The 72,089-nt window shown below is 45.1% G+C and overlaps 1 long non-coding RNA gene across 1 annotated transcript; it reads right to left on the bottom strand.

The window, feature by feature from the left end:
- Positions 1 to 23,011: 23,011 nt before the first annotated feature.
- On the bottom strand, positions 23,012 to 67,792 carry LOC114218108 (uncharacterized). Its single transcript, XR_015769492.1, has 6 exons — positions 67,749 to 67,792; positions 49,325 to 49,473; positions 48,436 to 48,587; positions 25,770 to 25,890; positions 24,330 to 24,829; positions 23,012 to 24,238 (listed from the first exon to the last, which is right to left on the bottom strand). It is a non-coding gene; the product is annotated as an uncharacterized LOC114218108 (long non-coding RNA).
- Between the last annotated feature and the right edge of the window lie 4,297 nt (positions 67,793 to 72,089).

Genomic DNA, 72,089 nt, shown 5'->3' with positions numbered 1-72,089 from the left:
AAGGGACATCCGAAAGCCGGGTATTTCTGGTGGTGTTGTGCTATAATAAATAACCACACTTTTATCTCCAGCACGCCCTTGTAAGATGGAACACTTTGCATATGTTCGACAAAACATAAAAACGGCTACACAGTCTGAGAAACAGAGCTGGCCGTGACTCTATCTGCGGAGATAGGTCTTTTAGGGTCTAACCCTGAAGCCACACTTCCTCCCAGGAGACCCACACCTAGAAGCAGCCACAGCTACAATGTTCTTACCCAGGGAGCTCCTTACAGAGAGGGCCAATCCATGACACACCATGAACACAGCAGACAAAAGGTCAACCAAAACAAATGCCTTATACAAACAGTCGCCAACATGAAGTCTTTTTCCTTAGGAGGGTGCTTCAGTTGAAATGACAGGTGGGAAACCTGATCCCCACCTGAATGTCCCAAGAGAGAGTCCAGTAGTAGCAACTCTTCCAAGAGGGTCAAAATTGCCTGTTATTTTTAAAAGCTGAAACTTAAAATAATTCCAGACCCCCTCAGCCACATGTTGCAAAAACTGCCAGATTAAGTTATACACATGGAATTGATTCCAACAATCCGCCAAAGAAGGGGGCTGGGGGGAGTCTCTCAAATTTGGCAATGTCAGTTTCCATATGGAAAGAAATACCAGAACTGGGCAGAGATGGAGGGAGTGGGGAGGAGGTCGTGGGGAAGGCTGGTGATGATTCCAATGAGCTGAACCGTTCTGCGCTATCAAGCACACAGCACCGAAGGTTCTCAGAGCCGGAGTCACTTCACGTGCTTGAAGGAAGACTCCGGGAAAAACTTATTTCATCCTTTAAAGGTAGTTTCACACGTTCGGGGTTTTTGTGGTTGTTCTTGCTCCGGCTCTTGTTACGTATGTAAGGGCTTTTTTTTAACCTCTCCCAAATCTGAGAGTAATTAGTCTTTTGTATTAGAGCTCTGGTATTTGGCAAAGGCATCATTATTAATAGTATGAGTCTGAGCTACCTGCAGGATTTCAGCTCTCACACATGTGGGAAAATTCTGACCCAACATCTGTTTTCCAGTAAGATCCTGTTCTGACAAAATTTGATAAGTACATTTGTGTTGCCCCCAGGTGTTGGAAGGTCAAGCAACAGATCCAAGGTCACGCAGAAAAGGAGGGTCCCTTTTAATTACCTGGATTCTTCCTGGACGGTTTCAAAAGTAAATGGTGTTCCAGGAAACCAGAGAAGAATGAAGTCATTGCAAGAATACCCAAGTTTCATGGGTTTGGTTGGCTGGAAGATATTTCTAAATAAAGCATCATCCCTACAGTCTGCTTCTGAGTTTAGATACAGCTTTTCAGATTCTCTCTGAAATTCTGTAAAATTGTGCAGCTCACCGAAATCATCCCTAGCCTTCCCCAGTTCACTGCAATTGCCAAATCTATTTACAAAAAGCTGACGCTATCGAAATCCTCGATATTCAACACGTGGTCTAAGGACAAGCAGGAGGAGAAGCTCCTGGGAGCTTGTCAGAAACGCAAAATCTTTCTCCCCTACCTCTGAAAACCATAAACTTCATTTTAACAAGTTTCCCAGGTGATCTGCATGCACTGATCAAACCAGTGGACAACAAAGTATAGCTGTGCAAACCAAATCTGGTACCGCCCATTTTTGTAAATAAAGCTTTATTGAGACACAGCCAGGGCCATCAATTTGTCTATGCTTACTCTCACACTACAACGGCAGAATTGAGAAGCTGCAGATACGTACTCCCTGGTGCTTTACAGAAAATGCTTACTGACCCTTGATCCAAACCTTTACTGTTGGGGGGAAAAGGCAAAGATGCTAGACCCCTAGACCTGCGAAAGCACAGCAGGAAGGCACCATAACAATGAAGGAGGCAGTCTTTTTTTTTTTTTTTTTTTTTTGATAAGAGATCTGCTTGGCCCATGAGGCAACGAAAATCATGAGGGAAATTTCTAGACCTCTTTCAAGTTAACTTCCCCAACGTCCAGCACCATTTTTTGCCCCCATGAATGGCCAAAGAAATGCAGTGTCTGTCCTTATGAAATTGACAGAGAAGATGTAGTTGGTGTGAACCTAACACGGCACCACCTGTATAATTCACGAACGCATGAGAAGGACACAATTTTTAGATACAGAGTTCGGTTTATTTAAGGTATATGTGATAGGATTAAAGAGAAACCCCTTGAGAAACAGCAGGTGGGAAGCTTTTAACGGAAGCCGCCACTGCTGCTACAGGAAGGTCTGAGGGACAGACCCCGTCTCTCCACGTCTTCCTTCTCTTCCCCTCCCTCTGCCTTTGCCCAACACTTGATTTTAAAGTCTACCCCCTGCAATGCCTGGATTGCAAGACCTCTGATGAGATGCCACCTACGGTTCTGGCAGAAATGAGAAGCCTTTCAAAAGGCGCCCCAGCTCCAGGGCCTGCCCCACGTCACTCTCAGAGAAGAAGCCTGGCCAACACTGAACATACAGGGTCCTGCTGAGAAGAGCAGCAGCTGAGGGACACCTGGGTGGCTCAGTCCATTAAGCGTCTGTCTGCCTTCAGCTCAGGTCATGATCCTAGGGTCCTAGGATCAAGCCCCAGGTTAGGCTCTCTGCTAAGTCGGGGACTCTGCTTCTCCCTCTCCCTCTGCCTCTGCCTCTGCCTCTCCCCCAGCTCCCGCTCACTCTCTCTCTCTAATACATAAAATCTTTAAAAAAAAGAAGAGCAGCAGCTGAGGGAATAAAGGAGGCAAGTCCTAGGAAAGAGATCCCGGTGACACTGGGGCTGAGACACTTGCATACCCACAAGGCATGGTGCCTTCCAGGCACCTCACCACCCAACATCACAGCCCACACTTAGCCTGTGGAGCCTGCCGCTACCCTACAGGACTTGGTGTCTTTGCTTATATACTAACGATCTGCCAGGAGGTTAGCCCTTAGCAAACTAGGCATGATCCACCCTAACGCACAGTTTTGGTTATTCTCAAGTAATCACTTGACTTAGAAAAATCATGAGTACTAAAAAAAATTTTTAATTTAAAAATCTAAAACTTTTAGAGTAGAAGACTCACAGAACTCACACCACAACTTGGATGAGCAGCAAAAGCACCTGGTGGTCATCCGTAAGTAATCACACCTCCCTCCCATACACGATCTCTCCTCTGACCTCCACTGAATGGGCAGGAAAAAAAAAGTTAACTTTGTGTGCAATCCAGAGCAAAGCAGAGTCCTTTCTAATAATCTACGCCAGTGGTTCCCAAGGCGTGGTTCCCAGCACCCCCCTGGGAGCATGTGGCAAATGCAGAGTCTCAGGCCCCACCCCAGACCCGCTGAATCAGAAACCCCAAGGGTGGGGCCCTGCAGTCTGTGTTTCACAAGGCCTCCAGATGATTCTGATGCATACTCAAGTTTGAGAATCACTGACGAGAAAATCCCTTCAAGTGGGGAAAGGCACATTCTACTAGATAGCATGTTCCTTCCTTTGATTTTCTCTCCCATCAGAGAGAGTGTGTGTGTGTGTGTGTGTGTGTGTGTGTGTGTGTGTGTGTGTGTGTGTGTGTGTGTAGAAAAAGTTTGGGAGGCTCTGGGGATCTTACATCAGCAAATGAAGGGCCAGATCCATGGGTGTCTGTCCTCTGCTCTTCAATGTCCCAAGTGGTATCTCTCATCCACCTGGTGTTCATTTCTCAGCAGACATTTGAGGCTCAAATGTTACTCAGAGCATCAGTTGGCAAACTTTGTCAGCAAAGGGTCAGAGAGTAAGCATTCTCAGCTTTGACAGCCATATAGCCTTGGTCACAACAATTCAATTCTGCTGTTGCAGTGTAAAAGGAGCCACATACAGTATGTGAATGGATGAGCGTGGCTGTGTTCCAACAAAACTCTATCTATAAAAACAGGTAATGGACCCGTGTGGCTCACATGCTGCAGTTTGCCGAACCCTGAGTTACAGTAACATGAGCTGCCGTAACAAATAAGCCCACATGTCTCCATAGCTTCTTGGAAGTTTAATCTTGTTCCCGTAGCAATCCAAGGCAGTCCAGTCTTCCTAGTTGTCAGAAGAGTTTCCTCCAAGGATGATCTGGACACCCAGGATCCATCCCCCTTCTGGTTGTACTCTCCCTGACCTCTTCCCAAAGGGACACTTACATCCCATCCACAGGGATTAGTCACTGCACCCCACCTCAAGGCAAACTAGTCTGAAGATGGACACCCACTTCCCAGAAACATCGCCATACTCTGGAAGGGGAAGCATGGATTTTGGTGAAGATTTCGTCACTGATTTTGCTGAATATTTAGTCATTCCTTTCACAAAGCGTGAAACAGGGTGGTGGCTGGAGGAAGATAAGACATTAAGGAAGAGCTTTTATGAGATGAATTTGATGTGCATGTTTCTATAGGTGAAAGCGAACCAATTTACAAGGACCGATGACTAAATATAGAACCGGAGAGGAAAAAGCACCACTTGGGGACTTCAGCTCTTACTGATAGGCAGGCAAGAGGCTTGAGGAAAAAGAAGCAAAGGACATGTGCTCAGAGAATAAGACGTAGGAGTCTGCAATTTCCATTCCATTAACATCAAGCCAGAGTAGCGGTGGTACTAAGATGAAGTGCAAAAGGCCAAAAACATGGGAGGTCAAGATTTCAGACGCTGAGACTAGAGAGATACCGCCTTTCTGAGCAAGCCTGTGATAAAATCCCATTTAGCTAAAGTAGGCTGTACAGTCTTACCCATGGCTACAGCATGTCACGACTCACCAAGAATGGCATCAAGGGGACTGGACACATCCCCAACACATCCAATACCACTGGCCAATTCATAAACTTTCCTAGATTTTCATTTCTTTACATTGGAATAGCTGCACAGTTAAACTCTCAGTCTTTTAGAAGATACCAAAATATATCAAGGTTATATGATCCAACAGCTGTGATCCCTGGTATTTTCTCAAATGAGATGAAGACTTATGCCCAAACAAAACCATGCACACAATGCTTACAGCAGCTTTATTCATAACTGCCAAAACTTGAGAGCAACCAAGGTGTCCTTCAGTAGGTGAATGTGGAAATAAACTGTGGTACCTCCACACAATGGAATGTTACTCAATGCCCAAAACAAATGAGCTGTCAAGTCATGAAAAGGCACAGAGGATCCTTAAATGCATATGACTAAGGGAAAGAAGCCAATCTGAAAAGGCAACATACTGTATAATTCCAATGCTATGACATTCTGAAAAAGGAAAAACTATGGAGACGGTAAAAAGATCAGTGGTTGTTGCAAAGGGTTGGAGGCGAAAAGGGAGGGATGAATAGGCAAAGCACAGAGGATTTTTAGGGCAACACAGGAGAGTATTAGTGAAAATAATCTGTATGACACAGTAATATGCATATGTGTCATTACACATTTGTGCAAACCCACAGAATGTACACCATCGAGAGGGAACCCTAATGTAAACGCTACGGACTTCGGGTGACCATGAGTGTCCGTGTAGACTCACTGACTGTTAACAGATGTTCTACCCTGGAGATACTGGTATAGGGGAGGTTAAGCATGAGTGCAGGCAGGGCATGTATGAGAAATGTCTGTACCTTCTGCTCAACACTGCTATGAACCTAAAACTGCTCTAAAAAATAAAATCTATTAAATATGTGTGTATCAGTCTTTTCCATCATTTATCAACACGTACATAATTTTTTTTCTCTCTCAGGTGGACTGGTCGCTGGAAGACACTGTGGCCTGAGGGAAGGAAGGTGAAGTCCCAAACTGAGAGGAGGGTAGGCTGCAGAGCACTAAGATGGACCCCTTGGCCTCCATCGCTGCCTGAAGTAAAGCCCGCGCCAGATATTGGCGTCAACGTACTAATCAGCTTCATAGGAAGCTGGATTCAGAGTCTGCAGAGAAGTGAGATAATGTCTTCATGGCCTGTAAACAGACACTCCTTTTCAGACCTTCACATTTGGAATCCTGGTACAGTTCTATATACCAAAGGCCCTTGCCAAATGAGACTCTGGATGCATGACAAGTTGTATTTTGAAAAAAATCATATTTGAATTGCACAAGTTCGAATACTCCAGTAATAAGCCAAAATGCCTGTCTCTTGGAGAGGTGGAGAGACAGAAGGGTCAGGAAGGGAGATCATAAAGTAAGCAAATCACCGCTATGAAAATTTATATGGCTCACCCCACCTCTTAAATGAGAGTTCAAAATAGAAATGCTTAACTCCTTAACACTGGTTATTATAACAAGACGTGTCTAATTCGTGAGTTTGCTGGATACCATTATCCAGCCATGCTGGGTACTTTTCCATGATAGATTTGAAACATCCACAGTTTCATTTGTTGCCTCCTCCTACACACCAGATACGTGAGGGAAAATCTCATTTAGATGATGTTTTGTCTAGAGCAGCTTCATAATAAGGCAGATGCAAAGGACGCAGTTTCAAACACTCACATCCAAAAGCACAGAGTTCGTTACCTGTAACCGGGGAAACAAGACAGAGACATATCCCATTTGTGTTCACGCAGGCCGCAAGCACGAAGTTCTGCCTGCTTAGCCAGCACACCCCGAGCAAAGCTCCTCCCCACCGGCACTGCCCCGGATACCACCAGGAGCAGGGTGGGTGGCCAGGCAGGGGCGGTGGAAGGAGCCTGACCGCCTTGCAGAGTGCCATCCTCAGACAGGCCAACCTGGGGCAGCTGGAGACGACAAAAGCTGTGGACCTAAAACTGCGGTGTCCACACAGTGCAGGAAGTCCCAGCCGGAGCAGAGAACCTAAAACACGGGATCCTTCGCAGGAGACAGTACCTGACATCCCCAGGGGGCCAAAAAAAACCAACCAACCAACCAACACAAACAAAAACTTTAGTTCTATACGTCATTTTCTCTGCACTTTTTGTTTCTCAGATTTTCATTAAAAGTGCCCTCTTTTTCAGAAAAATAGTGACAAAAATTCGGTATACTTTAGAACAGTGTTTAAAAGAGAAAAGAGGGCCCAAATGGATTTCGGCTTTTGTAAAATCTCACTTTTCTCAAAAGTAACTCACTGCAACTTGGACGGGGCAGATTTTTTTGTAGTCTTTGACTGTAAAGCACATTCCCATTTTGCTGACAGTGGACTTACATGAATATTTTCAAGTTTATAAAGGTTATACGTACATAAGAAAGTAGAGGGGCACCCAGCTGGCTCAGTCGGTGGAGTATGCAACTCTTGATCTCAGGGTTGTGAGTTCAAGCCCCATGTTCGGTGTGCAGATTACTTAAAAATTTAAAAAGAAAAGAAAAGAAAAAGGGAAGGGAAGGGGAAGGGGAAGGGAAGGGAGGGAGAGAGGGGAGTGCATTCTTAAATACTATCAAAAATTGATTCCTGGAGTACCTGGCTGGCTCCATTGGTAGAGCACGTAATGCCTGATCTCAGAGCTGTGAGTTCAAGACCCACATTGGGCGTAGAACTTACTTAAAAAAAAAAAAAAAAAGTTGGTTGCTTTTTAAATAGAATTAAGGAATCTTCCTGCCTGGTCAATTTTTTCAAGGTGCTTCCTAATTTTGCTCCTCCTTCCATGGCTATAAAATTTGAAGGCAACAAAAACTAATTCTAGAAGAAAATTGCAGGTGAAATTTAAAGCAAGTAACATGAAAAAACTTCACATTCATTAGCTAATACAGAGATGGACAAAAAATAAGTAACATGGGGGGGACCACAAATCAGGAAGAATGCTTAGTTCTCTTACAAAAGAACCACATTCTTGATAATATTGATCAACAATGCCACCATATTATTCTTCATTTTAAAAACTATGCACACAACTCCACGGCCATTGTATTAGTTTCCCAGGACTGCTCTAACAAAGGAGCACAAACTAGATGGCCAAAAAAAAAAACCCCAGAAATGTACTCTTTCCCATTTCCGGAGGTCAGAAGTCCAAGATCAAGGTGTTGGCAAGGTTAGTTCCTGCCACCTAGGCTCAGCCTCATGCATAAGGCTCTCCCAGAAACGCCTGCTTTGGTTCCGCTGTCCCACCCCACCCCTTTTCACCCCAAATCCCCCTTTGCATTTCCACCGCACTGAGCCTTTGTCCAAGCTACTCCTCGACTTGAAATTCTTGACTCTTCTTCACCTATTAAAATCCTTCAAGGGTCAGTTCAAAGACCTGTCCTCTGAGGAGACCTTGCCCACCCACCGCCCCAGGATTCTCTCCTTTCCAGCTCTCTGCTCTCTTGACCTCCCGTGCAGCACTGGGATGACCTGGGTTATGGTTACCATCGGTCTTCCTGACCACTACAGAGGTTCCCTCAGGCCACAGCTCTGTAACCCCATAAAACTGAGAATACCTACTGGCTCACTGAATGAAGCAACAGTTGCATGTTGCTATGAAGAGTCTAATGTGGTTACTAAGCCCACTCAAATCGTGATACTTTCTAAGAAAAATATTGATGATTTTTTTTCCCTCAGTTCTTGGTCTATGTCCTGAGGGAGGACTCAGCAGGACAAATCAACAGATTAATAAAAATAGCCAATGATACCCAAATGGAAAGGGACCACACCCCTTACAATGGCTATGGATCTAAAACTACGCATTTTAGGATAGCTGTGTTATCAACAGGTGTTTCCATGACAGTACAAGTTCACGTGACAACAACCAGAGTTGCCTGTCTTGCAAAATCTGCAATGTTTCAAACTGCACCTTCTTTCTGATGCCATCCAGCCTGGAGGATCACCTGCCTTGCCCAAAACAATTTTCTGGTGCTTAAAAGCTACTCCCCTAATTCACTGCTTCTAATTCTCAGATGTCTTGTTCACGTATTTCTGTTGCAAATGCCTCAACTTGATTGCAAGCTCCTTGAAGACAGAGACTACATCACGGGTCTTCATATCTCTGTAGAATTTCTCAGGCATCTGTATCTCTCCTTACTCTGAAACGTTTCCAACTTCAGCTAACAGTAAAAAGTACAAGCCTGAAGTTTTCAACACCGTTAAAATCTCTCTCCGCACCCCACAGGCTTAAAGGACTGCTGAGCAAGTGAGACTGTAAATCTGAGACAGCAGAGCCATTTCTCCACCGCCTAGCAGAGCTAGCCAGTCGAGGTCAACAGCACTGAAGACAAAAAAAACACCACAATAAACACCACTCAATGGGCAGGCTGAAATTCGCCACTGAAGTAAAGAAAAGCTCTCCAATGACAAAGTTACTTTAAAATCCTGTTTTTATTTCTGACATATAATTACTACGCTATAAGCTGGGCTGAGTGAATTTATACTTTTTTTTGAAATACAGTCAAGAAAAATTACAACTGTAATATTAAGTGTAAATATTCGGAAGGATTAGGGGTGCCAAGCACTCTAGTACAATATACTGAAAAATTTGGTTGTAATAGTCCTGCACTCAAATGTGAAGACTACATTTATTATTCACTTGTGTATACATATGTATGTACCTGTATGTATGTATTACAAAGTACCTGTGTGTTTATACATACATGTACACACACAAACATATGCTTTGGTTGTTTTGCTTACTTAAGATCAGTTTTATTGTTTGGCTTATTAGAGTTTGGGCAGTGGCTTCACTTCCCACTTTTATAAAATCCCACCTTTATAAAAGCCGTAAGTCTTTGAGAAATTCCAGCTAGGCTTTCCATAGTTGAACCTCTTACTCCCACAGTCTTATAAAGTGTTTTGGGTGGGTTTTTTGGGTTTCTTTGCTTTTAATATTTGGAGTTGTCTCTGTCCTCACGTTCCTTCTATGGGATCCAGTTCCCCACCACCACCACCACCACCACCACCACCTTACAGAGTGAGGAGCCAAGCCAGTCAGGGTTTATCCATCCTTCCAGAAAAGGTGTCCATGTATTTAGAGTTTGAGCCTTAAGATAAATGAAAAATGCTAGTGATGATTGGTGACAGTTTCAGATTTATATCAAGACGCCCACAGTGTCTTTAGTTGGTATGACACGGTAAAGTTAAAAGGAACAAGGAATACCACAAAGCAATGCAAAAAACAGCTATGAATACATTAAAGGTGCAAGAAATGAAGAAGTCCTCTGAAGGAGAAGGACCATGTCTGATGAAGGAGGAGGTTATGTCTAGGTAGGCAACCTTGAAATTAAGAGAACCAACCATGTACCCTTCCCACGTATAATGTAACCTTTGCTAGCCTCAATAGGAACTCAAATTATCTCTGATTTTTATTGTAACCATCATTCCTGACTTCAGTGCTTTCCATTAGAGAAGTATGGTGAACCCAAGTTATAAAATCAAGAATGCTTCCCTCAATATGCATCCGGCTTTACATGGCTTCCCCAGGTCTCTCTAGACTGGAGACATGCAATACTTATTACGGTACACGAATATCTTGATGTGGCTTTTTCCCCAGATGCACAGTTAACCTTCCCTTTTAGGCAAATCTCACCTGAAGGCTTCTGTGCCATGAGGAGAGAGCCCTTCCCACGCTCTGGATGGTTCAGCAGCCCAGCTCCTCTCCAAGGGCCTCCCACCTAGGAAAATGCAGGAGCAAGGCAGAAGAGCCAGCTTCCGGTACAGGAGCTCTTGTGTCCAAGCTCAGCCTCCTGTTCCACGAGTGTCAAGTTCCCTGGTTCTCTGACTCACTTGGGCTCCACGTTTCATCTCTCCCAAATCACTTCCTGTGCCATTTGCTGACAAGCCATTTTGGACCAGTCTCAGCCCATCCTGGGCAGGAGTCTGGCATCTGTGCCCGCCCCTCTCCCCCAGCATGGCCTGTCACCACCGCAGCTGAGAGGCATTTACTCTCCTTCCAGCCCAGCCCAACAAGCCCTGCCACGTGGGGCCAATTCCAGGACAGATGGGAAGAGATGCTCTGCAGCTGCCCAAGGAGAAATCATCACGGCTTTGAGCCTGGAGTGATCGGCAACCGGCATGCTCATCCTTTCAGACTTCAGCTTCTGTACGCTCCGATGAGCTCTTCTTACAGCAGAAAAGCCCTGTGGCTTGGGGAAAAACAGTACAGACAGCAACACATGCACACTTCTCTTTCCAACTAACTTCCAGAAAAGTATGGAAGCCCTCTGGGTCCCAGAAAGGATGAATGTGTATTTATGTTCCATTTCAGTAGGCTGACCTTCCCTTTGATTCTGACTTCTAATGGCTTTAGGATAATAGGGAGAATTTTCAAACTCTACCCTTAGCAGGAAGGTAGACAGCTCCACTCTGGGGCACAGAGGTGTGTGTCTGAAGTTCCGGTGCATCTTCAAAGAGATCCTAGGAAGAAATCACTCTTGATCCCCTGGGACCCAGCACTACACATGGCTGTGTTCGCAGCCCCCTTTGTTCCTAGAAACCCCAGGATTCCTGAATAAACAGCTGAAGAGTTTCTCTCACAGTAGATCATTTATCACTTATAACAATTCAGAATACCTAAAGTCAGCTTTAGAAAATAACTTTGTGTCATTTTTGAGGTTGAAAGAGTGGCAAACCTTTGATGAAATCTCAGATCACTTAACTTCAAAATCATCTTGTCTCTTTCAGAAAGAATCACTCCCTTAACTATACAAACAAACATGCAGGGTTCATACAGATGTTCATAGCAGCACTCTTCAGAACAGTCAAAATGTGGGAAAAACCCAAATGTCTGATGAAGGATGAGTGGATACACAAATTGTAGTGTATATATACAACAGAATATTATCTAGCCACAGAAAGGAACGAAATATTGATACAGTGTGGATGAACCCTGATGCTCAGGGAGAGATGCTCAAGTGAGAGAAGCCAGACACATAAGGATAAATACTCTGTGGTTCCATTTACATGAAAGGCCCAGAAGATGCAAATCCAAAGAGACAGAAAGTAGACTGGTAGTTGCCAGGGCTGAGGGGAGGGGAAAACCCAGAGTCATAGCGTTTAATTTTGGAGTGATGAAAATGTTTTGGAACTACAGGAAGGTTGCACAACCTTTTGAATATACTAAATACCACCGAACTGTTCACTTTAAAATGATTAGTTTTATTTTATGTAAATTTTACCCCCAATTTTTTTTTAAATTCATGATTTAAAAGGTATGAAATAGATTTTGCTACATTATCTTTGTTCTAAGAGAATTTATGTTTTCTTTTTTGGGAGAAACTGTTCCACACAACCTTATGCTGTGTCACCTTTTTAAATGCCTCTCAGAGGATTCTAAGAATAAGTGGTTCTAAGGAGGGAAAAGATTCCTACTCTATGGATCTAACACCCAAGAGGCAAAAACAGTTGCAGTTTACCCAAAATCAAATGAAGGAAACAGAGATTAAGATGCACACGTGGGGGCTGCCTGGGTGGCTCAGTCAGTTAAGTGTCTGCCATCGGCTCAGGTCACGATCCTGGGGTTCTGGGATGGAGCCCCAGCATCGGGCTCCCTGCTCGGCGGGGAGTCTGCCTCTCCCTCCCTCTCTGCCGCTCCCCCTGCTTGTGCTCTCTCTCCCTGTCAAATAAATAAGTAAAATCTTTAAAAAAAAAAAAAGATGCATAGGTGGGCTATTATAGGTGGATTAAAGCAGAGGGATTTGAGTTTTACCAGGTAAAGAAAATTATATGAAAGTATAGTCCCAGCTACTGAAAAAACAGTCTGTGGAGACCAGCAGCATGAGCATCACCTGAGAACTTCTTAGAAAGGCAGGATCTCAGCCCCACCCAGAACTATAGGATCAAAGTCTGCCTTTCAGCACAATCCCCGCGCATCCCCATTATCCAGAAGCAGTCCACGGCCCCTCTCCATGACGTTGTATTATTTTTTATTGTTTTCATCTTAATTCCAGTGTAGTAAACATACGGTGTTATATTCGTTTCAGGTGCCCAACAGAGCGATTCAACACTTCCGTCCAACACCCGGTGCTCCGCACGACACATGCCCTCCTTCATCCCCGTCACCTTTTCCACCCGTCCCACGCCCACCTCCCCTCTGGTCACCATCAGTGTGTTCTCTGTAATTATCAGCGTCTGTCTCTTGGTTGTCTCTTTCTCTCTTCTTTTTCCTCCTCTGTTCGTTTGTTTCTTAAATTCCACATATAAGTGAAATAATACGGTATTTTTCCTTTTCTTTCTCTGACTGACTTACTTAGCTTAGCGTTATACCCTTCAGATCCACCCGTGTTGTTACAACTGGCAAGATTTCATTGTCTTTTGACAGCCAAATTATGGAAGCAGCCCAAGTGTCCATTGACCGATGAATGAATAAAGAAGATGTGGTACAGATAGACAATGGAATATTATTCAGAACTTGTGTTATTTTTGCATTCAACAAAAAGGCCTCTGTGTCCTCCAAAAGGCGTCTTCACAAACCTGGCAGCACCCGGCTCCTCCCCTCCCTCCAAGCCACCTAAGACTGTTCTATGCTGCACCTCACCCCCCCTCACCCAGACCCTACAAGGGGCAAGATTCTGTCAAGCAGAGCTACACAACCTAGAGACCTGCACAGAATTTTCTAATCTAATCTTTACCAACCAACCAAGATTTTCTTCTCCCTAAAAGCACTTCTTTTTCCTCTGTCTTCCCCCACGGATAAACAGAACCAGTTAGTTCTACTTCCATCTCTTACAATTCTCACAGGCAGAGTTAAAAGGATTTCCTGATGGATTGGGGTGGGCTGGAGGGAAAGACAGACAGAAGGCTTCAGGGCCCTCGCTACTAGAAGGATGGCATTTCCATGCTGACATGGAAAAAGCAGTAGGAAAGGCAAGTCTGGTACAGAAAACCCAGTACACGAAGCAATGCTAGAGTTAGGTATGCGTGCTGCCCTGTAAGAGTTTCCACTCATGGAAACTGCCCCTGTGCCCTTTCTCACAGCAGGCTCTGTGTATTCTGACAAATGGATCACAGTCACTATTATGCATGCATGCGCAAACCCATAAATGTGGGAGTGTGCAACTGGATTATTGCATTAGAAGACCCTTGGGGCTGCTTTTCGTGGCAGGGACTCTGACTGCCTGTGCTGAGCGTCAGGTGCGTACAGTAAGACAAATGCTTAGCCCTCCGCAATCACATGATCTGACACTCAAGAAGATTACCCATAATCTAGTGTTTCCTTATATCAGGAAGTAAATCAACTGACATCTGGAAAAACAAAGTGCTGCATCTTGAGAAAAAAACAAAACTCAGTTCCTGCTTCAGTAGAATAGATGCAATAATCATGTGTATGTGTATATGCACACATATATTATGAAATTATACGTATATATACCTATATTATGAAATTATATTACATATAATAATTGTGTAACGAGTGATCATACATTTATATATAAATCATATGCAATATTTAAATATATTCATTGCATTTAGAAAAATTTTGTAATTACAAAAATTATATGTATATAATTATAAATACATTATATTATGTAATATAAATATATAATATATAAACATAAATAATTGTATTTATTATAATTATTGTATATAACAGTCATAGAATTTTCTTAATTTTAATATAAAAGTATGTTAATGGTCATCCACATTTATACATATTCTATAATACACATTACATATTATAGAATACAATTATATACCTCATACAGTATAAATTATGTCTATATTTTATGTAACATTCATTACATTTCACAATTATATATAATATATATTATAGAATATATATACTATCTGTGTGGTCATTAGTATCTTTTACCAGTATATACAATAGCCTTAAAAATTACCAAACCAGGGGCGCCTGGGTGGCTCCGTCATTAAGCATCTGCCTCCGTCCGGCTCAGGTCATGATCCCAGGGTCCTGGGATCGAGCCCCGCATCGGGCTCCCCGCTCCACGGGAAGCCTGCTTCTCCCTCTCCCACTCCCCCTGCTTGTGTTCCCTCTCTCGCTGTCTCTCTCTCTCTCTCTCTCTCTCTCTCTCTGTGTCAAATAAATAAATAAATAAAATCTTTAAAAAAAAAATTACCAAACCATAACATGTACATAGGTCCCAAATTAATTCGTGACCCATCACAGGCAGTCCGCCCTCTTAAGCCCCAGGCTAACATGGCACTATCCTCAGTGGACGTTATGACCTCATTCTTGAACTGGCTCACATTCCTCAACTGCCCCCATCATTCCCTTTAGCTCACAGAAACATGTCACGCACCGTCCACTTTTACATCTTTTAAATGTATTTTTTGTGCTATTTTTTGTCACCCATTAACTTGAAAGTTTAAAAAGATGCAAGGAAAACTGGACGGAGAATTCATCTGCGCACCATGAATGGCTCAGAAAGACAGAACCCGATGTCGAAGAGAGACGATCAACTAGCAGATTAGGACTGGGGCACACACCACTAGATGTGCTGGCTCCGGAAGGTCCTCGAAAGCGACCACGAGGTCTGGAGTGAGGGCATGATTCTGGATGACCAGACACATACAAGACCCAAGCGTGAGGGAACGGTCACTAAAATAGGAATGGCTTCTCTACGGGGACCGCGTTGTCAAGGACATCCTATCTTCGCAAGCTGAACATGTGTTCGTCAGGGTAGGGTAACTGCTGTCCCACACAGTCCTCCTGGTTCCTCACAATAAACATTTCTCTGTTGCTCACACAACGTTCCCACGTACAAGTTTCTGGTCTGACAGCACTGCTGTGCACCCGTCCCCCTTCTGTCTTGTGACCCTTCCAAATTCTGGGCCTACAAAGAACTCGCTGTGCAGATACACCAAGGGAAAAAGAGAGAGGGCATGGAGCACTGCCCATGAGGCTGTTTGGGGTTAGGACAGGAGGTGACATATGTCACTTCAGCCCCATTGCACTGAGAAGTCAGGCACATGGCCACCCCTCATGCCTGGGAAACTAGGAAATGTGGCTGGCCTAGCTGAGTGCTTAGGAGGAAACGGGGACAGTGAGCCTCTGCCACAGACTACAAGCTAGGGACCACAAACACACGTAGACCATGTAGAAAACAGTCGTGGAGTCAAGACCTTTTAAGAAATGGTTTGACCCGGTTAAGGAATATCTTTAGAACTAGCACCATCCTCTTAACCTTGGGCTTAAATGATAAACCACAACAATAAATAATTAGGTTGGGGGGATCAACTAAAACCAGCAAAACACACGCTAGGAAACATACGATGAATCTGAGTAAACTACTCTACAGACGTAGAGTCAGCTGCCAATCCCACCAATGACAAAAAGGGAAGACTTGAGCTCCAAGTGCCTAGGCAAGTATGCCTGATTTGATCTCGATTCAGACCCGCTTGGTCTTTTAATAGTCTGCTTCTCCCAGCATCGTCCTTATGGCCAGGGGTTGGCAAACTACAGCCCACAGTAACATGCTGTTAACTACCTGTTTTGGCATGGTCCAAAAGCTTAAAAATGGCTTTTACGTTTTCAAATGGCTGAACAAAATCAAAAGAACCGCAAAACATCAAGGCCCATTAAAATTAAAGGAAACTGACAGTTCACTGTCCATACGTGAAGTTTTACAGGAACACAGCCACATTCCTCTGTTTAGATGTTGTCTGTAGCTGCTTTCATGAGACAACAGCAGAGCTGAAACCTCACAACAGACTGTATGGCTCACAAAGCTGAAAATATTTACTATCTGGCCCTTTCCAGTAAAAGTTTACCAACCCCTGGTCGAAGCCAAGCTGGCTACTCTCTGCTGTCAAAAACTGTTGTCAAATACACAATGTTTTCACTTCGCAGGATGCAGCATGTTCCGCATTCAAGCTTTTCAGTGTTTCTGCTGAAACCAAGCAACAGGTTGGCAACTCTTCATCGACTTCCCTTGCTCTTGCTGTTCTTATTCATCACTCCAGACTACACAGGAAGCTCAGGATATGGAGCAGCTACAGTGCTCAGAAAGGACAGGAAGCCCCCTCTGCTTTTCTATGCGTGAACCGGGAAGAGTTTGTTAAACCTCAAAAGTTTTAAGCAGAGGCGCGCCTGGGAGGCTCAGTCATTAAGCGTCTGCCTTTGGCTCGGGTCACGATCCCAGGGTCCTGGGATCGAGCCCCGCGTCAGCCTCCCTGCTCCCTGCTCCGCGGGAAGCCTGCTTCTCCCTCTCCCACTCCCCCTGCCTGTGTTCCCTCTCTCGCTGTATCTCTGTCAAATAAATAAATAAAATATTTTTTAAAAAATGACTATTTTCTACATCTCATTTATAAACACCACTGCTCCCAGCTATAGCAGCTGGGATTCAAAACGACTTCCTCTGCCGGGAATTTATCATCTCACTATTTTATACACACCCTGCATCAGCTTCCTAAGGCTGCCATAACAAAGTGAAAGCCAGCATTACTCAAGTCTGTCTGAACTCAAAGCCCAAAATAATTCCCACTAGCCCAACTTTCCAGCACTTGTTCCACCCTAGGATAAAAAGGTCATGAACGCATTTATTCCCTCCTTCCCCACCACTATACAGAGATCTACTGGTTCTATCCCACATTTTCTGATCTAGGGGTCCTTTCCCCCCCACCCAAACAAAGTGTCTACTTTCCCCTTCAATGTTCATCACATCCAGATTCTAATTCCTAAATTCAACTTTGTTTCTCATTTACTCTTATTTATCGCTGACGTAACTAGATTGAACAACACTGCAACTAATAGAAACTATTAATACATATTTGCATCTGCTAAAGTTTCACAATTTATCATATTTTTTTCTTACTGGGTTGAACCCACAGCCTGCCCAGCAGACCCCTCCAAGGTGCCCCGATTCCTGGGCTTGCTTCTGCAGCAGCACCATTATTGCCCCTTGCAGGCCCGCTACAACTTCCCCAGACTGCTTGGCAACTCAACTTCCCATATCAAATTAGTTATATAACCCTGCTTTAGGCAACTTTTGTTGTTCTTGGTAAGTGACCATAATTGGATGAAGCCACATCTTTTTCATGAATATTAGGTCATTTTCGCTCCTCCAGCCATAATTTACAAGGGGCCTACCAAAAACTAATCTCTCAGTGTCGCAAGTTTCCACAACGCCTACATCAATGGTCGATTACTTGATATGAACAGTAAATAAAATCCTCAAAGCCTCAAGGTATTTCCCACCCCAAAATTTATTATTATTAAGTAAATACACTATCGCACCTCACCCCCTGCAAAGTCAGGAGCCAACTCCTATTAAGTAAAGTTACAAATTCTATTACAAAGTGATTACTCCTTTCAGGAAGGGAGAGGGGAAAAAAAGGCAACAGGAGCTGCTAAAATTCAGAAACTGGAAGTAATGCAAATAGCCACCAAATGGTCGTCAGGGAAAACAAAGACCAAACGTTTTGTAATTTAGTCAAGACCTCATCCAAGTTAACTCATAACAATGAATTAATGGCACAGATGGTTGTCATGGTGACCTCATTTTGGATTGACAGAATCTAGACGTCAGATGACGCCAATGAGACATGACATTGGAATACTGCTGAAATAATGAACAGTGGGCATATATCTCTGACCTTCTTAAATGTAAACTACCCTTTAAATCCATCTGAAAATATTCAAGATAGCACTGAGGCATCTTGATTTATGCTAGCAATTTGATTGTCTTTCCCTTCTCTAAGCAAAGCTAAGCACATCTGAATATACCGAACGGTTTAACCACCTCAACAGATTTCTGATCAAAGCAAGTGTGAAATAATTTTCCCAACTTTGTACAGCAAAATTCTTTATGCAAGTAAGTCAACAATACTGAGGGGAGATAATGCAATTCAAAGGGCGTGAAGACAGGGCTTATAGAAGAGGCATTTGCTAATATTATCATGTGAAATTGTTTCTTTTGTTTTCTTAAGTCTCAGCTGGGAGGCAGCATCAACTGAAAGAATGTTCTCCCAGTGTAGCACGATATTTAAGATGCTTTGGAGAATGAAATTATTTTCTAATCATGAAATCCACTAGGCTGTGGAACAGCCTAAGAGAACTCACAGGATGCCAGGAGGTCTGGGTCATTTGGAAGTTATCACACTGGGGAGTATGGGATGCCCCGCATTAACTCACCTGAGGCCACTGCTGGAACTAAAGCAAGAGAGCAGAGTCCTGGGATGAGAGAAAGGACACAGGAGCCCCTACTTCCTGGCCTCCTGGTTTAGCAGCTAATGCAGACAGAACTGCTGAGGAGCTTGCCAAATCGGGGAGGTGACACATGCTGGGGAAGGGTACAGGGAAAGTCTGGAGATGACAATAGAATTAAAAGTCTTCACTTGCAAAAATCTTCTAAGCCTGGACTCTCAAAAGAAAGGTGCTGCTCATGAATAATTATAATCCTGGCTTTACCCTGCGGTAAGCTGCAAGATGTCCACCCTGATGGTGGAGAGGTGAAGCACGGATAATCCAACGAATGGGCAATCTAGACACTCTGCTGCATGTCCTCCACTCAAGGGTGAGTACCTACGTTTTTCTTGCTTTTTTCTTGCTCAACTCTATGGTTCCAGGTGGGGATCATAGCATGGGAGGGAAGAATGAGGCCTCGGGGTCTGCAAAGGGTGCAGAGTTCGCCTTGGAGACACAGATCCCAACTTTAGCCCAAAAGGAATCGGCAAGGCCTGGAGGGCTCTTCAGACACAGAGGGGCAGCACCACCTGATTCAATGTACCTTTCTAACAACCTCCCCTCCCCTTCCCATCTCTCCAGAACCAGCACTTAATTAAATCAGCCACGGGGAAGGTCTGTGATTCTGATTATGAGCTCACCCTTAGATGCCACCTTTTGATTCACAGTCTCTGGTGCTTTGTTTCTACACATTTTCTTTAAAACCTGTCTGATTACCACACATTTGAGACCGAGATGGGAGGGAAGCGGCCTAGGTAAGAATCTCAGCTTCCTGGTTACTGTGTGGCCCGGAGGAAGTCTCCTCTCCGAGGTTCAGTGAATGGAGAGAACCTTAGTAAGGACATGGAGGCAGGGCAAAGGATGAAATGGAGAGAAGCACAGTAAGGACATCATGGGGGCTAAGAACGAAGTGTGAAGGTACAAGCAGAGCACTGACACTGCCTGGTGTACAAAGCATCCAACAAATGTGGAGGCTTTTATTCTCATCCCTTCCAGCCTATGATATGACTCATATACCCAGCCAACCCCAACAAATTGACCTCAGTGGACTGTAATTCCTTAAGGCACTCAAATCAGCCTCTGCTGTGCTTCCATGGCTCTATGCCAGCCAGATACATAGTTTAGAGCCTCCTTGGTTCAGATGATCCTAAGGACAAGTAGAGAAAACGTCATGCTTTTACGTTTAAGAAAAAGACTTAGTAAGACATTGGAAAAAAGTATGGCAATAAATGTAAGAAAAGCTTAAGCGGTAAACGTTATATCTACAGGAAAAACATGGTTATGTATTGAGGAAAATACTACACCACATTTTCACCTGTGTGAGGGATGCCTAGAGGAAACAGGGATTTATAACCATTTGATTATTTTTTAAAGGACGTACGGAGAGAAAGGAAGGAGGGAGGAGAGAGAGAAAGAGAGAGCGAGGCGAGAAAGGAGAGGGGGGAGAAAAGGAAAGGAAAGGAAGCGAAGGAGAAAGAAAAAGTATCTTAAAGGATCAGTCGGTCTTTACAGACCACACAGACCATGGCGGAGTGGAGCACTTATGTTTTGTCCAATGCACCATTATGCTGTTGTTCCCACCGTCTGAACAGCAATCTGAGACCTGAGGGCCTGGAGACACACGGGCCCAGAAGCCCCTCCATGCTAGGAGCTGCTGCCCTTCCCAGGAGCCCTGGACATCTTCTGTTAGCTGAGCCCCACTCCCTGGTCTCCAGGCAACAGACACCTCCCAGTGAGGTTTAAATCACCTCTCTCTTCCATAATCAGTAGGCTCCTCCTGACCCATTCACTGTGAAACTGCAATCTAGCCCTTGGAGACTCAAAATTCTTTCTGATTACACGCAAACGTCACAGCGAAAAGCAACGGTGGGAAAAGAAACAAAAGCTAAAGTACAAGAGAGGTTACCACAGGTTATGTATTGTGACTAAACGTAAACACAAAACCACAGATGCATGCACGCACACCTAACACACCACCACGTATGTGCGTATACACGTGTGCCGCAAAGCTATGTATATGCAATCACACAAGTATGCACGCACACACGCGCGCGCGCACACACACACTGTTAATTAAACAAGGAAGCCATTAGACCCGGGTGGCTCTGATGGCCTAGCAGCCTGAGTAAGCAAAACAAAATCTCAGCGTGCAAATACCTCAAAGTTACAAAATCAAAACCTAAGAACAACCAATCACAAACAGCCAGCTAGGCTGGAAGCAGTAGCCAGGCAATAGTTTCCTTGCTTTGCTCCTGACTTATCTTTTTAAAAGTCTCTCCCCGAGCGCCTGTCAGTGGCGCTCTCCCAACTGTTTCCAGCTTGGCTACACCTGATTTTGCTCAAATGAACCCTTAAAATTTCTAACATCCCTCAGTTCATCTTTTAAGCACACATGTGCACACATAGATACACCTGTGTATATACCACCACACATAGTAATGTGGTAAACTCTTCCTCAACAGCTAAGAAACTGAACGAGCTGCAGGTGTCAAAGGTGTCTTGCAAGGCAGAGGTCACACTTTTTTAAAATAATGCGCTGAGGCAACAACACTCTAAAGACTGAGACTTTGAACTCAGTTCTCCAGTATCCTCCAATCACGGATGGCTGCCCTGCAATGAGCCACTGGGGGTGGGGGGGGGGGGACACCCGTCGTGTGTTCTCTCATCCCAGTGACGGCCCGGCCTTCTCAAGTTCTTATGAAGCACAAGGAAGCTTTCCACAACCGGAGAGTGAGTCAGAGAAAAGTGGTGGCCACTGCATCTTCCGTATTTTCCACTGGCATGCTGACCGTAAGTTAGCAATATAAACCCAAACCTCGTGTATCCCAAGGTTTGCTACTGGACCAAAGGGACCAGTCCTGTGCTCCCTGAGCCAAAACTAGAACAATGAAGCAAAATTAGATCAGTTCAGAGGGCAGTGAACAGGGACCTCCTCTCCTCTCTGCTCTTTACCCCAGGAACCCGTTCCTCCTGCAGGTAGGCAGGTGCCCAGGGGGTGCCCAGGTGTGTGGGGAAGAGTGGGAAGGAGGAGGAGAGTGCGTTCTATTACCTTATTCCCCATCTGCAGACCGGAGTCAGCACCACTGGAGGTAAGCAAAGAATTCATCATTAAAAGGCTGCAGGACGCCTGAGGGGATCAAATCCCTCCTAAGCCCAACTGCCCCGCTCCTCTCCCTTCAAGTCTTTACTCCTACGTAAATGTATCCCCAAAACAAAGGCCGCCGGGCTTTCCGTGAGAGCACACCAGTGAACCTGCCCGCAGTCTTCCGGCTGCCTGGGGTGCTTCGGCAAACCTCTTTGACATCCCTATTAAAACTTGTATCTGCGGGGTCCAAACAGAAGGACACCGGGAGGGAAGCCAGGTCCCCTGGGAGACAGCTACGCAGGGGGCCTTCGGAAGTGCTTCTCTTCCTGATTTCTATCAGACCATTTTAAGTAATCGGACAAATCAGCTTGTAAACGAAACCTAATTTTCAGAGTCAAAAGGTTTTAAGCCAATGAGACAACGAGAAAGCTATGTCTGTGTAGCTCTGCTGTCCAACATCCGTCATTCTGTGAAGTTTCCAGTGATTTTAACCCATTTTTGTTCCACATCTTCAAAAGTTAACAAGACGAACCTTAGTTCATGAGGGGTTAACATTAATAGAAACATCAACAGAAAGGGAAAGAAAGCCAACATACGGAAGCATTGCATTTTCAAAATCGTGTGTGTGTGTGTGTGTGTGTGTGTGTGTGTGTGTGTGTGTGTGTAAAATCCTTTGGGGCAATACACTGTTTCTGTACTTTCTCATTCCAGGGATGACAGGAAAGATTATATTTCACTTTCCTCTTGTCTGCCCAAGAAATAATTCCCTGTATTTTAACAATAATCGATAATCACAATGAAAAGACAGCTTGTACTAACTGTACAAGGTAAAAATTTAGAGTGACATTGGTGTAGTAAATGACCCTGTTTTTGTTTTATTTTTTTCTTTAAATTGTTTATTGTTATGTTAATCACCACACATTACATCATTAGTTTTTTTGTTTTTTTTTTAAAGATTTTATTTATTTACTTGAGAGAGAATGAGAGACAGAGAGCACGAGAGGGAAGAGGGTCAGAGGGAGAAGCAGACTCCCCGCTGAGCAGGGAGCCCGATGCGGGCCTCGATCCCGGGACTCCAGGATCATGACCTGAGCCGAAGGCAGTCGCCCAACCAACTGAGCCACCCAGGCGCCCACATCATTAGTTTGTGATGTAGTGTTCCATGATTCATTGTTTGTGCAGAACACCGAGTGCTCCACGCAGAACGTGCCCTCTTTAATACCCTTCACCAGGCTAACCCATCCCCCCACCCCGTTTTTGTTTTAATCATAGTAAGTGAATGTGCCAGCTAAGACACTGTGATTGGATTAAGTCCAATATCAGCTGAGATTCATCAGGCTCCAGTTTCTACTTGCAACGTACCATGTGCTATTGACCTGTCCCTTACAGCCACCCTCAGGTTTAATAACGCAATTATATAATGCAATGCAATCAATGTATCACAATCAGGACAAAAACAGAACAGAATGCAGGAGGCACCAATGATGAACCCTCACAATTACCTTCTATCTCCCACCTCACAAAGGGGCACACACTTGCAGATCAGTAAATGCCCAGGGCCCCATGGAGCCAGGCCAGATGCTTACCCACTCAACCTGCCTCACCCATATAGATATTACCCACAAATCTTTCATGGTAGCAGATGAAAACAGACAATTTCTCACCTAACACCTGTATCTCTGCCCTTTGGTTCCTGGGCAGGGCTCTAATAGCGTATCTTCGCAAGTCTAAAGGAAACAAATCTCACTTTCCAAAAGTACACAGCAGAACGAAGGAGACAGAATACTCAATTCCAGCAGTGTCCATGGCTGCCCAGAAAACAGCAGCCCACTGCACCCTTCCAGAGTCTCAGGCAAGGTCGGTGAGGAAGACGTTTGGCTCCTTGATACTTCCTAGAGCTAACTTTCCCATTTTTTTAATCCGATTACGTTTTTTTATATCAACTGCATGTTAAAATACTACTTTGCCTTTTTTTTTTTTTGAGTTCTCACACTACTTTGATGTTTCCAAATTTATCAATACTGAAAAGTACTTAAGTACTCAACAAGTCCTGAGACGTGCTTCTTCAGGTCCCAGATGGGAAATACCGTGTGAGCACTTCCGCAGCGCAAACATCATCGTAGCCCGGCAAAAGGGCAGGGGGCTTTGCAGCAATTTCTGGTGGCCATGGCTGGGCCCTGAACTGTTACGTATCGGTTTCTGCGGCTCTATAACAAATGACGTGAAAACTTAGTGTAAAACAACGAGGATCATTACTTACCGCACTTCCTACGGACCAGGGGTTTGGGAAGAGCCTACCTGGGTAGTTCTGGGTAGTTCTGGGTAGTGAGGTTGCCATCAAGACGCCCACCAGAGCTGTGGTCGTCTGAAGCCTTGACGGGTGGCTGGAAGATCCAGTTCCCAGATGGGGTGTGGACGGAGCTAGCAATTTGCTGATGGCTGTCGTCAGGAGGCCTCAGTTCCTCACCACGGAGACGTCTTGATGAGACCGCTTAACCGGGTTCAGGACACAGGACAACGGTCTTCTCCAGGGCGAGTGATCCAAGAGAGAGCGAGGCACAGGGGCAATGCCTTCTACGACCTACCCTCCAATGTAACAAGACCCCCATCGCTTCCCTAATACTCTTATCCGTCCTAATGCTGCACCGGTCAGTCCTCAGCAACGCGGGGAAAACCGCACAGGATCTGACCATCAAGAGGGAAGACTTATTGGGCAGCCACTTGGGAGGCTGACCCCCCCCACGGTCTCCCAGAAAACAATGGTGAGAATTGCCAGAAATCCATGGTCGTGCTGGAACCTGGATGGAACAAGTAGGGTCAAGACAAGAGTCTCGGGCTGAGAAGCTGGCTCACGGCGTACCAGGGAGACCACCAGCGCACCTCGGAACATCCAAAGGGGCACAGGGCAAGCAGAGCGCGCCCGTGGGCTCTAACGAAGCCAGGACTCAGATCAAAGGCCATGCAACCCTCCAAGCAACGGCTGAGACGGCTAGAGATGGCCAGCCAGAGAGGCGCTTGCGGTCAAAGGGCAGGACTGTCGTCCCAAATGGGGCACTGAGCCTGGGGCCAGATTCCAGGCAGCAGCGGGGAACGCACGGAAGGGAAACCAGCCGACTGCCCTCGGGCGACGCTGCTCCGCAGCCCTCACGCCGAGCGCGGCGGCTCGCTGGCGGCAGGGGCGCCCGGAGAGCCCAGTCCCGTGCGCGGCTTCAAAGCTAGGTATTTGCAGCCTCCTCTCTCCGAGGCCGGTGTACCGGGGGGGGGGGGGGGGGGGGGCGCACCACGTGCGGCTGCCACCCTCCCTCCGCCCCGCAAGGGGGCAGCACCAGGTTGGAGCGTTGCGCCTACCCGGCGTCCCCTCCTTCGGGGCCAGTCTCCCCCGCAGTGCTTCCCCCAAGTCCAGGGGCGTTGGAGGACTCGGCTCCCCCCGGCGGCGGGGCCGCCGTGACGGCGGGGAGCGGCGCGGAAGCCCCAGGCGCAGCGCCGCAATCTGAGGAGCAGACGGCCCTGGAGCAGCGAGGGAGCCTGCGGGCGCTGAGGCTGCTGGGAGATGAGGCGGGCCCGCCCCGCCGCGGAGGCTGCCGGGAGCTGGGGCGGGGCGGGGCGGGGCGGGGCGGGTCCGCCTCGCCGCGAAGGCTGCCGGGATCTGAAGGGGGGCCCCGCCCAAGCACCACCACCCGCTGGTTCCCGGCCGCACCTGCAGCGGGAGGCTTGCTCCCTGGGCTGATGGAGACTTACTGTTTCTCGGGTCACGCCCTGGGCCTGGCTGGCGTTCCCTGAAGGGCTGCTGGTTCTGGAATTCCTGGGGACGTGCACTGGTTTGGGCCACGTGGTCGCTGTCACTCAAGGCATACGGTGTCTGTGTTCGAGGCAGAGGTAGAGGGAAAAGGTTAGCGTGCACCTACGCTCTCTCCCCGTCATCAAGAAAGCAGACACTCTCCGCGGAAGCGCCGAGCACATGCCCGTGCACGGCTAATTACCCAAAGACGGAGAAGACCGACCTCAGCTGCCACAAGACAGGTGGACAGCGGAGAAAGGGCAAGGGCGACGTCAGCATTCCCCATATACCAGGGTCCTCCACAAACCCCTCGTTCGTCTGTTTTTGAGGACATTTGGCTTTCTCACGATTACACACCAATACAACTTCCCCAAAGCATATTTTCCAGATCAATAATTCTTCAAGGTCCATCATGGCGGGGGGGGGGAGGGGGATGAAGATTTTACGGAGAAAAAAGGAGGTTAATATTTCCCCCATTGGACACGCTCGAAGCAAAATGTTAAAAAGTCTCTAAGAAAATTTTGGACTCCATGTGGCACATGCTGAACATTCCAGATTCCATCTCCTCCTTCATTCTTAGGAAGAGAAGGGTTAGTTTACCGCCATAATGTGCTCTCTTAAAATATCCATCTTTCCAGAAGCTGCAGGTAGCCTTGGGATATCATTCCAGCTAATGAAACCTAGGTAGGAGACTCCTAGAGACTTGGGGGAAAGTTTTAGCTTTCCTGATGAGGCCATCTTTCCTCCCTCCATCCTTCCTAACCCCTTTCCTTTCACGCTTCCATCCCTCCTTCACTCCACTCCTCCTTTCCTCTTTGAGCCTAAACCATACGCATTTGGGGAAGCCATCTTGCAAGTCGGAGGCAATGAGCATGAGAATTAAAAAGTACCAGCTGAAGACACGGGAGGAAGAAGAGTCTGGGACGCTGGGGCGAGTGTGCAGTCACTGCATCAGCCTTGGACTGTGTCTGGATCTTTGGTAATGTGAGAAGAAATTAATTCCTGCTTGGTTAAAACTGTGAGTCCACAACTTTGTCACATGCGGCCAGATCCCACCATAACTGATGTGATTAGCCCAGTTTTGCCCAAACTCATTTGGACACACAAACTCTTTTTCCCTGTAGAATCATCAACCACACCCCACCGAACTGTTGTTCTGTTGAGCATATTTTAGGAAAGCCTGACCTGTTAGCATTTGAACAGATTTAAGTGGGAGGAGGGCAGCTCCCCTACCATGATGTTATAAGAGCCCCTGTGCTGCTCCTTGGGTGGGTGGAGGGGGTGCCAGGGAGAAGGGAACGAATTTTAATGGAATGTTACCATAATTGAAAACAACTCAAAGAATGAGAGAATCAGAAATCCTGGAAGCATTACGTCAAAAGTGTATTAGTCACTTTTATCTTCAGAACACAAATATGTTCAATATTATGCCCCACTGTGAAATTTATAATCTAGTTTTCATTACTAATTTGCATTACTTGGACAAGAGTTATAATTTAAAACATCTTCCACGAAGGAAATATACTTCCCAGCTGGTTGCTACTCCTGCCTTCTTCCACCTACAGTAATTCAAAATAAGCACCAGCTCTTTATGATGATTATTTTATAAATCCCAATAGCATGTAAGTCGGGGAGGTAGTGTGCATTTGCTGAGAAGGAAATTAGGGCTTCAGCGCTGTCCTGGAGCTGTGCTGTCTAAGAGTGTAGCCACTGACCACACGCAGCTACTGAGTACTTGAAACATGGCTAGCCTGAATTGAGAGGTGCAATGAGTGTAAAATCCACACAGGATTTGGAAGGTTTGGAATGGGAAAAAAAAAGAATGTAAAATACCCATTAGTAACTTATTTATTTATCATGTGCCGAAATGATATTATTTTTGATGTATTGGATCATTTGCATATATTATTAATCTCGTCTGTTTTTTATCACATTCCTTTTTTTAATGACACTGCTAGAAAATTTTAAATTACCACTGTGGCTGGTATTGAGGCAGGCATTCTATTTCTCTTGGATGTGTTCTAGACACTCTTTTCCCATTACTGTTTTGTGACGCTTTGAGGGAGGCGTTGGGCTTCAGTCTCCCCACCGATGGGGGGGGCGGTGATTGCACCCAGTTTTAGATCTATGAACTGTAATAAAAGTTGTGCATTTCCTCTTTCCCTTTTTTGTCTCTTAAGAAAAACAGTCACTTGAATATTTTCCAGGGGAGAACACTGGGCTTGGAGTCAGAAAGCCCGGTTTGAGTCCTGTTTCGGCCACATCCTGGCCAGGTGACTTTGGGTAGGTTGCTAATTTTTTAGTATCAGTTTCACATGGGAAGAACCCATATTTGAAGTGTTGGAAAGAAAATCCTACCTGAATGTGAAGCTGGCTCTCAGTAGACACATGGTTGTCTTGAAAGTGAGAGTGTTTATTTACAGACATGGAAAACAGTATATGAGAAGAAGTATTTTAAATAATGGAGGAGCATTTCCCCAGCAGCTTGCAGCCCACAGCCTAAAGTATAGAAGTACATAAAATGCCACCCACGATGTCCACATTCGTTATTTTCAATCATTCTGCTGAAGGCTGAAGCGATTAGCCCTTAGGTTCCCAGCAGGAAAGGAATCTCAGCAAGGCAACAAATATCTGCCAGGTGCTATTCAGGAACTGAGAATACAGCTGGAAAACAAACAAACAAACAAACAAAAAATCAGACATGACTCCTTCCTCTCATGGTGCTTATTTTTCTGCAACTCCAGAAGTTCCAGTATCATACAGAACTGTGCCATAGCAATGAGGAACAAAAGCAGTGAACAATAGGTACACAGCTATCGAAGTTTCTATAAACACAACAGAAAGTTTCCTCTCTGTGAAAGTTAGAACTTTGGATAAATTACATGCAAAATGTCTAAGAATTCTGCAGTGAGTTCGAGTCCTGTGACATAAGAAAGTGGCAAGTCAGGGATGGGTAAATACAGGATGACTAAGGAGACAAAAGAGGTCAGATGAGAACAGACACCCAGAGCGATGCTAGAAGCCAAATGAGAGGAAAGTCTAGGGGACCCGAAGCAGAGAGCACAGGTAGGGCCTGGGGCGATGTCCTGAACTCAGGCTTACGCGTGGGTTTTCAGACCTTGGGCAGCACTGTGCCCAGCGTCCAAATTTGCAGGTTCAGCTCAGGAACCAACAAGTCACATCCAAAGCCACTCTCTAGCTCTAACTGGATAGTCTTCCTAGAATTCTTTATACATTTATACTTTATCTGTTATTAAGCCACTGACCGCGTATGTACTGTCACCGTCAAGTCACTCGAGGAATCACCCTCTCGTGTCTATAAAGAATCAAGTTACCATCGCTGACTCTTAACGTTTTACAGAATCCTGGTTCCTGGGACAGCTGTCATCAGGCGCACCCAGCGTCCTGACCACTTGGAAGGAGAACGGTGCCCAGGTCAGCCCTTTTCCGATCTCATTTCTTCATTCGTTTAATACATACGTATCGCATGTCTATGTTACGGGTTGGATTGCATCTCCCCGGAATTCGTATGTTGAAATCCTAACCCCCGGTACCTCAGAATGTGACTCTGTTTGGAAATAGGTCCGTTTCAGATATAATTAGTTAAGGGAGGATGAGGCCATCTGAGGGTGGGGGAGGCTAATCCAAGGTGACTTTATAAAAGGGCGGAGTCTGGAGACAGACTCGCACACAGGGAGAACGCCACGGGGGGACTGGAGTTCGGCCACAAGCCAAGGAACTACCAGATGCTAGGAGAGAGGCCTAGAACGGAGTCTTCCCTAGAGCCTTCAGAGGGAGCCTGGCCCTTGAGCTCAGACTTCCAGCCCCAAGACTGGGAGATCCTCAGTTTCCGTGGTCTAACCGCCCCAGGGTGGGTGCCCTGGGCAGCAGCCCTCGCCAACTAACACAGCCTGCTGAGTGCCAGGTCTGCTCTGACTGCTGAACCCGCCCCACCGGGTCCTTGCCTCACAGAGCTTAGGTCCTGGACAACCGAGCTGGGAGTGAAGAAGATGACTTCAGATGGTGACCAAGGGCAGCCCTTACACACACTGCATTATAGATTCTTCTTTATTTTACCACTCACAAAACTGTGAGCATATAAAGGCTTAAATCAAATGTGAAGAGCCGTGGCACCAGTTTGCATTCCATTCCACGAATGAATGGCCAGTGGGCATTCCAAATACCCCGTTCCAGAACCTCATCCTTACCATTTAATCCTACTTGCATTTTTCTTCCTCGATGCACATGGTCACCATCCAGTATGATGCCTTTTAATCAGCAATATTTCTCCTATATTCCTTCTATGTAATGTAACGTTATGTCTTTGCAGTACAAGTCCGTAAAACCTCACCTGACATATAACCTACTGAGGCAGGTTGGAAAAAAAATAATTCTTTTCACTGTATATCGTTGGGCGTTTTTTAAAACTTTAACAAGAGTAGAGAATTATATGAATGAAAAGAAAAGTAGAAAGTTGGGATGATTTATGGACCGCTATGCTGACAATCCCAAAAGGAATGTGTATGTTATACAGACTAATAAATGGATGAAAGATATTATCAAGAAAGTACAGAACAGGTTTCCTGGGTGAAGATGCTTGAGGAGTCTTTTATGGCTCAATCTGGACGCAGAACTTTAAAATGCGTAATACGGTCAACGTCAAACTGAAAAAAAATATTTTTTTTTGATAAGACAGTTTGACCATTCATATATTCCTATTGCCTCAAATACTTCTTTACCAGAAAAATAAGTTTTCTGTGTATGTTGATAGATACCAGAGAGATGACAGATAGATGGATAGATGCAAACACACATAATTGTATCCTAGGAAATAAGGCGGAGAAACCTTTTGGATTACCTGGTCAGTTAGGGTTTGTTTTTTGTTTTTTCAGTTAGTTTCTCAAACTGTCTCCCCCAAGTCCTAATGTGCCTCTTTTCTCTGGTGGGGCATCTGTCACTTTGTCAGGACAAGTCCTCACTGTTCTTCATGGTACAGAGCTGTCCCAGCACTGCAGGTGTTTGGCATTCCTGGACCCTGCCCACTGTACCTTCCAACCCTCAGTCATTAGGATGACACAAACCCCTCCTGCACACTTCTGAGCCCTCATCTTGATCAGTGGTTGCAACCAAGCTAGCCAGCAGGTTTTTCCAGTCTGCGCAATGCTGCCCTGCTCAGTGTCGCAGAAAAATCTGGATTGGGTGGCACTGCATAAAAATGCATTGTTTTCGGGGCACCTGGGTGGCCCAGTTGGTTGCGTGTCTGACTCTTGGTTTCAGCCCAGGTCATGATCTCAGGGTTGTGCAGTCTGAGCCCCATGTCTGGCTCTGCACTCAGCCCAGAGTCTGCTTGCGACTCTCTCTCTCTCCCTCTGCCCTTCCCCTAGCTCGTGCTCTAAGTAAGTAAATAAATAAATCTTTTAAATAAATGCATTGTTCTCCCATCGGCATTGCACCCAAATGCCTGGCCCTCCTGAATAAGGGGAATATTTGCCAGCAACTGGGCACACATTTCCACATGGCTACACAGCTCCCCTCCACTACACCTGGCTTGCTTCCCTCTTTAAGGTATCTCTGTGGCCTCTAGCGCATCTAGTTTGACACCTAACTCCCAGATTCTGCCTTTAGAGCTGCAGTTGACCACTGATGCCTGGGTCCCCAGCGACGGGACTTTTTAAAGCTCTCCAGGTGATTAGAAAGGGCAGCCAGGGCTGAAGAACCCTGCTCAAAGTGTGTGCTGTGGATCTGCTTAGTCCAAGGGTCCACGGACAGACAGCATCAGCATCCCCCAAGAGGCCTGTTGGAAATGCAGAGCCTCAGGTCCTGGCCTTGAGGAGACTGTAATGAGATCCGCTGGTGATCTGTAAACATATTATAACACCACTGATGTAAGCTGGTCACTCCAGTGACTTTAAGCAGCACGTCCACGTGGATGACTCCCAGGCAAGCCTTCCCTGATACTGAATACTATGTTTATACTATGATTACATAAAACTGCTGTGACTTTCCATACAGGCTTCCTGCCGGCTCTGACTTGGGGAGCTGTGCTTATAATTTGGAGTCTGCAGGTTTTCTCCATTTCTCAGATTCACTGAAAACGTGTCTTGTAGGTCGCTATTGTTTTCCTTGTAGCTGCCTAAAGCTGCCTACCTTTCTAGAAGATAATTCAGAACTAAACTACCACCATGTTCCTACAGAAACAAAAATCACTTTTTGGACTTCAAAAAAAATAATTTATGATTTATTACCTCTGTTTCCTGTTGTTGTTGTTGTTGTTGTTTTGCCTCTTTCTGGAGCTCCTCTTGTTTATTTATGGGACATCCTAGAGTGGTCTCATTTTCCTATCCTTTCTTGTTCTCCATTTCCTAGTCTTCATTTCTCTACTTTCTGGAGATTTCCTTAATTTCATTGTCGGTAGTAAGCTCTTCCTGTGCTTACCCACATCCCCTTGGCACATACGTTCTCATGTCTCCAAGGCTGTTTTCCAACTGCCAACACCTAACAACTGTCGACCTGGGGACTTTCTATGGCGACAGTATTCCACCGGGATCTTATGAGCAGCAAGCTATAAATACCGAGGAATCATTCTGCCTTCAGGACCGCCCCCAACTAATAACGGATTGACTCTTTCCACTCAGCATATTTCCTTGGAGATACATCCATGTTGCTGTATGAATAGCCTGTTCCTTTTTATTGCCTAGCACTATTCCATCATATGGATGGATCACAGTTGGCTTAACCATGCACCCGTTGAAGGACACCGGACATTGTTTCCACTTTGGAGCTATTACAAGTAAAGCTGCCATGAATATTCATGTATGGATCTATGTGTGAACATAGATTTCATCTGTCTGGGACAAAAGCCCACATGGGCGATTACTGGGTCATGCGGCATTTGCATGTTTCGTGGTGCCTGGTTTTTGAGCTAGAGGGTTTGGACTTCACCCAAGAGCAATGGAAACTGTTCACAAACTTTGGGACAGATAGGATGCAATCAGACTATTACTAGATGAAAAGTAACAACCTCATGCAATATGGAAACTAAACTGGCCATGAAGAGTCCACGCAACACTGTAATCATGAGCAGAAGGATAAAGGGCATGAACAGAAGAGAGTCAGTGGGAGTAGACAGGAGACATGGATCCAGGGGGGCAAAGTTCTTTGGAACTTTACAGGGTTAATTCCATAGCTGGGAAAGGATACCCGTGTAAAATATGACCCTTTGGACTTCTTCAGTCCCCAGGAGGATATTTGAGGAGAAATATAAACAAAGCAAAACAGAAAAGAAGCTTGTGCTTAAATTTATTTTTAATTAATGTGTCCATTTAAAATTAAAAACTCTTCCTATAAACAAAACGATGGCTTAAATCATAGCTGAGAGAAAAATCTCCACCTCATTTTTTTTTCCCTGTCTGCAGCCTCTGTGTACTGCTTTTAATAAAATAAAACACGATGTGCTTCTGTGGGTAAATTATGATTTTCCCCTAATATATTCTAATTCAAACTATTTTCAGAGAGCCCAATCTGAAAATTGCTCCCATATCTATAAAAAGCACAAGTATTTTGAGAAATAAAAGATGAGAAACAAGAAGAAAAAGATACTTTAAAAAAAAATTCTGCAGCCTGTCTGGTTACAGCTTGAGCCAAGAATCTGATGTCCTGAGAAAATAATTCGTTCCGACAGTTTTAGAAAAGGAAGAACCCAGATAAAAATAAGCCTCTAGCAAATGGAGCCTGGACAAGAATCCATCCCTCAAAAAAAATCCAATTAAAAATATATATTATCTCACCCGCATATCTTATTTGGGGGTATTTTAAAGATAAATTATTATTAAATCCTTTCAAAGAATTGTCCAACTTTACCATAACCCCCATCTCTTTGCAGTTTCTTATTACAGTGGTAAAGTTGGGGGTGGGTAGTGGCTTATTTTGTTTTGTTCTATTTTGTTTCTTCACGACAAATCCTGAGAGGCGGAAAGCAGCCCCACCATTCCATTTTTCGAATTTGGGTGTTCAGGAAAGCCAGTTTCAATAAAGGAAAAAACAAAACAAAACAAGAAAAACCAACAAGGAAACAGGAAACCTGCAAAGATACACTGGCCCTCAGTTTTGCAAAGCCAGGGGGATAATACCATGGATGAAATTTGGTTACATAAAACAACTATGAGTAGCCCCAGTCGAAGACACTGCGGACCCCTGAATCTGGGTATTGCTTTCCCCGTCTGAATCTTTATTCTCCAACTGCCTCTTTCTCCAGTCTGTTCCTCTGTTCTACCACACGAGGAATGCAGGGTTCTGTTCCAAGGATGACTTTAACGAGATGTTAGGCCAAACTTCCTGTGGTAGAGCCACCTCAAAACTCTGAAACCACTTCTCATGAGGTTGTATCAGGTACATCTCCTAATACTCCAGAGCAGGCAGTGTGGGGTTTTCAGCCATATTTAAAGACCTCAACATACTCCTTTCAAGGCTCCCAATGGTGGAGAGACTTTATGGAATCAGATACACACCAGAGTCCTCTAACTCACTTGTAAATCCTAAATTTCCCAGACTCTATTTCACGTGAACACGTTCATTATTGAACCATAGCACATACAAACGTATTCTGTGTCTAACGACCTGTTTCCTTGAATTACCATTATAGGTGTTAAGGTCCTTATGTATGCATAACCTCCAGCCAAGCGAACGAGAAACAGGATAATTCCAAGCTTAAGAATGACTGGATACATGAAAGCTTTTAAATCTTTATCTATTAAAGAAGGGAGTGTCTTTAAAACCGATGTTTTGGTCAAAAGCAGAGCACATTCGTGGTTTTCAGATCTGCTGTATTTGAATTCATCTTTTTGAACCCTCAATCATTTTTCTCTTTATGTTTAAGTAGATCATGTCCGATACTGGTATTTTACTAAACACGTTCTCAAATGTTAGTTAAAGCAGGTAAGTATATGCACCATGGTAGCCAACCTCCAAATGATGCTCACCAACTGGAATTCATACCCTTGCTTGGTCCACTCCCACACTGAACCAGGACTGGCCCTGCACCAAGAGAATACAGCAGAAATGGATAGTGTGCGATTTCTAAGCCCAAGTCATAAAAGCCATCAAAGCTTCCACTTTGGTCTTTTGCATCCCCCACTCTGTGAAATGCCTTCCGCCATGCTGTGAGGCTACTCAAGCACCACGTGAAGAAGCCAGGTAGAAAGGGATTAACTTGTCAGGCAAGTGAGGGTGCTGCCTTGAAAGTAGATCCCAGCCCTAGTTAAGCCTTCAGAGGGCTGCAGCCCCGGTCAACAACTCACTTCAACCTCCTGAGAGAACCAGAGCCACAACCACTCAGCTAAGCCACTTCCAAATTCCCCATCCATAGAAACCCAAGAGGTAAGAAATTATTACCATTGTTTTAAGCCCGCTACATTTTGGGGGTAATTTGTTACAAAGCCATAGTAATTTGAACACACACATATATATACATAAAGAGCACAAACTATCCAGAAGAGGACTCAACGCCAACTGGAAAAAATTTTTTCAAGGTGTCAACCCTTCCAGCAGATCAGATAAAATACTTCTTTATACTGATAGTCTTTAAAGTATCGAAAAACCAAACATGGATATTTTGTACATCAATTACAGTTTTTCTTCTTAGGGCCACTGCACCTCTTCCTACAAAGTTCCTTTTTCTGATGATGCTCTGATGAAGGAAGTAGAGATGGTCTCTATCACTCTCCAGAATTTTCCCTGAATGTCTACACTGGTTGCCAGCAACCCATGTGAGTTATGAAATTACATGAAATATAATCTAGCTGACAAAAAATATTAATCAAACTGAGACTATGTTGAGTATGACTTATTTTTTTTCTACAAAAGAAAGCTTCATAACTTAATTGAGATCAAGGGACAATGTTGAGATAAAATTTTAAATGGTCTATCAAATATTTGCATTGGAGAAGGGTTAAATTCATGTTTTTTCTTTACTCTGCACATGTCACAGGCTGAATATTAAAAGGCACATTATGAATAAGACGATACTGGATGTGCCAAGCCCTCTGATTTTTAAGAAACAAATTATTTCTCTCTTTATAGAGTCCTACCAACCAGACTTGGGGTACCTTGCTACATGTTTCCAATCTTGCTATATCTATGCCAAGATGAAATTCTTATCACATTAGCCAATGTCTTTGAGCCAAATGTATCAAATTATATTCATGGAATCAAATGTATGAGAGCTCACAGATAAGTGGAATAACTCAGTTCATGAAATTATATGGGCAAATCCAATATTCAGATGGCCTCTAAAGGGAACACAGCCTGTCATGCACGATAAAATTTAAAACAAAAAACTAAGAAGGCTCTCCCGCTGTAGCAGGGAGTTTCCCAAGCATGGAAAACTGCCTTCTGTATTCTGGGTAATTACCCAAAATATAAAATGTCTATTTAATAGTCCTTTCTTCAGCCAGACATTTCTCTACCCACAGCCATCACCTTCTCATTCCCAAGTCTACTCTCTTAATTTTATAAGGAAATATCCTGGGTGGGGGGCAGGGAGGGAGGGGGAGAGGAAGAAAATTTAGTCAGTAGCTATCTTGCTTCCTTGTTTTTCTGGATTTTATTCTTTACATCACGGGGGAAAAATTGCCACAGATTGGCTTTTTGTTTGCCCTTTTTTTTTCATGTTTACTGAGCACTATTTTTTAAGATTTATTTACTTGAGAGAGAGAGAACAGGAATGGGAGGAGCAGAGGGAGAGAGAGAGAGAATCCCAAGCCGACTCCGTGCTGAGCCTGGCACAGGGCTCGATCTCACGACCCTGAGACCATGACCTGAGCCGAAACCAAGAGTTGGACACCTAACCGAAAGTGCCACCCAGGCGCCCCTACTGACCGCCTTCTCCGACAATTGCCGATCTAAGCATTCAACTATCCCGTTAGTATTACTCGTTTCATCCCCAGTAACCATGTGGGTTGTCCGGCCTTTCACAATGAGAAAACAGAGTCTGAGAGAGAGTAAAGAAAGTCTACCCCGGCTATACAGGTAGTCTGAGGCAGGACAGGGAATCAAAACCATCAAGTCTGAGACCAAAGCCTATACCCTTAAACACTACTCTATATCCATGGTCATTCTAATGAATAAAACCAGCCACCAAAGGCACCCTGTTCTCTGTGGCTTTATAACAAGCTATCTTATCATCTGTTCTATGGGGTGGAACAGAGTAGAATTTGCAAGAAACCTGGGAATCCCCTGCACAGGTGTTGTATACCTTACACAAGAGTCCCTCAGACATTCCAGAAACCTAACAAAGATGGCAATGACACCACTCCGTGTGATTAAATACACAAAGAAGTACAACGAAAGGGGGTTTTCTTGACTTACAGGACTGTACTTGAAAAGCCAAGTACTTGTCTAATTAAACTACTGCAAGAGATTCTCCAAGCAGAGTGCCTTCAAGGAAATGTGTGTAGTCACAGGTTTGGACTGATGGACCGGTGTCAAATCAAGCATCACCAAGACAGCCTTACTTATTTTAGCTGTATGTATTGCACCATTAAGTATTCCATTGTGCATGTTCTTTTTTTTTTTTTTTTTTTTTTTTAGGATTTTATTTATCTGACAGAGAGAGAGACAGCGAGAGAGGGAACACAAGCAGGGGGCGTGGGAGAGGGAGAAGCAGGCTTCCCCGCGGAGCAGGGAGCCCGACGCGGGGCTCGATCCCCAGGACCCTGGGACCATGACCTGCGCCGAAGGCAGGCGCTTAACGACTGAGCCACCCAGGCGCCCCGACATTGTGCATGTTCTTGACCAGTTTTCAGATGAAAGACACACAGTGGCCAATTCAAAATTAGAATCAATTCCTAAAATATAAATCAATCCAAGGAAATTGGTAGCAAATATATAACTAGGGAAAACTTAGTAGTTTGTACATTGGAAAAGTGAGCTTGCTCTGCTAATGGCAAGCTGTCTGCTGGAAACTCCTATGGTTGTGGAAGAGGAAACAGTAAGTTCGTTTCCTTTTGTGCTAGGGACTCGGTAATTCATTACTAGAAAGATAAATAAAAACTCACAGAGAAAGGAATTCTAATGAATGTAAGGAGTTAATATGATATAAATCACCATTCTGCTGTATGGATGAGGGAGTCTAAGTGAGATCAATACACCTAAGCATAAAATTGACAAATCCTGAACTGCTTGCCAAGGTAAAGTGCCCTTAGGTGAATAACAATAATGATGATGATAACATTATTAAAAATATCATCTGGAGTTTATCTACATTCCTTGAAAAAAATTACTTTCTGAGAAATCGTCACTGGATCATATTTAACGCTAATAGAGCATTACAGTAGATTTTTGACCCGTCTGGTTTTTTTTCCCTCAAGATATCCAGTTCAGTATGCAAAAATTTAATTTGGAATCTTAAAAACAAAAGTTATCGTTGAGTCTTTAAAGAGCCTTAATGCAGTTATCTCCGTTTTAAAATGATGGTTCTGAAGGTTAGACAAGTTGCCTGCATTACCCAAGGTCCTACCTTTATTGTGCTCCTGTCTTGGTCGATTCACTGAGCAAATGCAAAGTAAGCCAGCAATCATGCTGAGCAAAGGTCTTACTCAGCCTGCACAGGTTGTATTAGTTAGTCAGGTTGTGTGTGTTAGTCAGTGGCAAAGGTCATATTAGAGCCAGATCTTCTGACTTAAAGTCAAAGATGCACAGAAAAGACAAAAAAGTACCTATGTCCACTAGAGCGGGTAACCAATGGAGACAGTCTTCATCCCTGATAGTAATAATCTACAGCCAAAGCACCATCACCTGCCATCACGGAGGCCTAACTTATTCCAACAGCCATGGGGAAGTCTGGTAATTTCAAAAACACTTAAAAGTGAGTTCTGGAAAGGTAAAAGCTATGCCTCATTTTCTTCAAACTGATAGCAGGTGGCATAGAAGTGAGTAACAGACCAGAGTATGTGCTCAGTGGAGATTGCTTGAATGAGCCAAGGAAGGTGTGTTGGAAGGTTTCTGTTGCAGTTGTATGTCATTCTGCAGACACTTCTCGTCCTTTTTGACAATGACCTTAGAAAAGAGAGAGGGGATTGGGGCGCCTGGGTGGCTCAGTCGGTTAAGCGTCTGCCTTCGGCTCAGGTCATGATCCCAGGGTCCTGGGATCGAGTCCCGCATCGGGCTCCCTGCTCTGCAGGGAGCCTGCTTCTCCCTCTCCCTCTGCCTCTGCCCCCACCCCTGACTCTCATGAATAAATAAATAAAACATTAAAAAAAAAAAAAAGGAAAGAGAGAGGGGAAATGAGACCAAGAGTGGCAAAAACAGAGGTAAAAATGGCCAATATTCAGAGACCGACAACTGTCCAAAACAGGCACACAAGCACTCTTGTTGAAATGCAGCCGTATTGGTGGAATTAGAGACATCAAGAGATGAGAAGTGGAATGCTGACGGAAAAGGAAGCACACAGTAACACCATAACCACTGACACTGCGGATCTCCGCACAGTAGGACCCTTACAGACTAAAAAAGTTAGACCAACACAGGCACGAAGAACGCAGATTCTAAAGAAAACAACTCGTTCCAGCTGGGACCCAGAGCATCACTACTCATTATTGGCATCCATATTAAAGACAAATAGGAAGAAATGAGGCTAAAAAATAGCACTCACAATAATTCAGTAGCACATTGAATACAAGTAATGTTGATGCTCTTCATGAACAGAAGTCATACCTTCGTTTATCACCAGCTGTTTTCCCTAGCATCCCTTCCCTGAACGGCTGTGTGGGTCTAACTCTTTCAATCGGTAAGCTCCTAATGTGCAGGGATCAGCAATACCTATGAATGGAAACACGTGTTGGGAGTAAAGAAAAATAACAGGTGGACGGGAAAATTAAATTAGACATCTTGGGGATTAAAAAAAAAAAAAAAAGTCACTGAAATTCAAAGACAGAAACTGCTTTCTGCGGCACACAGCCAAGAAATGAAATTGCAGTTAGAAGTTTGCATCAAACCAGAACAAGGAAGCAAAGAGTTAAAAATTAGTTTAAGCAAAGGAATATCGAGAGGGTCCAACGCATATCAAACTGGAACTCTAGCAGAAGGAAAAGGAAATGAAAAAGTGAAGAAAGTCTTTCACAGCCCAGATCCTTCCTGAATCATCCTGGAAATCTTTCATAGCTCAACAAATTTCTTAAAGTGAATCAATGGGAATTTGTAAGTGTGGGTTCCCACGTTTCTGTGTTCTCTTCCTGAATGACTAACCTCTACATAACTCTTCAGACTGCAAAGCTTTCTTCACTTACAGTCACACTTAATCCTCTCAATAGCCCTGTGACATGGGTATCATTAAACTCATTTCTCATATGAGAAAACTAAAACTCAATATAGAAGCTTTCCCGCAATCCCGCAGCGAGGGAAGAACAGAGCCAGGGTAAGTACAATGGCGTTAAAATGTGTCCACAAATTTTTTTGATATTTCTCTCCTCAAAAGGTGGAGCCCAGCTTCCCTCCCCTTGAGTGTGTGATTTGCTTCCAACAAATAAGAGTAAGTGTGAAATGAACATATGTGATTTTCAAGACAAGGTCATAGAAGGCAATAAGGTATCATCCATCTTGCTCTCTCTTGGATCACTCACTCTGAGGGAAGGCAACTGCCCTGTGGTAGAGACACTCCAGCAGCCTATTCAACAAGTCCACTGGGTGAGGAACAGGCTTTCTGCCAAAACACAGAAAAAAACATTCGCCTTCGACCAAAAGCCATGTGAGTGAGCCACCTTCCAGCCTCAGGCTTTGGATGGCTTCAGCCAGGGTTGAAATCTTCACTGCAATCTCATGAGACATCTTGAGTCGGAACCACCCAGCTAAGTTGCTCCCAAATTCCTACCCCCAGAAACTATGAGATAATAAACACTTGTTTTAAGCTACTAGGGAGTGATTTGTTCTATAGCCATCGATAACTGGATACACCAGGAAATACACCCAGAGGCCTTGACCCCGGAAGGCTGTGCCCTTTTACTTCACACCGCTACTTTTTCTATGACTTCTTGTGCAAAATCAAAATATTTTGGCCCACTCAACTTACATTTCCTAAGTACTTTTTAATAAATATTTTTGGATGAATAAACATCCAAAGCACATAGGATACAACCAACCGCCACTGCAACTTTATCCTCATTTTATCTTGAACCAAAGGGAAATACATTCTACATCTAAGAAGGAAGAGGGCATTCTGCTGGACTTACCATTTTTTATTGATCCAAGCTCCCTGTCAGAAGTGTGTTTTATTCTGATAAAGGAAATACTTTGAAGAACAGGATATATGACTGTTTTTCAACGACATCCAAAAATCCCCAGGGCATGTAAAAATAAGAATATTTTCCTAATCAAAAGCGCCTTGTTCAGTCCTCCATGAGTTCTTTCACTTCGTTTCCAGACCGACCGGAGGTTTCGGGCAGCAGGCCCTCAGACAGGAGTGGCCGGACCTGCTGCTGACCTCATCCCACCCCCAGCTGCAGAGGAGGGCTGGAAGCATGGGTTACAGGCAACCTTTTTACGGGCAAGTTAGTTATTTGTTCGCATATGAACAGTAAATCAACATGTAGTACTAGGTTGCGATGACTTTTGATTTTGTGGGTAATGCCTAACCACCCAGATTTTATTTCATGGCCAGGAAAAAAAAAATAATGTGTGAGAGGAACAAAATGCAGGAAACATCTATCAGACATGACTGAAATAAGAAATCCAAGAAACAAATAATGGTGCTAACAGCAATGCAGCTTAGATCAAAGACCAGACATTTTTATAATAACCACTAAGACGGGACGCGACATCACATGTACATTTTTAATCCACTCCTCGCTCCTTTCTTCAGCATTTTATCACCCCAACCACCGCTGCCCGCTAGATCTTTCTGCAATGAGGGAAATGTTCTGTGCTAACACAGGACCCCCTAGCCATGTGTGGTTGCTGAGCACTGGAAATGTGGCTAGCCAGCAGGACTGAGAACTGAGTGTTTAATTTCATTTTAATTATTAATTTATTACTTATTATTATAGTAACTTTAGTTTATAATTTTTTTAAAGATTTTATTTAATTGAGAGAGAGACCAACAGAGAGAGAGGGTTCGGTCCGTTCTACAATAGAGACCACTAGCATGCACCTTCGGGGTGAGATGGGGCAGCAAAGTGAAGCAAAGGGCTGCCTACAATAGAGAGCATTTTCAATTCACAAAGGAGGTCTAGCTGGAATGCAACAAAGCCCTCAGAGGGTGAGATGGCCTGAGTGAGATGCCCAACGAGCATACTGGCTCTCTCTCATCGTTTCCTTCTGTTTGGGGAGCAAGTCCAAACTCTGGGACCTGTGGAGGAAGCAGCGGCCAGCCCCTGTCCCAGCCTCTTCCTCCGGTTACGTAGAGACCTCATTTCTCACTGCCCCCCCCCAGTACAGAGCTGACCATTGCCTACTGGCAATTCCGTGTCTGTGGCGATGTGTTCTTCTCCCGCCCGCTTTCTGCACACCCATCCAACAGCCCAGAGCCAGGCTGGCGACCAACTGGAACCTCGCCCCCTGCTGGCAGGAGTGTGAACTGACACAACCCTTCCGGAAAACTGTCATGAGGGATGTACTGAAAGTGAGCACGCCCACTCCTGGGTAAACACATACCCGACGTGTACATATTTTCACCAAAACACATGCACTTCAGTATTCATGGCAACATTACGCAAAGCACCCTGAAACTGGAAACCTCAGAAATCCAAAAAACAAGGCAGGGGGTAAATTCGGTGTGTTTCTACCTGGGAGTTGCTACACAGCAATGAAAACGGATGATCTGCAACCCCGTGTAGCACCAGGCTACGTGTGTCAGACATCGGGATGGGCTAGAGCAGCACCGACCACAAAAGAGCATCGTTCTATCATCGTGTTGGATAGAGGCTTCCCGCATTGTGCATCCCTCGGTGTACCGAAAGTACAGAAATGAGCCAATCAGTTCAAGCTGTTCAGAAAGGTGGAGGGGGTCGTGACAGAAAAGGGCTACAGGGGAGGGAAGAGGAAACTCCAGGGTGCCGAGGAGGTTCCTTCCGTGATCTAAGTGTTGATCTGATGGGTGTGCTCGGTTGTAAAAAGTCAATAAACTGTCCACTGAAGACACATACCTACACTTTTCTGGATATAGTCTTCAATCATTTCTTTAAAAAGCTCTATCCATCCTCAAAGTATAACTCAAAACTCACCACTTCCATGAACCATGAAAATAGCCTACAGCAATCTTTCATTCTCTCATCATCATAAAAAAAAAAGGCGCCTGGGTGGCTCAGTTGGTTGAGCGACTGCCTTCGGCTCAGGTCATGATCCTGGAGTCCCGGGATCGAGTCCCGCATCGGGCTCCCTGCTCAGCGGGGAGTCTGCTTCTCCCTCTGACCCAACCTCCTCTCATGCTCTCTCTCTCTCTCTCTCTCATTCTCTCTCTCAAAATAAATAAAATCTTAAAAAAAAAAAAAAACCCTCATATTATTTCAGGCACATACATTTCAGTGGATCAATCGGAATGTAAACACTGTACTTTTTTAAACCCCCCCTCGGTGTTTGGCACAGTATTGGTCACAGAATGTGTATTTCACGAACTCTTGTAAACCAAGCACATCTTTTCTGCTATTATTTAAAATTGTTTAAGTGGCAAACACAGGTATTATCTCATACTTTCTGTGAATTTTCAAACAGCTGAGTTCAGTTAAGCACACATTTCCTTACACATATAAAAATGGAAAACACTGCAACAAAAAAGACTGGAATTTTCCATCCACACAGCTGTTGCTACACAGCGTCTGTGGTGTAACCTTCTCTTAATGGAACTCACTCCCACAACCCCACACAAGAGAAATGATTTCTTTTCCACGGCAGCCCCATCACCGTACTGGGCAAAGGCATCAGAAGTAATCAGGGAAGGAAGAAAAGACTCCCCAAAAATGTGATGGAAAGCATGAAAACGATTACAGGGTACTAGATCCAGAATTTGAAAATTCATGGTAAGTGCTATTTTTTTTTTCGTGTTTCCAAATGACAGTTGACTAATCAGTATGCTTATCCTGTCACTCATAAACTATGAGAACAGAGGACAAAAAAAAGTATGAATGCAGAGACGAGTCGTAAGTCACTGCAGTCATGTCTGGGCGCCCTGCAAGTGCATAGTAAGAAGGATTCTCGCTGACAAACACTGCCAATTCAGATTAATCAAGGGGGAACTCTTTCCTTCACCGCTTGTTCCTCACTTCTGCTTTCCTTCCAACCAAAGGCTTGCCACATACAAAGAGTCTGGCCTCTTGAAATGTTCTTCTTTTTGCTTGGTTTCATCAGCCCTGCAGAAGGAGGGGAAAAGTAATCTCCGATTTGCAGAAATGAGAGAAAGACAGGAGATTACGGATTTCCTTAGAACTTTCACCTCTGCTCTAAATAAACAGTTGCAAATAATGTCCCCATTCCTGTAGTTTCGTGGGGAAGTTCGGCGCCCTCCGGAGAGGGGTAGTGTGACATATTTACAGACAGCCAGAGGGAAAGCAGAACAGAACATCCAGCAAGTACCTTCTTTAAAAAGACTCTTATCAAGCTTCCACAGAGCCCCAAGTGCTAGATAACGAACACAGAAGCCAGAAAATCCAAGAACCAGTCCAGCTAAAGCTGTTTGGGGCACTGTGTGTTAGGTGACCTATGACTTTTCACTTGGTAGCAGCTACAAAATTCTTTCTTGGATTAAAGAACTTTCCAGAAATAGTCAAATTTATCATCTCAGCTCTAAGGAGTGAACTAAAAGCAAAAACTTAGTCACACAGATGCCCCCTCCTTCTTCCCCAGCCCCGATCTGTACCACTGTGTCTCTCTGTCTCTGTCTGTCTTCCTCTCCCTCTCCACATCAGACCCTTACTAGTTCAGGCAACCCCATAAATATTACTCTTTGGACCCCGGGGGAGAGAGACTGACTCTGCCCAGTGCTTCACGCCACATGGGACTCTCTCCCTTATCCAGCAGTGCTCGTCTGTTGTTCAACAAGCTTTCTGGGGTCTTGGACCAGATCTCGGTCTTGGACTGCTAACAGGAGCCTTGCTCGCATCTCTCCAAACCACCGAGTACCCAGAAATTATTGGCTTATTTTATCTGCCTCTCCCAATCAGATGTTAGTTCTTTGAGGATGAAGGCTCTACCATTTTCTTGAACCGTCAGGCAGAGAAAGCACTCCATGAGCACGTGTCAAATGGAACATTTGGACTAGGAATCTTTGTTCAATATACCTCGAGCAAAGAGTAGCAAAGGTACGTGACTTTGGCGTGAGTCCTTAGAGCATCCCAAACGTGAATTCTCTCTTGGACTTAATCACCAGGCATTCCCTTGGAGCTCCCACTCGTCAGGCTTAGAACTGCCCTGTAAGTTACACTTATTGACGTGTTTGCCCCACAAAGCTGGGGACTTCATGGTCAGTGCATTCTGCTGCATTTACAGTGAAACAGGTCCTGGGACTCTGCACGTTTTCCATGCAGCATTTGTTACAAAGATATCAAAGCCCACAACTGGCAATCTGGATGTGAAAGCAGAGATGGGACTGCTTAGGCGGCAGGTGGTTCAGGGGGAGGCGGCACTGTTGGAAGATCTCGGGCTCCCTTCAGTCACCCCCGCATTGCTGCAGGGAGCAGGGAACGTTGCAGTCGACCCAGCCTGCACTGGCCACGCATCCTTACACACCTGGGAAGCCCACACCGGGCTGCCAAAATCTCCCCCCCCCCCCCGCTTCCCAGAAACAGATCCCCACGCTTGCCACAGCACCTTCAATTAATCCACAAGGCATCAGTTGCCCTTTGCCTTGAGACATTTTTCCCCCTAAATACTCATCTCCAAACGCTTGCTTTGCGGCTTGTGATTCCACATAGAGCCATTAGTCATGAACGTTAATTGCGTCTCTCTACCCTTATCTCTAACTGCTTCTCCCACCGCACCCATTCACCCACCAGCCACATCTGCCGATTCGCTGCTCAAACCAACACGGTCCTATCTAGGGCTGTGCCCTTGCAGTTCTCTCTGCCCAGAACTTTCTCCCTCCCTTGAACCGCAGAGCCAACACCCTTCCTTCATTTCAGATCCCTCTTCCAATGTTGCCTTCTTGGGAAGACCTTCTTTGGCCATCTCTGTTTCCAGAGAGCTAAGTAGTAGTATCAAATCCTCAACTACAGCATAAACCTCTGGATTGGGTGTTTTTGTAATTTTGTGATTCCCTGAGTGTTACAGAGCAGGCATCAATTGCAGCTCATTTAGTTACAAATAACAGAAATTCCTTCTCCTGCCAACTTGCACACTCAAGGAAATTCACTGGTGTGTCTGGCCCTAAGGCTAGTGAGAAGCAAGAGTTGAATCTGGGCTCAAAAAATCCACGTAATCAGGACTGGATTTTTCTCTCCACTTCTCAGTGCCGCCCAGGCAGCCTGAGTTTCACTTCCACACCAAGTCTCTATATCTGTCATGGGCCCCAACGGGTGTCAGCCATTCAAGGGGCTTCCTCATTCGAGTCCAACGAGCAAAGACTGCTATCCCGGCAGCACCCAGGGATGAGTGAAGTTTTCTCTCCAAGAAGCCCTTGCAGCCCACTGGAGACATCTTTGGAACCAGCAGGGAAGGAAGGAGCTTCAGCCGGGATGCAGCTCACGCACACATGTGATACCAAAAAATGGGGGGGGGGGGGGAGGCCTAAATTCCTCAAGAGGAAATCACGGTTCTGTAGAGCACAGAAGTGGCCAATCGCTGCTGGAAAGACCAACCACAAACGTCCAATATATTGTGTATACGTAATGACTTATGATGTTAAAAACCTAAAGTCAATTTAAAATATAGAGTAAAAGTTTACTTCTCTAAAACCGTTTCTTACCTCAACTGGTAGCTTCCTCAATTTTTAAGAGCAAGGGAAATTTTTTATATCTTGATTGTGGTGATAGTTCCGTGACTGTTTAAACTGGTAAAATTCGTAAAACTATAGCCAAGTCTACAGACTTTATGTAAAGGGCGAGATAGACAATATTTTTGACTTCGCTGATCAAAGTCTGCCATTGTAGCAAGAACGCAGTTATGGGCAATATGTAAATGAGGAGGACAGGTTGTGTGCCAGTAACACTTGACTTACAAAAACAAGCAGTGGGCCAAATTGGACCCAGGAGCTGTATGTAGTTTGAAGACTTCTGAACTCCACATTTGCAAAAGAGTGAATTTTACCATATACACATTATACCTCAATAAACAAACCAAAAAAAAAAAAAAATTTAAGCAGAAAAAAACGGTGGTTCCTTCAACTTATTGGAAGTGAAGACTTTATCAAGAGAATGGATGGAGTTATTTTATTGTTTGTAAGAGGGACTGCTGACAGTAATTGTGCAACAGATGAGCCAGAGAGTTTACAGAAAGTTAAACAGGGAATTTCAAACTTGACTCTTGAAGATTATTTTATCAACTCACTTGGAAAATTCACCTACAAGTCAAGTACCTTCCCTCTGTCCTTGACAAAGACACCTACAGCTGGGTGAGCCCCCTGTCAACACTCTAAACCGACTTGTTTTGGTGTGGTTTGGTTTGGTTCAGTGGGAATACTTTAAGGCTTAGCCTCTTGCACTTGTGGGTTTTTTTTATTGTTTGCTTCTTTTATGCCAAAGCAATCTTTATCGGACATAGATTGTAGATAAGAGCCAGTCATTTCTCCCCCCTGTCTAAACAATGGCACAAACAAAGCATTTCTGAGGCTTTAAGCCCACCAGAATAGAAAGAGAAATCAAACTCCTGGGAACCAGAAAGTGAACACTCTCAGGAAAAAAATAAATTTTAAGCAGGAGAGTTCAAAATCAGCACTCATCAGCTGGCATTCAAACACCCAAACTTGATGTATGCAAGTGATGTGGGGGTGTTACTGTACGTGTGGAAATTCGGGTTGTATAAAAGATACACAAACAGCCTCTAGCATCTGGATTTTTTTCAAGATGTAGAAAAAAGAAGTCAAAGTGTTCGTCTCATCTTGCAGTAGAAGAAATAGGCTTTTAAATCAAAGGTAGCTCACATGAGGATCAGCCGGAATTTTTTCATGAAGATGTCCCTAACAACACACGAATGTCAGTCCTTCGGGAGACGTGTATTAAGGGGCAGATGCCATGAGGCATGGCTCCAGAAGGACAAATGAGACATGAGCTGCCCTTAAACACTGGGAGCCCAACTAAGAAGACAGATGCACACAAATATTTAGGAAAATGTGTTGTGTTACCATAAAGTCTCGAAATACTTCAACAACTGCAGGCAAATTTAATTTATAAGAGCTGAGGCTAAAGGTGAAAGCAGTATCATTTCTCTCTGAAGCAATACTACTAAGAAAATATGATCACTGTCTTCCTCGGTGCCGCCTACGGAGGTGGCAGCCATCTCCTACTCGGCATCATGGCTCGCCCTCAGACCTCTGGTGAAGCCCCAGATCATTGGCGGACCAAAAAGTTCATCAGACACCAGTCAGACTGATATGTTAAAATTAAACACAACTCGCGGAAACCCAGAGGCATTGACATTAGGGTGCGCAGAAGAGTCAAGGGGCAGATCTCAATGCCCAACACTGGTTACGGCAGCAACAAGAAAGCAACGCACGTGCTCACAATGTCTCCTCCAAGAACCACAGAGCTGTTGTAGAAAGAGCGGCCCGGCCGGTCGTCGGAGTCACCAATCCCAACGCCAGGCTCCACAGCGAAGAAAATGAATAGACAGACAGCTTGTGTACATGTGGTAATGAAACCATAAAACTACAAAAAAAAGAGAATATGATCAAAAGAGTCATACAAGAGAAAAAGAAAATTCATTTTCTCCTTCTTCTAAATCGTGTGCTACCACAGAGAGGGCTACAGAATTTTCTCTCTTTAAAAAAAAAAATGCCGGGGCGCCGGGGTGGCTCAGTCGGTTAAGCGTCTGCCTTCGGCTCAGGTCCTGATCCCAGGGTCCTGGGTTCAAGTCCCGCATCGGGCTCCCTGCTCAGTGGGGAGTCTGCTTCTCCCTCTCTGCTCCTGCTCTTCCCTCCCCCTGCTCATGCTCTCTCTCTCTCAAATAAATAAAATCTTTCTAAAAAATGCCAATACAAGAGAATGCTTCTTTTTACTCCTTTTTTTGGTGTGATTGTTTAGTTTTGTTTTTGTTAAAAAACGTCAGATTAATACTACAAAAAGGAATTAGGAGTGAAATAAAGCTAGAAGGGACCGTCAGAGTTAATGTTAGTAACAATCGTGGTCTCAGTAGCCATCAGAACATTTTAGAGACAGAATGGTGATACGGCTGAAACAACGAAGCCAGGAAGATAAGTTAAAAACATAAAGTCATTTTTTCCACTGAGTCATTTCCTACAATCAGACATAAATATCCCCAACACTATTTACCCTGGACATAAAATGGATAAGTTGAGAACAGCTCCTACCATAGATTAGGCTCACTGCAAGTTAATTTTGGGACGTGAGACCTTATAGAAGGAGCTCTTAAACTGTACAGATACCTCAGAAGGATCACCAAGGGCTCTTGTCTCAATGCACATTCCCAGGCAACCTCCCCAGAGGGTCTGACTCAGGAGACGAACATGGAACCAGGAGCTTATGCCGTCATTCCAAGGACTGTGTCGTATTCCTCCTCTGGCCCGGAGGGAACCTGGAAATGTGGAAGCAGTCATCTGCTGTGTGACCAAACCTCCGGGCAACACTTAACCCAGAGGTTTTGAAACCCCACCACCATTGACTCTTCAGGGCTCCCGCCAAGAGTAATTTGGGATGGACCAAGGGGACTGTGCTGGATGCTGTCTAGTCCATTTATAATCATTCAACGAGCAAATCAAACTGTTTGAGAGGATGCATTTGTCGTTAAATTGCATCAATTCCATCATTGCTTTTCCATAAACGGTGTCACTAAGATGTTTATTTCCTGAACATGACAGCTAATCCTATTTCTCTGAAGCTACCAGTCTTCCCACGTCAGCAGAAAAACTTTATCAGTGTTTCTTTTTCTTCGCAAAAGAGAATCGCACGCTGTCAACGTGAGGCCTTTATAAAACCCCTATCGCTCTCTTGACAAGTAAAGGAATCTCAATGCCTAGAAGGAATTTAGTTATGTGATTATGATTGCATAACTATATGATTTGTTGAGTCTTTGTATGCAAAAAACTATTTTTCAGCTAGCCATTAATTGGATGTGGGTCATTTGATTTTGCAACCGTTACACTATGTGTTTATTGCTTATCTCTAGGTAAAGATACTGGTGTGCCTAAATGACCTGCCTGAATGAATAGGAGATTTGGCCATTGTGTAATCCAGGGGTTGGCAAATTATAGCCTGCCACCTGTTTTTGTAAAAAAAAAAAAAAAAAAAAAAAAAATTTGTTTTATTGGCAAACAGACATGCCCGTTCATCCATTCATTTAGATATTGTCTATGGTCCACTTTCCAGCAACAACAGCAAAGCAGTTGTCACAGAGACCATATGGCCTTCAGACCTAAAATATTTACAATCTGGCCCTTTTCCAGAAAAGTTTGCCAACCCTTGATCTTGTCATTTGAGACCACCAAAGTTAGAACTCCGCCACGAAAGGGCCAGATAGATGAAAATGCGAGGTGTTGACAATGGCACCATACAAACATAGCCTAATGTGGAAGGAATTGCAGTGCATGGAAGCAATAGAAGAAATCACAGAGAAAAGATCTGTAGATTTTACTATACTTAATTTAAATGTTTTTTAGTTTAAAATGAAAAGGAAGGGGCGCCTGGGGGGCTCAGTGTGTTAAGCGTCTGCCTTCGGTTCAGGTCATGATCCTGCTTGTGCCCACTCTCGGTATCTTTCTCTCTCTCAAATAAATAAATAAAATCTTTAAAAAACTTTTTTTTAAGGAAAATGAAAAGGAAAAACATTGCAAGAAAGACTACAAAGAGGTTAATGTGCTCAGTATCTCAAGAAGTCTCACAAATTTGTAGAAAAGCTCAATGGAAGAAACACAAAAGGAATATGGATACAAATTGCCACTTTGCAGAACAGGAAGTGTACAAAACTGATAAAAGATGCGAAAGGCTCAACCCAACCAGTCACCAGAGAAATTCAGAGTCTAATGAAGTAACATTTCCAATTGGCAAAAACAGAGTGAAGCACTGAGTAGTATGAAATCTTAGTAGAGATATGGAGACGAGGTACCCTTGTGTTCTAAGTACAGAAGGACAACTTGAAGGTCAGTTGGCAACACCTATTGAAAGTTTAAATCCCGGGCGCCTGGGTGGCTCAGTTGGTTAAGCGACTGCCTTCGGCTCAGGTCATGATCCCAGGGTCCTGGGATCGAGTCCCATATCAGGCTCCCTGCTGAGCAGTGAGTCTGCTTCTCCCTCTGACCCTCTTCCCTCTCATGCTCTCTCTCTCTCATTCTCTCTCTCTCAAATAAATAAATAAAATCTTTAAAAAAAAAAAAAAGAAAGTTTAAATACAATGACTTGTGACCCCACAATTAAAATTCTTGATGTTCACCCTAGCGAAATGCTTGCCCTTGTTCCCAAGACTGTATTTCAGACAAATCTGGAAGAGGCACACCACGCTGTCTGTGCCGTGATCACAGAGCATGAAGCAGAAGTGAATATACCAATGTTGAGTGTGGTTCCAAGCTTATTACCACCCCGAAAGAAGCGGTTTGCAGGGGCGCCTGGGTGGCTGTCGGTTAAGCGTCTGCCTTCGGCTCAGGTCATGATCCCAGGGTCCTGGGATGGGGCCCCGCGTGGGGCTCCCTGCTCCGCGGGGAATCTGCTTCTCCCTCTCCCTCTGCCTGCCGCTCCCCCTGCTTGTGCTCGCTCTCTTAGCTCTGTTAAATAAATAAAGAAATAATAATCCTAAAAAAAAAAAAAGAACTGGTTTGCAAACCAATATATCCATGAAAATACCATTGAGGTTTTCTGTTGTTGTTTTTTTTTTTTTAAATCCTATCTTCAGGGGCACCTGGACGGCTGGCTCAGTTCGTTAAGCGGCCGATTCTTGGTTTCCAGCTCAGGTCTGATCCCACGGTCGTGAGGTCCGGCCCTGCATCAGGCCCTGCGCTCAGATTCTCTCTCCCTCTCCCTCCTGCTCTCTCTCTCTCAAATAAATAAATAAAATCTTTCAAAAAAAATCGTATCTTCAACTTGTTATGGGTTGAATCATGTCCTGCAAACAAGGTATGTTGAAGTCCTAACCCCCAGGACCTCAGAATGTGGCTTTATTTGGAAACAGGGTGTTTCCTGAGGTTAATGAAGCCCCACTGAGGTCATTGGGGTGGGTCTTACTCCACGAGGACTGGTGTCAATACAGAAAGGGGAATTTGGGACACAGACAGACACACACAGAGGGCAGTCGATGTGAACACACACAAGCAGAAGGTGGCCAGAAGCACAAGTCGATGTGAAACACACACTCAGTACAAGCATGAGGTGAGGCATGTATAAGCTAAGGAATGCCAAAGATTGACAGAAAACAGCAGAAGCTGACAGAGACAAGGAACGATCCTCCCCTAGAGCCTTCATGGGGAGCACAGCCCCGCTAATACCTGGATTTCAGGTTTCCAGCCCCCAAAACTGCGAGACCACGAATTTCTGTTGTTTTAAGCTATCCAGATTTTGGTACTTTGTTACGGCAGCCCTCGGAAACGAATCCATAATCCATCACTTCTCCCCCCAAACACCCAGTCATTTCTGGAAGGGTCTGTACAGACACTAACTGTAAATGCACAGAACATGATTGAGAGAAGTTTACATTCCAGTCAGTAACGGGTACCTACGGGCAGAATCTGCAGATGACATAGAGGGTGAGCCTGGCCTTTCTATATACACTATTTGAAAATCCAGCAGCCAATATGAGTACTTGTTTAAGTAAAAATTCTTTTACTTTAAAGGTGAAATGGTGAAGGGCATGCCCAGTGCCTCTCCCTTCTTTCTTCTGGAACCCACCCCTCTCCATTCCAACTATTTGGCTCATACAAAGGCATCCACCATCGATCGGTCCTGCAGGTGCACTTTGGGACCAAGCTGGGTCCCTCGGGCCCGATGGAATCCCTCCCTGTCAGCACAGCTGGAGACCTAAGCCTGGGACATACTGGGTGTGTAACATCCATTACTTCTCAGGAGAAGCAGCTCTGGGGGCAGAGAAGAAAGCCAGTTTCAAAAGGGAAGCCGAGATGATGGGCAGACATCTCTCTAAGGACTAGCGGCCTTGGAATCCCTGTTTCCAGCCACTCCGGAAACCAGCTACACTTCTGTCCTCACTTACTTGGGCCAATGTTCTCTGTCACCAATGCCACCTGGAATTGGGTTTCTGCAACTTACATTCAAAACAGTCCTATCCAGAAAGGAACAAACAAAACATAGGAGAATAAATGCACATGATTCTAAACACCTGGTAAGAAAGTGCTCAACCTTTTCATTATCAAAGGAATACAAATTCTTTTAAAATGGGATCTGTCTTAAAAAAAAAAAAAAAACTCAGTGGCATCTATGCTATGTGTCCCTTGAACTGAAAATCTCAACCTCAGGGTGGTGGAATGATAAGCACATTTTATTCTCCTTTATTAATACTTTTCTGTATTTGCTAAATCCTTACGAACAAGATTGTTATTACTTCTGCATTAAAATTTTTCCTTTTTTTTTTTTTTAAAGAAAAGTCTTACAATAAATCAAGTGTGAAACATTCAGGACCGAGACATTGAGGTATTTTCAAAGAATTACAAGTATTTGCAGGGAGAAAATGAGCAAAGACTCCAGGGTGACTTCACGGTTTAGAGCACGTAATTTTTGGCTTCTTAGCACACCTATTATAGCATATTTACCACTAATCTGGGTTTAATAGGTGTGCCATTACCACGATTACGTCATATATTTAAATACTTTATCAGATCCTGCTAAATGGTGTGGTAGCTTATAGTTTTGCTCACCAATATTCGAGAACCCTCCCTGAGGAAGGATTAAGCATCCCCACTCAACAGGGGCGCCTGGGCGTCTCAGTCAGTTAAGCATCCGACTCTCGGTTTCGGCTCAGGTCATGATCTCAGAGGTGTGAGACTGAGCCCCGCGTCGGGCTCTGTGATCGGCATAGAATCTGCTTGAGGTCTCTCTCTCTCTCTCTCTCTCTCTCTGCCTGTCCCCCCAGCACTCACGCGCTCTCTCTCAAATCCATACCTAAATCTTAAAAAAAAAAAAAAAAAAAAATCCCCACTCAAGTGTTGCCAGGTGACTTGCTGCCCCCGATGAAGGTGAGCAATATGATGCTTCAGGGGGATGTTTTATGATGTGGTTGTCATCTTCCCTCATCTCCCATTCTATCAACCTCAGTCCCCAAGTGACTCCAATGAGCAGATGTCCCGGGCCCACTTACAGTGATATGTAGCAAGAGCAAGAAATAAGCTAAGTTGTAAAGTCACGGCCTTGTTTGTTACTGTGCCATCATGAAGCCTATCCTCACTAGTACAATGGGAACCCAAGAAAAGACACCAAAAGAATCTTTGCAAAGAAAAGGAAGATGGCGCGCACCGGGTTGCAAACACATTTTAACTACTGTTCTATCCTCTTGCTATTTTTACACACTGTAATTATTCTTCTTGATATTTTACTAACTTAGCAAAAGGTTCTAGTGCTTTTTGAGGCTGATTAACAAGCAAGCTAAGGGAAAAGCTTGGCTGGATGAGAAGCTTTACCATTTCTAGCACGGCTCACGCTATGCACAAATTACACTGCTATCATCATCATCAAGCACAAACAAGGCCACATCACTGTAATACATGATCCAGCCCGTGATTCCCCCCACACTGTACACCACCCTCTCTCCGTCGCAGAAGCAGAGGAGAATGTAATGGGAATCACAGAAGCAGCTCATAGTAATTTCTCCCAGATCTGTTTTTACTCCACTTCTAAGCCTGAGTTTAGACCTAAGATTTTTGTCTCATGGACGCTAACTGAAATCATTTTGTTAGATTCAGGTTCAGCGTGTGAAGTGTGCATATGGGGGCTGGAGGCGGGGGGGAATGCCTTTGTGCTGCATCAGGGATATGCAAAAATAAAGAAATAGCCCCTCGAGTAACCATAAAGGAAGAACATTGTTCAAAATAAGTCGATGGCAACCATCTTCAGTGATCTTGTGCATGAAAGGAATACGGAGAAGGGTGAAATCACTTTCAGAAAGTAGATTGAGCTCATCGTCATCCAGAGCCAAAGAGCTGCTCATGAACTCAAGCACCTTACAATGGAGCCAAGCACACACACACAGGTTGGCATGCCGTCTCCACTGGAGCGCACACATACACACAGGCACACACCCCACCTACACGCACAGACGAAATACCACAGGAAGTATTTGCACCAAGGTTTAAATGAAATTTCTACACCGCTATGACTTTTCCAAAAAAAAAAAAAAAAAAGCCTTTCTTTCCAAACCACACCACTAAGAGCTGGGGCTTTGTCTTAGATGTTGATGTTAAACCTCCTGGAGTTGGTCAGTGAATTTCTGCTGTGGTAAAACGTTCAGCTTTAAGTCAGTTTTGACTTCAATAGGTAAACCACAACGTTTTATCAAAATAAAACTTCCCTGTGGTCCAGGGCAGCTCTGCCCAGCGTTAGTAATGCCATTCAATGCCAACATTGTCTGAGAGGTCAACTTTGGCAAATTAAATGGTACCCTCATGACCTAGTCACCTCCTGAAGGCCCACTTGCAAATACCATCGTCTTGGCAGTGAGATTTCAACCTATGAACTGGGGGTGGGGAGCGGGGGGCGGGCACTAACATGAAGACCATGGCATCCCTGGAAGAGCTCAATGCAGTTGTTTGTCAAATCCTGGCATTGTTTTACTCATGGCAGTGGTACTGAACAGAAGATCCCACCCTCAATCTCTAAAAGCAATAAATGTTTTAGAAATGATCAGACTGATAATTTGTAAATTACCAAGACTGATCATTTGTGCCTCAATGCATATCATTTGGAAAGCAGTTTTAATGATAGATGGTCTAGTTAGAGAATAAAATGGAATATGCTTTTTGCATCATTATTTGTGAATTAATTTATGTGACCAAGTGTTTTGTATGTTTTCTATGACTTTATGACTTTTTTCTACTCTAGAACACTCCAAAGGGCAATTCTGATGGTGAAATAAACTAATAAATGTATGGGGCGCCTGGGTGGCTCAGTCGTTAAGCGCCTGCCTTTGGCTCAGGTCATGATCCCAGGGTCCTGGGATCGAGCCCCGCATCCGGCTCCCTGCTCTGCGGGAAGCCTGCTTCTCCCTCTCCCACTCCCCCTGCTTGTGTTCCCTCTCTCGCTGTCTCTCTCTCTGTCAAATAAATAAATAAATTCTTAAAAAAAAAAAAAACTAATAAATGTAAAGCTCCCATTGCCCGGTACCATACGCTAAATTTTACTTAACTTTTCTTCCAGTAGAACACCTAGAGTTTGGACAAGTTAATGAAAACCAAGCCATGGAAGTCATGCGAACAAGCCATTCACGGCAATCCCCCAAGGCTATAAATTTTCACATTTTAAAAGTGTACCCCATCACCAGCCCTAATCTAATGCCACAGGAGTTCCCAGCTACTTAAGCAATTACTTCAGTTACAGCACAATTACGCTTACCTGCCAGTGCCAACAGGGAAAAATAACAATGAAAATTGAAATTCAGCTTCAACATTGACACCCAGGCACAACTCACGGACCGCAGAACGGGAAGGACATAAATTGTTTCCAGTTTCCCTCAACACCGCAGAGAAGAGCATGAAACAGGTAATAAATCAAACTCCAATTTAGAAATTTCCTGGGATTATACTTTCATTGGTGATCTTTTTACTCCAGAAGCACTCCGAAGGCTCCCTCATCAGTAAAAGAAAAATACAAGCAGTTCATCTCTTTACAGATAGTAGCTGATGGGTCACACTCCCCAGCCCACCTCTCAAAAACGTGTGTGCACCTGACTCCGTTTTTTTTTTCTTTGGTTTGGTCTTTTTTTTTTTTTTTTGGTATGTGATCCTGAACAGCTCTCACGTTTCAGGGCATTTTCCAATCACATGGAAATCAATTCTCCTAAATTATATCATGCCATTCTCTCAGGAGATTAAAAAAAAAAAACGTTTTAATTGGGTGAGAAAAGGGATTTACTACTTCAACAGCTCTTTGTAAGAATTCCTTTCACTTTCTCGCATCAAAGCCCCCATTACTGTTGCCTCATCTCTGCAAATTCTGGTAGATGGTGTTGCTAATTTTCAAACGGATTGTGCGTGAAGCGTGCCCTCACATTTCTATGGCGCTCAGGACAAAATGTATATCCCGGGTTCTCTTTGCCTCTAAAGGATGGATGACAATCCACCTACACATCCCCCAGCATGGATCCAGGAGGCTTTGAGACAGGTAAAGATCCGTGCACCAGTGGCCCTATTCATGCTTTTTCTTCTACTTTATTAACAAAAAAAAAAAAAATCAGTATCTTGTCAATACCTTCCTACTTAGTAGACGGAACAATACCTTCCTACTTAGTAGACGGAACAATACCTTCCTACTTAGTAGACGGAACAATACCTTCCTACTTAGTAGACGGAACAATACCTTCCTACTTAGTAGACGGAACAATACCTTCCTACTTAGTAGACGGAACAATACCTTCCTACTTAGTAGACGGAACAATACCTTCCTACTTAGTAGACGGAACAATACCTTCCTACTTAGTAGACGGAACAATACCTTCCTACTTAGTAGCTGTCCACTTAGAAATATTTTCTTGCTCTGTCCAAGTCAATGAGGCTAAGAGACATGGAGATATTCCATTTAAAAATTATAAATAAAAACCCTACGCCTCTCAAGCAGAGATCAGCAAACCACACCTGTTGGTCAAATAAGGGGCTGCCTGTTTTTATAAAGTTTTCCTTAAGATTTTATTTTTAAGGAATCTCTACACCCCACGTGGGGCTCAAACTCACAATCCCAAGGCCAAGAGTTAGAAGCTCTACCGACTGAGCCAGCCAGGCGCCCCCATAAATCAAGTGTTATTGGCACTCGGCCACACCCACTCGTTGACATATCGTGTATGGCTCTAGGGACCAAGCTCACAACTTTCCACAAAGACTCAATCCCCCACAGAGGCTAAAATAGTTACGATCTGGGCCTTTACAGAAAACATTTGCCAATCCCCGCTCCAAAGAGGTACTAACAGACTGACATAGGTCTTTCCAAATTATTTAGTAGCCATATTGAAAATTTAAAAAGGAACAAGTGCAGTTAATTTTAATATATTTTAGCCCAATATGTGTAAACAGTGTCATTTCATCCCATGATCAATACTAAAGTTATTAAGAAATTGTCTTTTTCCTTTCGTCAGACTTTACAGAAAACATTTGCCAATCCCCGCTCCAAAGAGGTACTAACAGACTGACATAGGTCTTTCCAAATTATTTAGTAACCATATTGAAAATTTAAAAAGGAACAAGTGCAGTTAATTTTAATATATTTTAGCCCAATATGTGTAAATAGTGTCATTTCATCCCATGATCAATACTAAAGTTATTAAGAAATTGTCTTTTTCCTTTCGTCAGACTTTACAGAAAACATTTGCCAATCCCCACTCCAAAGAGGTACTAACAGACTGACATAGGTCTTTCCAAATTATTTAGTAGCCATACTGAAAATTTAAAAAGGAACAAGTGCAGTTAATTTTAATATATTTTAGCTCAATATGTGTAAATAGTGTCATTTCATCCCATGATCAATACTAAAGTTATTAAGAAATTGTCTTTTTCCTTTCGTCAGGAGTCTACCTCACACAGCAAAATTGAGACTAGCCACCGTTCAAGAGCTTGGTAGCCTCCTGTGACTAGCGGCCACCACGTTGCTCCCGGCAGCTCTAAACGGCTTGCTAAGTGAAAGTGGAAAAGGAAGAAAAAAGAATGAATTTTTCAGTGAAAGCTCCAGCTTCACCCAAGTGAAATGTGACATAACGGACTTCCTGCTCATGCAAAGCACATCCCCAGTAATATTTAGGACATAAAACATCATTTGTGGTGTCCCTGAAGTTCACACGTTAACTACGTGTCCTGATCTTCTCTGGCCACCTATGCCTTGGGCCCTGAGTCTTCCTGCTCAGTAAAATTTCAAGTGGGAGGCAGCGAACGGAGGGGACGTTGTCCTGCGGTCTCCGCTCTGCTCGGGTGCCTCGAGTCAGAGTTGAATGGATTCTGAAAATCGCTGGTGTGCACACACTCACTAGCCTTGGAGATCAATTAATGCTAAATTCATCCAGCCCAAGGGCTGCCAGGTGTCACGCAGAAGGCGCAGGCTGCGTCCCTGAGTACGAGCCTGCAACGCCCTCACCAACTCATGAGTCTACAAACTGGAAATGTAGACACCGTCTCCCTCCTCAGAAGGTTTTGCTTAAAAAAAGGGGGGGGGGGTGTTGTCCCACCAAGACACTAGGAACACCTTACGTAGAAAAAGAAAGAGTCTGCAGGATGAAGACTCACAGTAAGAGCGGACTACAAATAACCCTTCTTATTCCTATGGAAAAAAAAAAAAATAATAATGACTGTCTCCTTTTGGTTTCCAGGAAAGTAGGCCAGCACTTCGGGAACCCTTGAAGTGCAGAGCTGGGGAATATGCACAGTGAGGTGACCAGAGTAATTTTAGAACAGGGAAGCTGTCTGGGAATCCACATAAAAATCCAAGTTGTAAAAACCAAGCCTTGTGTGTTGTTCTGTTTCCCATACTCAAAAACTTGGTGGCACAATTCACTATTGTCCATCACGGAGCCTTCTGACTGTGTGCTCTTCCAAAGGCAATTCTAGCCGAGTTCAAAGCACAGGGTGAAAATCAGCTTGTGTGGTGCAGAGTGTCGTCAGGTGGGAGAACGGTGTGGCTGGGCGGTCGGGGGCGGGGGGGGGGGGACTTGGCACGTGAGTGAATCGTTTGGCAATCGTAGCATGATCAAAGCTGTCGACACAATTTGAACAAGTAAGAATAGACCTCCGCCCAAAAAATGAAGGAGAAAATGATCTAGTGACAGCGACAATTATGCACTTTTCCTTTTACTCATCTTGAGAAATCATCGGGGAGAAACTTTCTCACAGAAAGAACAGAGAACCTTTATGTCATTCTTTTTCAAATTAATCTCCTTGCAGAGCTCAAGATTCGAAGCACTCTGCCATCAATCCATGATTCAATGATCCCTCAAAAGATGTTTCCGTGCAGAATGAGGGTGATCTGTTAGGTGGCACAAACACTTTTTTAAAACTGTGTGCACACCAGTGTGGTCAAATGGGTATCAAAATCCAAGAGAAGGCTTGAAATAATTCCACCCCAACCGAAGACACCGGCTTCTTCCAAGTTCTCCGTGTGTTTCTTCTTATTTCAGCTACATTTTCGTAGAGCTTCAGTTACAAACAGAGGCATGAGGACCGCTTGTAAAGTCTCCAGAATTCCGTGGACACTCATCAGCTTCTCACAGGCTCTATGTGTTCGTCTTATTTTCCTGACAGCTTGCCTACTTTATCTAGAGATTCTTTTCTCCTACAAACCAGAAAGCTTGCTCCACAAAGGAGAGCAGAAAAGGCACTGGAAAAAAAGGAGACCCCCCCCAGGTGTCTCCACTCTCAAGCCAGTTTTAAGTTATGCTATATTCATTCCAGAATTCCTCAGTACGTTGAAATAAAATCACTGTGAATGTACTTAACGCCGTTGAAATGTATACTTAAAAATGGTTAAGATGGTAAATGTTGGGTTATGTATATTTTACCACAATAAAAAATAGAAGTACAAAAAAATGAAGTAAAACCCAATGGCCGTCCGCAAACAAAATGTCATCCACAACGCAGGGCTGACGTTAAGTCTTGCTCCCGAGTTCCTGGCATCTACCGGACACTGAGTCTTCTTTTCCTCCGTGACTTGAAGTTCCAAAAATTGTTCTCCCTACCAAGCATATTTTTTTGGTCATATAAGCCATGCAGTCCTATCTCTGAACAGGATCATAATTTAAATATGCCGATAAAATACAGGATTATCGAGACTACTTACCTCGTGGTCCAGTTATTTTGGCCTAAAGTGCAGACAAACAGAATTCCATTTAAGTATTATGGTAGGGCGCCTGGGTGGCTCAGTCGTTAAGCGTCTGCCTTCGGCTCAGGTCATGATCTCGGGGTCCTGGGATCGAGCCCCGCATCGGGCTACCTGCTCAGCGGGGAGTCTGCTTCTCCCTCTCCCTCTCCCCCCCCCCACCGCTTGTGCACGCTCTTTCTAATGAATAGATAAAATCTTTAAAAAATAAATAAATAAAAATAAATATTACGGTAATAACCAGTTACCTCTTCCAATTCCATGGAATTGGAATTGGATTCATTCCAATTCCATGGACACATTCATACTTGTCCTTTGTTCATAGCCATCAACAATTTCTGTGTCCTGGGAAATTGGTGTTGTTATTTTCACAAGTGCTCAAATTCTTTCATGAGGATTTTTAAATTTTTTTCCTACTGAAAGCTAACTTATGAGTAGGTATGTTTTGCTTTTTTTTTTTTTTCCCCCTGAGATTAAGCATTCCTTATGAAATTTCACACGTTTCCCATTTGCCGCATTGGTTGGCTTTGGGGATGGTTTTCATGATTTTGTGATTTATTAGTTGTGAGGCCTCTTGATGATGTCTATATCCAGGGCCCTTTGTGGACTTGGAGGAAGATGGGGGAGTTCGGAGGGAAGGGGGGCATTGCTGAGCTGAGACTTAATTAGATGAGCTGGGAGAGGAAGATCTTCTCACTGGGGAGAGCCCGGGGAAAGAGCAGAGCAGGCCCATGGAGCGATGAGGTTGTGTAGGCTGGGGAAAGCGTTTCAGGCTAAGGGGTTTAGGCTAAGCCCCGAAAGGGAAAAGGGGATGCCACTGGAAGATTTTTAGCAAGGGGGTATGTAGTGGCGTACACAGCAGCCTCAAATATACAGGTCCAAGTCCTAACTCCTGGTACCTCAGAATGTGACCAAGGAAGGGGTTTTGCTGCTGTAAGTAAAGTTAGGATCTTGAGATGAGATCACCCCAGATTTGGGGTGGGCCCTAAATCCAATGACTGCTGTCCTTATAACAGAAAGGAGAGGAAAATGTGAGACACAGAGACCGAAGAGGCCATTCGAAGAGCAGGGCCAAGACTGGCGTGGCGAGTCGACAAGCCAAGGACTGCTTGTAGGCACCAAGAGCTGAGAGAGGGGCATGGCACAGATTCTTCCCTGAGGTTCCAGAAGAACCCCTCCCGCAGATACCTTGATCTCAGGCGTGTGGCCTCTGGAACAGCGGGAGAATAAATTCCTGCCGTTACAATCCCTTTGCACCCCCTTCCCCCGAATTTATGCTCACTCACTAAAGCAGCCCAAGGAAACCCATACACATTCATACAATCAGGGTTGCATTCCAGAAACATCATTCTGGGTTCCACAGAGGAAGACGGCTCGACCTAAAGAATTCAAGCGTTCAAGGGGACCAGTCAGGAAGACTAGCGAGTATTCCCGGTGAGAACTGCAAAACGGAGGGAGGACGATGAAGGCAAGGTCATCACGGCAAAGGCCTTTCCTAAGACACTGTTAGAGGTAGATGTGGGTTGGGGGGTGGTGGGCAGGAAGGGAGCCAAGGGCAAGAGCTACTGAGGAGCGGGAAGGGCACAGGTGCAGGTGTTACCTACAAAGAAGGGCAGGTGGGCCCCAGAGATGGCAGGGGCGGTAGACATGGATGCAGATGATCCATCATCGCCAAGTTAAGAAATGAACAACGTTCTACCTGATGACCCCCATTAGTCAAGGTCATCTGCTGAGAGAGTGTGTGGAGAAGGGCCGGGAGAGAGCCATGCCGACCCCAAGAGCTTGGGTCTGGGGGAGCGGGGAGAGATGGCCTCGCAGAATCGCTCGCTCTCACGGGGGCCCAGCTGGGGCTGAAGATCATGATCTGTAGTAACGTGAATTCACCCGGTTGTGCAATTTTTCTTCGGCAGCCATCAGCAGGTTGGATGTGGACCAAGGACGGCAGATGGCTGGGCTGATTCAAGATCGGGCTTCCGCAAAGAGCAGTACATAACATTTCAGTTTGTTTCCAATATGAGCTCTGTTGGACCGATCAACTTCAATAAATTCTTCACTATAAACATCGGGTACAAAAAAAAAAATGCTCCCTAATGGATAAATACATTGTGGTACAGTCATATGTTGAACGCCGTGATGGCCTTGAGGATGAATGAGCTACAGCTCAGCGGAGAGAATATGACACACATAATGTCAAGTGACAGATGCGAGACCCCCCCCCAAGATACACGCAGTACAGTTGACAAATGTGAGCCCCCCCCCAAGGTACACACAATACAGTTCCATTAATACAGAATCCATTCCGTTTAAGGGTGCATACGTGCAGTAAAACTATAGAGAAAAGCAAGATGATTATCCCCCAAGTCCAAATAGTGATAAATTCTGGTAGGGAACAATGTTTGGTGATCATGGGGGTTTCCTGAGCCGCTGGTAACATTCCCCTTCTCAACTTGGGTGACTACTAATTGTTCATTAAAATGTATATACGGTGAACACTCTCTTATGTCCAGAGGTCATATGTCATGATAAAAGATAAAAAGAAAAGAGATAAATTCTCTGTGACACCAGTAATTCAATTATCACTTGAATTCTCTACAAAACAGAGATTAGCATTCTAATAAGCCAGGAACTATTTTTCAGGGGCAAGTATTAGCAACCCAAATCAAACCAGGCTAAGGGGGCGGGGGGGGGGGAGGAACACACTGGTTCACGTAATTGAATAGTCCATGTGCGGCCTTCAGGCATGGCTAGATCCAGGTGCTCAGATGCTACCCAATAGGGTCTCTCTCTATTCCTTAGCACCATGTTTCTCAGTGCCTCAGTGCTATCTTCAGTTTCAAGCACTGATAAAGAAGATGGACTTTATCATGACTAGGTTTACATGCTACCAGCTTAGTAAGCAAGCAAGCAAATCACCAAAGAAAGGAAGAAACCTCTTTGTCAGCAACTGTAGCAAAAACCTGTATCTGGATCTTTCTGTATCATCGCGGGTACCAACGGACTCTTCCCTAAGCAGTCACTGTAGCCAAGAGATGTGACATGCTGTTTGGCCAGACCTGGTTCCCAAGTTTATCCCCAGAGCTCTGTCTGTCACAGAGTGACAGCCAAGTGTTCCCTAAGGAAACTTTACTTGTTTTAACCAAAAGACAGGGAATGGCCGTGGAAGCAGGCAAAACCCACCAATGTGCACTATGAGTATTTTCCACCTTCCTTTGGTGCTCTCACCAAACAGTAATTTCCTTTCACTTCCCGCTCGTATACATCAAACAAGCCACCTCCAAAGAAAAAGCAAAGGCAAACAAAATAAAATACACAAAAGAGACCCAAGAATTGAGAAAGCAGCCAAAGGCCCTGAAAGAAGGAGTGAATGATTCCATTTTCCCCAACCTCTGGCCTCTCATTAATTACCCACCGGAAGTCTGGGCCAGAGCTTATATACATAATTATATCATTTCTATCGACTTACTGATAATGGATTCTTGCTAGCATGGTTCAGTAGAAGAGAATGTGACATTGTGCTTGGCAGGGCAATGGAGGGTGCCAAATTGACCCAACTCCCTCAGCCTTTGCCCAGTGACCTGCAAATTCTGTCCTGGAGCCTCTGGGGACAAATGGAACTCAGCGAGCTCTTTAACGTGAGCAAAGGGGAAAGATCATGAACGCCCTGGGAGGCTCGAGAGAAAATGGATCTCCTCCAGAAGGAAAGGACAAACTTTGCCCATAACTGACCAAGCCAGCCAGCGTTCCAGGACCACTCCAAGGTAATCACAACCGCGCGTATCTCCTCATTACATGTGTTTTCCCAGAATCCTCTATGCTTCTGTGGACACTGCCAAGGCTGGACTTCAAGGCAGATCCCCGCAAATTTGAAAGCATCCTGAGATCACCATACTCTTTCTAGCCACCCCCCACTGGAATCAAATATTAATAAAGGCTGTTGAGACCATAGCTCCAACACACTTTAGCTCCTGGAGATCTCTCTTTCCTTTTTTTTTTTTTTTTTTCCTTAACATCTCCTTTCCGAGGACAGCTTGAGGAAATCCACAGTATCAGAACATCCACACGCTCTTCCCAGTTCAAGAACTAAAAAGAGAGAACTCTCCTTTTAATAATTACCAGTTATCATTTCACAACAAAAGGCTTTGTGGTTTCTGTCACCTACGATCAATGAAGATTAAATTAACATCTTGAAAGGCCACAGGATTATTCCACAAACATACCTTAGGCTCCCTCCTCGGTGCCAAGCACTACCATAAACTCTGGGGACACAAACGTTAATAAGACACAAGTCCTGCCAAAAAGGGATGACTCAGGAAAAACGCATCTAGGGTAGCATTTTCAGCTGACCCTCAGGCTGTGGTGAAGAGGGAATATAGAAGTAATCTTTTTTAAAAAAGCTCTCATCTCCCAGAACCGGGAATTAAAATTGCAGCTGTCCTGTGGGCAGATGGCCCAGGGTGTGCAGCTCAGAGCTGCCCTCCCTCCCCACCATGAGCTCCATTCCTTCCGCAAGCCTCCTCTCTCTGCACACTGCAGAGCCCAGTGCCACAGGCTGCGGGGGCACCCCCACACCGCCCCCCAGGCACACCCCAGGCTGCAGGAGGAGTGTGAGCCCCTCCTCCACCAAGCCTCTCAAGTGGTCTCCCCAACCCTGTTAGGGGCTGAGTTGTGTCCCCACCCCCAATTCTATGTTGAAATCCTAACTCCCACTATCTTAGAATTTGACTGTATTTGGAATCAGTCTTTAAGGAGGTGATTAAATTAAATGGGGTGATTGGGGGGGGGCCCCATCTCAAATGCCTGGCATCCTTGTAAAAAGAGGAGACGGGGACCTAAACACGCACACAGGGACAAATCACCCATCACCACGCCCAGGAGAGAGGCCTCAGGAGAAACCACAGTTCCTGAGAGCTTCGTCTCAGACTTAGCAGTTTTCAGAACAGCGAGGAAATAAACCCCTGTTGTTTCAGCCACCCGCACTATGTTACTTTGCTATGGCAGCTCTAGCAGACCAATACAAACCCCATCTACCACGCTCAAAATGCAGAGACACTACAGAAAACTCCCAGGTTTTCAAGGTGCCCCTCTTTTTCTCCCCAGTTCTGAAAGATCAGGCAGGTAAAACAAACGAAACTTCCCCCTCCTCAGACCGAAATGGTACAGCTTTACTACACCGGGACACGTGGAGGACCACCCCTGTCCGGCAGCCCCACACGTGGCACCCAAAGCCTGTCTTCTTCCTCCACTGACAAGCCCCCAGATCGTTTTAAGAGGCTGCACAACCTGGCTTGGAGAAGCCAATGGAGCTCTTGCTGAATCCAGCTTCACGTGATGGGAACAGATTGTGAACTATACGTTTGCCAATTTTTCCCCTGTGCCAGACCATTTTTAAGTGATGTGTGCACAGAATGGCATTTAAAGGCCTTAAATATCTCTCCAGGGAGAGAAAAGAGCAGAAAATAGCCCCCGAGGCTCACATAATATCGGCCGGAACAGCTGAGGCAGAGTTTGGGTGGGTTTTCTGATTGTGGTTTTTTTTGGGGGGGGGGGGGGCTTCTTTTCTGGTTGGTTGTTTTTGTTGTTTTGGCTTTGGGGCTGAAGGAAGGGAGCAGAAAAGAGAAGACACCTAGTTTACAGGCAGCAAGTTAGGAAAGTCACTTCTAGATGGGAGGGGCGGGCTTGGGGGGGTGGATTCCAACTCCTTCAGGGAGTGGAGGGTGAGCAAGCTTCAGGGACTGTGTGATGACCCTGCCGGCAGCCTCAGCGTGTGGGGACGCCCAGCTTCACCTCAAACCCACCCCCTTTCCTGGACAAGGGCTTGGTTTTGTTTTTTTTTTTTTAAAGTGTTTTTTTAAGCAGCACTTCCTGTTATGTTGGAGGAAGGTTTGGGCCGTTTTATTATTAAGCAATTCTCTTTTTTAAGTGACCGAAAAAAAAGAAAAAAGAGAGAGACCATATTTCCACCAGGCTAGAATCGGCCTTACTCAAGCATCCATGTTTCAAATCTCCTATTTTCTTTAGCCCTAATTAAGCCTTCCAAGAGCTCGCTATGTTTAATTTGCATTCTGAAACAGAAAATCTAATGTGTTTTAACATTGTCTGCTTCAGCTGAAAAGGAAACTGTAAATTTATACAGTCTGGTTTAAAAAAAAATTGGCAATTGCATCTTAATGAGTCTCTGGAATGGGGTTGGGCAGAGCCCCAAGCCCCGGTCCTTAGCCTCCCACCCCCTTCTTTCTCCGCTTCCCATCCCCCTTCTTTCCACCAGTCCCTCCTATGCCTTCCACGCATCCCTCTCCTCCTCCTCCACTTCCTCTTCCCATCCCCCTCTACTTCCCATCCCCCCTCCACTTCCCATCCCCCCTCTACTTCCCATCCCCCCTCTACTTCCCATCCCCCTCCTCCTCCGCCTCCCATCCCCCTCCTCCTCCGCCTCCCATCCCCCTCCTCCTCCGCCTCCCATCCCCCATCTCCACTTTTCACCCCCCCTTCCTCGCCCCCTCCCTTCCCCGCCTTCCCCAAGCAACCACAGACTTCCTCCTCCTCCTTCCCTCTCCCCTCCCCGCCCCCGGGACCCCCTCTCCCGGCCCCTCTCGGTGGGGGCCGGGTCTGGAAAGGTCACGTGGCCCCCTCGGCCTCCCGGTGGGGTGAGGGGGCCGGCTGCCGAACCTGTTCTTTGTTAAGAGGTCAACGCCAGCGCCCAGCTCAGCCGAAAGAGTTACCGACGACCTTCGAAGAGCAGCGCACTCACAGCACCACCAACCCCCCCCGCCCCCACCCCACTGCGTCCCCACCCTGCCCCCCTCGGCTGCCTGCCGGGCTCTCGCTACGGGTGGTTCTCCCAAAAAGGCTCAGGCTCACCATTTCCTCCGGGGGGATCCTAAGGCCCTCGGGGTGGGGTGGGGGGGTGCGGTCCCGTTCATGATGAGAAACAGGAAAGGGGCAGCAGAGGCGTTGTGCCTCGGGGCAGCTGGCCGGAGGGCCTGGGGACGGGGGGGCACAAAGGTAAATGGGGAGCTCCTGGAGGGAGGAGGCCCTCGGGGAGCTCTGGGCGGTGGAGGCGCAGGATCTACAGAAGGGAGGCCCGGCCCCAAAGCTTCGGGCTCTCGTGCTGCGGGTGGGCACAGGAGGGTGTCCCTGGAAGGCTGCTGCGTGCGGGGAGGGAGTTGTTCCCGCCGCGCGGGCGGAGAGCTGCCCCCAACAGGCCTGTCCTATAATTAACACCCCCCCCCCGGGCCCGCCCCGGGAGAGCGCGGGAGGCCGGGCCGGGGGTGCGCAGGGGGAGTCCTGCAATGCCCCATAAGCCTAACCTCGGAGCCTCTGTTAACGGTGTAACCGCGACGAGAGCGTTCGCACCGAGATCGCAGTGCGTGCCTGAGCCACCTGACCAGATAGATCTCTTTCTCTCTTCACTGGAGGGTACCATTGGCGACCTAAAGAATGTGTACTCTTCCTAAAAGAAAACAAAACATAGCCAATTTTCTGTCCAAGAAAACAGAAATTCCCAGAGAAGACCCAGTGTCAACATTGGCTTACAGGACTTGCCTGTCGTGGTTTTCTGTGCAGAAAAATTTCCCATCCAAAAATGGGAGTTGAGGGTAGAAAGGAGGTGAATAATAATAAAATAGGGCTCTCAGGGTAGAAATAGCTTAGCATTCTGATTCTGTTACCTAGTCTTAAAAATATTTTTCTCGGGCGCCTGGGTGGCTCAGATGGTTAAGCATCTGCCTTCGGCTCAGGTCATGATCCCAGGGTCCTGGGATCGAGTCCCGCATCGGGCTCCCTGCTCCTTGGGAGCCTGCTTCTCCCTCTGCCTCTCTCTCTCTCTCTCTCTCTCTGTCTCTCATGAATAAATAAAAAGTTTAAAAAAAAATATTTTTCTCGATCACTAAATATTATTCAAAGGCATACTTTCAATGACGGCTTAAAGTTGGACCGTATGGAATTTTATATGCCAGAATGTATTACCCATTTTCCTACTATAGAATGTTCATTCCCCTTGTTTAAGCCTGAAGAAATATGTCCTAAATTACCCCCCCCCCGCCTCGTGTAGTTCTGTAAGTAACCTTTCTCACTGTAACCGTCCGTGCAAAAAATGAATAGTTTCCTCCCGCCATGGGTAAGTGTGTTGACTTTGCTTGCTTTTGGGTAGCTTGGAATTTGAAGCTTTCTGGTGTTAAGGAAAGAAAACTTTGGCCAAGTGACCAACCTGAGAGCTGCATCTTGTTCTTTGAGACCTCAGATCAGGGAAGAGAGCAGCCTGCAGGGGAAGAGAGATGCTCAGGGTAACTGGAGAGTGTCGCAAATATCCAGATATCCCAGTCTTGGAAGGAGCCTGGATGGGAAACTCCCCAAGCATTGCCTGCCACATTCCCTGGGATATCCTGCAAAGCCTAAATGTTTCTGGTGAGGAGTGGAAATTTTCCCTTCTGTTACGTTCTCTGCTAAATATATCGGTTTTTTAATTTATATGCACATGCACATTTTATTGGAATGGTGGCTATCACCAATTACATAGAACTTGAAGGACTTGAAAGGCACAAATCTCAGTGTGGTGGGACAATATAGAGGCATCTCATGGAAAGAGCAGTCACCTCCTGTTAATGACAAACTTCACAGGACTGGGAGGCATCCGGGTAGTTAGTTTGAATGACTCCCTCTTTTTGTGCTGATCACATGAACTGTGTGAGCAAATTGTTTCCCTGAGTTACTTCACCCCACGTTTTTGTATTGCATATGAGAAGAAGAAATGTGAGAACAATCAATATATAGCCTTTCCTTTAACAAAACATCACTGCCCCAAACTTCTCTGTAGTGAATGAGAATGCGTTCCAGAGCCACCCCCCTCCTCTTCAAAACACTCACATAGTGGGTTTTTTGTTTCTTTAATCAACAACTTCAGTGTTAAAATGTGATCGATTGTATATAGCTACTCAAGAGAAAAAGAAAACATGTCCACATTATTCATAAAAGCCAAAAAGTGGAAACAACCCAAATGTCCATCAACAGATACACAGACGGGATACGGCCCATCATACAATGGAATAGGATTCAGCCATAAAAAATAATGAATTCCTGGTGTGTGCCACATGGATGAACCTCAGAAATGTTATGCTGAGACAGAAAAGGCTACATATCATATGAGTCCATTTATACAAAATGTCCAGAAAAGATTAATCTAGAGAGGAAGTAACCGAGTGGTTGTCACTGGACGCAGAAGCGAAGGGATGGGGAGTGAGAGCTCCTGGGTACCAGGTTTCCTTTGGGGGTGATGGAACTGTCCTAAAATTATATCGTACTCATGATTATACAAACCTTTCTATACTAAAAAACCACCACCAACAACACTGAATTGTACACTTACAGCGGGTGATGTTTATAGCATGTAAATTATATCTCAATAAAAGTTTCTTAAAATGCAATAGTGTGACAGTTTTTTCAGGCACTGTCTCAAGGTGTAAAGGGGACCCCGGCACAGACCTGTCAAAGATGAAATACCTTCAAAATAGGCCACTCTGAAACTAGCAAATGCTAGAGTGAATCTGTACCAGACACTAGCATTTTCTTGGAGATTTTTCTCTGCGATCCTGCCCCTTCCCGGAACTAAGTCCTCATCACTTTATGTTAGTATATGGACTCAGTCCTTACAGTGCTTTGGTTCACTGCTTTTCCCACGTACCCTGCAAAATAATCCATAAATCGATCTCACTGGCGATTTACACAGTTAACCCCCAATTCCTCAAGCGACCATTCAAGCTTTCCCCTAACTAAGTTCACCAAACTTAGCTGAGCTGTTTGCATCTCCTTCTCTCCCGATAAGCCACCATCCACAGGCAGAAGCATACTTGCCACTGAAACCCAGGACCCACACGCTCAGGCGTACGTGGCCTGAACCAGCCGCTCACGAAATCACCCTCACCTTTGCCACGTGTGACATACTAATTGTGTTTATCCATTTTCATTTCACTTTTCACTTTTTTCAATGCTGGTCATCACCTATCCCACTAAATTCACAACCAAGCAGTTATTTGAGGAACCATCCCTCCTTCCCCAGTTTGAAAAATATGGGTCCACTGTGGATATTAGGCGATGAGTGGAGACATTTTGGGTTGTCACAGCTGGGGGAGGGGTGCTGCTAGCATCTAGTGGGTGGGGGCCGGGGATGCTGCCCAGCACCCAACACTGCACAGGGGAGTCCCCACAGCAGAGTGCAATCTGGCCCCGAACACTGATAGTGCCAGGACGGAGAGATTTTCATCTCAACTCTAGAAATGTCTCCAGTGTCCGCATCTACTCAGGGGGTCTTGTAGCTAACTCTAAAATAAGGTGGAAGGGGGGGCGCCTGGGTGGCTCAGTCGGTTAAGCATCTGCCCTCAGCTCAGGTCATGATCCCAGGATTCTGGGATGGAGTCCCGCATCCCCCATCAGGCTCCCTGCTCAGCGGGGAGCCCGCTTCTCTCTCCCCCTCTGCCCCTCCCCCCACTTTTCTCATTCTCTCTCTTTCTCGCTCGCTCTCTCTCAAATAAATTAAAGAATCTTTAAAAATAAGGTGGAAGGAGAGAAAATGGTCCATAATCAAGAAAGGTAACCTGCTCCAGCCTGCTCTTCCTTCCTCTTCCCTGATATCTTTACCTTCTGTATCAGTAACCCAAAGCAGACAATTCGGGTCCCCAGCCAACATTAGCTCAGAGAACGGCTCTGACCGCGTGATCAGACTTTAGCTGAGGGCTGATTTGTGCTCAGTGGATCTGTCCACATAACTCACGTGGGGAGTACTTATTATATCCCTGTGAGTCCCCACACAGTCCCCCTAATTTGAACCCTCTTTCTCAGCCCAGGGCTGGTCCACAGAGGAGCATGGGTCTGGCTTACTCGCACCTGAGGTTTTTCTGGCTTTGAGTTCAAATGTTCTGAAATGAAGGCCACGTCTTTGCCCGCACCGCTGCCTCTGCTGGGGCCCTCTCCCCACGGTCAGGGAAAGGCAGGCCCGGCTCCCCGCGTGTGCCTTGGCCCCAGTGAGTGTCCACGTGTTCATCCTGCCTCCCGCCATTTGGCACTTTCCACCCACATCCGCCTCGGGCTCCCCCATGCAGCTCCCCCTCCTGCCCTGCCTTCTGCTCTTTGGAAAGTTCCTCTTCCTTCCCTGGCTTTGCTCTCCCATATTCTTTCTCATTAAGAATTCAGAAACTGTCCGTGATGTAC

Source organism: Eumetopias jubatus, unplaced genomic scaffold (genome assembly GCF_037043125.1).
Source record: "Eumetopias jubatus isolate StellerSeaLion01/CBP00866 unplaced genomic scaffold, mEumJub1_p1.0 scaffold_11, whole genome shotgun sequence".
In the NCBI taxonomy this organism is placed as follows: Eukaryota; Metazoa; Chordata; class Mammalia; order Carnivora; family Otariidae; genus Eumetopias; species Eumetopias jubatus.
Note: the sequence above shows the minus strand (reverse complement) of the source record. Positions and strands in the feature narration are given on the sequence as shown.